General features: G+C 37.6%; 3 protein-coding genes and 1 long non-coding RNA gene across 9 annotated transcripts in view; 2 read left to right on the top strand and 2 right to left on the bottom strand.

Annotated features, from left to right (window-relative positions):
• The window catches only part of LOC130737488 (geraniol 8-hydroxylase-like), a 4314-nt gene extending 1286 nt beyond the window's left edge, over nucleotides 1–3028 (bottom strand). The window contains exon 1 of the mRNA XM_057589270.1: nucleotides 2067–3028. Within this exon, the coding sequence (XP_057445253.1) occupies nucleotides 2067–2963 (897 nt within the window). The 5' untranslated portion in view covers nucleotides 2964–3028. The remainder of the gene's footprint in view (nucleotides 1–2066) is intronic.
• A 27895-nt stretch (nucleotides 3029–30923) lies between these two features.
• On the bottom strand, nucleotides 30924–34384 carry LOC130737487 (uncharacterized). 3 transcript variants are annotated; one of them, XR_009018763.1, is made up of 5 exons: nucleotides 33978–34384; nucleotides 33261–33551; nucleotides 32786–32883; nucleotides 32352–32497; nucleotides 30924–31386 (listed from the first exon to the last, which is right to left on the bottom strand). It is a non-coding gene; the product is annotated as an uncharacterized LOC130737487 (long non-coding RNA). The 3 variants fall into 3 exon arrangements; XR_009018764.1 differs by having other exon boundaries at nucleotides 33261–33436; nucleotides 33978–34379; XR_009018762.1 differs by having other exon boundaries at nucleotides 33261–33445; nucleotides 33978–34377.
• Nucleotides 34385–46264: 11880 nt separating this feature from the next.
• On the top strand, nucleotides 46265–50607 carry LOC130735995 (endoglucanase 13-like). The gene is made up of 6 exons (XM_057587857.1): nucleotides 46265–46462; nucleotides 47384–47797; nucleotides 48420–48506; nucleotides 48723–48872; nucleotides 49382–49663; nucleotides 50256–50607. The coding sequence occupies exons 1-6, from the start codon at nucleotides 46265–46267 to the stop codon at nucleotides 50568–50570; spliced, it is 1446 nt and encodes a 481-aa protein (XP_057443840.1). The 3' UTR covers nucleotides 50571–50607.
• Nucleotides 50608–55601: 4994 nt separating this feature from the next.
• LOC130737485 (DNA-directed RNA polymerase II subunit RPB7) lies at nucleotides 55602–63801 on the top strand. Of its 4 annotated transcripts, XM_057589268.1 has the most exons (8): nucleotides 55622–55761; nucleotides 56584–56931; nucleotides 59699–59855; nucleotides 61732–61897; nucleotides 61996–62046; nucleotides 62582–62647; nucleotides 62765–62833; nucleotides 63522–63801. In XM_057589268.1, exons 3-8 carry the CDS (start codon nucleotides 59740–59742, stop codon nucleotides 63582–63584), a joined length of 531 nt encoding a protein of 176 aa, XP_057445251.1. In that variant the 5' UTR covers nucleotides 55622–55761; nucleotides 56584–56931; nucleotides 59699–59739; the 3' UTR covers nucleotides 63585–63801. The 4 variants fall into 4 exon arrangements, with proteins under 4 accessions (XP_057445252.1, XP_057445249.1, XP_057445250.1 ...); XM_057589269.1 differs by lacking the exon at nucleotides 56584–56931 and having other exon boundaries at nucleotides 55602–55761; nucleotides 61732–61888; XM_057589266.1 differs by lacking the exon at nucleotides 56584–56931 and having other exon boundaries at nucleotides 55602–55761.
• Nucleotides 63802–72089: the final 8288 nt, after the last annotated feature.

Here is a 72089-nt window from a genome sequence, read left to right as displayed (position 1 = left end):
GAGGACGAACAAAGAAACTATAACTCTCTGCAGACACATAGGTCTTCTCTCTACTGATACATTGGCCTTCCACTCTATTACATCTGAATTCTGAAAAATATGTCTCTTATTGATGGGTATATATCTAAATATACTCAAAAAAAAAAATACTTAACTAGTATTGATCCCGCGTCACACACAGATGAAATAAGAGTACATTATCAGCATACATTAGATCTTTTTATATTTTCTCTCTTGATTTTCTTTTTAAAACACGTATATCACATATTAAAGTTTTTTTTTTTCTAATCCTAGCTAGGAACATTCTAATTCCCTTTTTTCCTAATTTGTTATGTTTTGAATCAATATAACAAAACTATTTTAATCTTCCGAATATATATAAGAAAACATAAAAGACAAAACTTTTGAGTTAATTTCCAAATCAATCCTTTAAAAAATTTGATATTAATTATTTTATGGCATATTTGATATCATTTTTAACATAAGATATTACATTTAATTTTTTTAATATAAAAAATAACTATAATCATTATAAAAAAAGATTTTTTTTTTTCTGGAAATGCAAAAAAAAAAAAATTGTTACCATACATCTTAATGGTAGAAAATTCACAATTGACTTTAATTAATTAATCTAATGTGCATTTAAAACCATTAAATGACAAATTAATATAGTAGTTATTTTTTAAAAAAGTCACAATTAAATTTTGTTAATTATTCTAATGTCATTAATAACTATTAAATGAAATATTAATACATTAATTATTTTAAAAACATTAAATTATTTAATATTTAAATTACTAAAAAATCAGAAAATATAAATATGACATCATCTGCCTACTAATTAATTATAGTACGGGAAAGAAGCTTATGAAGAAAGACATAAAATGAGGGGGTGACACTTGTTAGAGTTGTCACTTTTAATTTGGTTTAGAAATAGTATACAACTGGTGTTTTTTCTCGTGCGTGGCACGGGGAATATGTATATTATATTTGATACATCAATTAATCATAAATGTGATTATCCGAGTTCATTTTCAGTTATTTTTCTTAAAATTCTAAGTTATTTATGTTTTAATTTTTTTAAAATTGTTCCCAATATGTGTTTAGGGAACACGTTCAACAGACTGGTGCAGTATCTTAGATAATTAGGGAAAACTTTTTATAATTTTAATGGATTATAATCTCAGCACTACATATATTTATTTTTATATTGTAGATCATGAGAAAAAATAAAAGGAGAAATCAGGAGATTCAGTAAATATGCAGTAAATTAGGCTTGAGACTCTTCCTAATTTAAAGAGATAATGTAAACGGTTTCAAGATTTGTTTTGGAAATAAATTTAGTAAGGAGTAATCAAGGTAAATCTTACATAATTAGGGCAAAACTTTTAAAATTCGATTTTAAGATAAAATAACACAACAGAAGAGAAGTTATCTAATGAAATGACATGTGAAATTTTTTTATGAGAATGACACGTGGAATTTTTTTTATGAGAATGACACGCGCGATACTAATTCAGCTTGATAGAAGTTCTTCTTTTCTAATATATATTGATTGATTGATTATAGGATTTGATACGGAGGATATACTTAATTTGACTATGATGAAAATATATAATATTTTTTTTTGTAAGAAAAATAGATTTAAATCTCATAAATCTAATCGTGGAAACCGGAAAGATGTAATAATCAATTGTTCACACATTTACTTCGTGACTCTCTTTCTCCATTTACATATCACTTATCATATCATATCATATCATTCGTTTCTCTTTCATTCTTATCCATCTCTAAAAAATGTGGGTGTAAAGGTGTGAATTATAAAAACATTTATGATATTTGAAAACAATAAAAAGTGAACAGTCAAAGAGTATAAATAGGTGGAGGAAGAGAGAGATAGGAAGAAATTAGAGAAAATATAAATTGTGATAAATGATTTGATAGAAAAAAGAAAATAAATAAAGGTGTGTATAAATCATAACTCATGTTTGCAGGTAAAATGTCATTAATAGAAAATCCAACCATGCTGTAAAATAAAAGGGTTGTTAAAAGGAAATTAAGCATACCACTGATAAACGCTCAATCTTATCTTTGTACATCTCTGAACCGTTATGTTGAGCATTGTCGAGCATGGCATCCAACATGTCATTTTTGGTGTTGTAACCACTCTCTTTCCTCTGCTTCAACCTTTCCTCCACCAATCCCTTGAAAATTTTCATCAACCTCTCAAAGTAACTCCCTGTGCGCCTCCTTATCCCATGAGGATCAACCACCTTCAACACCGGAAAACAATCAGCCAAGTTGGGCCTCCCAACCTCCTTCATGATACTCACAATCACCTCCTTAAACTCCCCAGCTTTATCCGCAGAGCGAATCAAATCCACTGAGTAAATCGTGTTTGAAAGCAAGTTTATGGTGGTCTTGAAAGCCAGCCTTCCAACATTAACGGCCTCACCTTTCAACATGCTTTTCTTGATGTCATTGAAGAGCTCTAAAATCTTGTCGCATCTTAATTGTTCATTAGCATTGAGATTCTTGTTGGAGAATAATAGATTGTTGCAGATTCTCCGGAGGTCTCTCCAACGGTGCGAGACGGGGATGAAGGGTAAGCTGTAACGGTCTTGGTTATAGCCTTTCATGGCATCGGGGATCTTTCTGTTGGATAAGAAATTGTCGTGGATTTGGAGCGTTGATTTGGCAGTTTCGGAGGAGGACATGACTATGGTAGTGATTTGGCCAAGTTTGAGGGTCATGATGGGGCCATGGGTTTTGGAGAGAGTGGCCAAGGTTTGATGGGGTTTGTGGCCAAGTTGGAAGAGGTTCCCAACTATGGGAAGACCCTTTGGTCCTGGGGGAAGTGGAAGCTTCTTCTTCTTGTGGTTTGGTTTCAAGATTGTATTGGCAAGAAACAGTATAAAGGTGATGGTAAGGAGAAATAGCAAGATGCAGCTGATTGTGTCCATTTCTTGTGGTGAAGGGGGGATATTGCAGCGTTGAATCCACACACCATAATACCATATATATAGGGAAATGGAAGGATAAGAGATGACCTTTCTTTCTCTCTCTCCATTGACAATCTTCTAGGATTAATATTACACTTGATATGGTGAAAAATGAAGAGATGAAGTAAAACAAAATAATTAATGCAGTATGATAATGCAAATTACTTCTTTCTAAAGTCATTTAAACAACCCGAACAAATTTGATAAGAAGATATATAGAGAGGGAAAAATGAGATGTGCATGATATGAAGTGTTTGGGTATTTCAGTCTATAGTTTGGTGGGTATTTAAATATACTAGTATTTATATGTATTTATATGTTCTCTTCTTTATCCTATTTTTTTTAAAAACAAAAGTTATATATATATATATAAAAGGTTGATAGTACAAAAATAGTCATCCAATGCTATAAAGCAGATATTAAAACTGTTACCAAGTGATCATGAGAACAAACTCAGATCAAAAACCTACGAGATGGACATCCGTTGAAGACCCAAATTGTGACAAAAGTCACACAACCCAACAAAAACGGAGCCACATCTCGGCACTAGACATGCATCAACGCACGAACTATCGACTAAAGCACCTCAGAACGAAGCCCAAGATAACAAATCACCACCGATGGCTCAAGTTGCATCATAACCACCAACCTTGTCTGCATCGGGCCTTCAAAAATAACTCCACCGCGCAACACCCCAAAAGTAGAAAAACACACCACTGCCAGAGATGCATCCTCTGTACACTTAACAAGTATACTATTGAATTCAAGACTCTAACCCTCTTCTCCTTCTTTACTTCCATGTATAAACTACTTAGATACCCATTAATTCCCAATATTTGGCAAATGCACGTTAGAATACCGGTTTTTAAAACATATACATAAGAAATAAAAATGTTGAAGCAATACATTTTATCTTACAAATTTTGAATTTGAGTAATTGGTTATTGAATAAATAGAAAAAATTATTTTTTTTCTACATAATAAAATCTTAGCTAATTGGAGGGGATGAATAAATTTTTTTTTAATATTAATTTGTATAAAATAATTTGTAATGGGGACAAGTGGCCTCTTTGAGATTTGGGTACTCTTTTTCCTTTTCTAGGGTTTTTCCCACTGGGTTTTCCCTAGTAAGGTTTTGATGAGGCTCAATCTCAAAGTCACTTTTGCGGCCAGTGTGTGGGTTGTCTTTTGATGTGGGTTTAAGACGTCTCTTTGCTGTGCTGTTTATAAGCACTTTTTATTAATATATCAGATTCAGCTTTCAAAATAAAATAATAATAATTGGATGTGAGAAAAAGGGAAAATTGTGACTTGTGATTTTACAGGACCATGACTCTATAATAATAATAGTAATAATAATAATAAGCTACTATATCTTAATTTCTATCTTAACTCATTACTAAAATATAAATATATTTATATCTCTATACATTAAAGACATAAATCTAACATAAATGGTCAAGATTAAAACATAAAGTCACATGACTTTTTAAAAAAGTCATATGATCATTAAATGACATTAAATCTCAGTCATCCATTTATAATTATATGGTCACGATTTGATATTTTTTATTTCTCACAATAAACATTGTTCTCACTTGATACGTCTCATAAATACATGGTAATGAACGTGAGGCACACTCCAAAACATGAATTTGGTAATGAACGTGACATATAACAAATATGTCCAAAACATGAATTTGGTAATGAACGTGTGACATGTTAGAAATATGTCCAAAACATGATTTTTTTTTGTTTTATTTTTTAAATCCCCAAAACATGAATTTGATTACCACCCGTTGTTGGGCAAGGGATTATTTTCCGAGTTAGAGTAGCTCCATTTCAGCCTTTTCTTTGTGGTTGTGGGGACCAAGATTTATGCGTTAACTATACCCTTTAGGACATTGCCCCTATCTATGTTGGTATTCATTACGTGTATAATAGGATGTGGGGACAAAGTTTTAATTAAAAATAATTTTCTAGGAATTAATTTTGTCATTGGTATAACTGTCATGAAACTAGGATTGTGACCCGTGCATATTATACATGATTTTTTCAGTTTACATTTTTTTTATTCATCGGAAAACTGTTTACAATCTAATTGAACCGTATAGCAATTGACTGCGTATACGTTCATAAATAAAGAATCCATATTCTACTTAGCGTTACCACTGGCGAAATAAAAAAAATTTATATATCTTCCTAAGCATTATGACTTTCGTTAGAACACTTGTGATAATATTTCATATATAATTTACATTTGTGCGCGGTATAAATTATCGACATAATCATTGCTGAAATTGGATAACATCGTTTGAAGAAAAATTGAACAAAAATACACCTAATATAGTCCCTATGTAAGCAATAAAATGCAGATTATGTGGAATTTCTTCAAGGAATACAAAGGGATGAAATTTGTGCAAATTTAATCAACCGTATACATTTCATAATTTGTAATCCAACCTATGTGAGAAGGAGAGGTGAGAGCAATGTTTTTGTAATAAATAAAGTTGCATTAGATAGTCCAATAATGAAAAAATTGAATATTTATATAAATACCTGTTTACACGGATTTTTGGTAAACAAATATCCTCTTAGTTCGACTAAAGGAAGTTTAGATTTCAGGGTCCTTTTGAGAAAACGCTTTGCCAAAGTGTTGTGTGAATGAATGTGTTTTCGACAACAAAGAGCAACTCGGGTGAAACTAGATTTCATTAAACATGAGTCAATTACAAAACAGTCAAATAAACTACAATAACATGAAAACTACGTGAACCGCAGATTTCGACAAAACAAACTACACAAAAGAACTGGAGATCAACAAGCTGAAATGCAAGGAAACTAAAGTGTTGGTTCTGCAACATACTCCTCCATCATCACGTTTTGCTCCTTGAGTCTCATTGACGCGGACATTTAGAGCCTTTTGGTGAATTTTCAGAGTTTGAGTTGGGAACCCCTCTTTCTGCTGCTGCTTCTTCTATTTATAGTGCTGTTTCTTTCTCCACGTCCTTGGCGGTTTTTTCTTCAATACATGATGGCTTCGTGGGTTTGAATTTTGGCGCTTTACCCCACGTTTAGCCGGTGGCTTTGCGCACGTGTCTTTGATCGGTTTGTTTGCGACGTGGGTAGCCTTGAGTCGTGGGTAACCACCGCTGTTTGTGGCATCCTGGGTATGCGCACGTGCTGATAATTGCCCACCACTTGGTAACTGCCTCCTTCGTAGCGTTTGCTGGTTTGTCGAATTTTCCTTTGTTCCCCTGACTTTGGAGGGAAGTGTTGCCTAATGGGCTTCGATGTCGACAATTGTGGCCTTAAAATCTTGGTTCAACAGTTGCCCCCCAAAAATGTTCGTTGTCGACTACTCTAGCTTGAAGACACCAAGCATTTTTTATCGCACCCGTTCAATCTCAACGTTTCAAATACTTTGTGCTTTTGACCGTTCGATTCTCAGGTCCAATTAGCAGCCATAACGTCTGATGACTTCTCCACTAGCTGACAGTTATAGCCTTTTTAGGGCCATGATTTCACCTATACCAAAAAGCTGAGAAGTGACATGATTTGGCTAATAAAATAACCACTTGGACTCCAAATTTTATGAATTAGTGCACAATGTGGCCTGGGTTCCGTTTGCCTTTCAGCTTATAAATACCCTATTGCCGTTTCTTGTTCAAACTTTGCTTTCTTCCCCAAACTTTCAGCTTTCTTCCCCAGACTTTCATCTTTCTTCCCCAGAGCTCTCACTTCATTTTTCTTCGTTTTCTCTGGAATATCTATTGTTTCTCTCAATGGCTTCTGATCCTGAGCAAACCATTCCGTTGGCTACTGAGCTTAAGTTGGATGAATCCAAACGCGTGGCAATCCCGGAACCTCCCAATGAGGCGGAGAAGAGAGCTATCTGGAAATCCCAGGTACTCATTCCTTTCTCTGTTAATGGTACTTTACGCGCCATTTTGGGTCCTTTGAAAGTAGTAAAGCATGATAGGCCCAATAGTCTTCCTGAGGAACATGAGTCATTTCACCCTAGTGTTAGGGGAGAGGAGCTTATTTTGGCATTCCAACCTTCTTACCGTATGCCATTTCTTAACGACCCCAAGCGGGCTTTTCGTTCAGCTCCCCCTAACCCTTCTGCTAACGACAAAGCCTACCTCAAATGGTTAGATAGGGTTGAGGAGGCCAAGAGGCAACACTGGAAGGATGTCGGGATTCTCGACTTGATTCAGCTGTCGAGATCGCAAGTCTCGTATAACCCTGCTATGCTATTGAGTGCGCTTTATTTTTGGGAGAGGTCTACCAATTGCCTTCATGTTCCCTTTGGCATGATCACCCCAACCCTTTTGGATGTTGCTGCTATCACCGGACTATGGCCTATTGGTGATGATTATCATGCCGCACCTGCAACTGCTAAACCCATTTCGATTCCTACTGGCAATATTTCCTTTAGTCGATTTGTTAAGGACCATTATGTCGAGAGCGGTGAGGTGTCTGATGCTGAACATGTCGCGTTCTTGTTGTATAGGCTATCTGCTTATGTTTTTTGCACCAAGTCTTTGCGCATACCTGCCAAGCTTTTGCCTTTGGCCAACTTACTCCATGAGGGTCGACAACTTGCCATGGCCAGGCTTGTTCTTGGTAACCTTTACCAGATGCTGAATGAAGCCGTCGAGGATATCCGGAATGTCAAAACTGTTTCCCTCAATGCAGCTGGACCTCTCTGGTTATTTCAACTTTGGTTGAACGCAGTTTTCGAATCTCTATTGCCGGCACGGGACAATCCTCCAGCTGTTTCTAACACCAGGATTGATGCCCACAGGCTCGAGACCCTGACCCCAGCCTATGATGCGTCGAGCTTTGAGGCCGATTTCAGAAAGTATTTTACCATGTTTCTTGAATTAAAGCACTATCGCTCCAGTTTTTCTCCTTATAGCAAGGCTACTCGTGGCCCTTTCTGGTTGAGGAATTCCTACCCTAACGCTTCTGACTCCGCATTGCCCAAAGAACATCATATTACGCTCTAGAGGACCATCCTTTCACCTAGGGTTTTGACCGTAGGCTTTGCTAGCAGTGATTACACTTTATGTGGCTACAATCCCCAATTGGTTTCTCGACAGTTTGGGCTTAGCCAAGCTCTGCCCAACACCTTGTTTGACAAGAGCCTCGTCTTGTACCCTGGGGCTGTGAAAAGGGCTTCTGCTTTTGACACGACCGTTCATTTTTATAACAAAAGACTTCTCAACCTGAGCCCCTTCACCTACGCTCCTTCGTATTATGCTACTAACGCTTTCAAGGCCTGGTGGTCTGAGTATTGGGCCTAGATTTCGAAGCCCCTCGTAGATTGTCTTCAATGCATGACAGATGCTTTTCTTTTGCAGAAGCAGGATCTCAAGAAGACCAAAGGTATGCACCTGGCAGAAATTCGATCCTTTCAAGAGTTCTTTGGTGTGGTATATTATCCAACTCTTCACCTTCGAGATACGGTTGCGAAAGCAGCCCAAGTATTAAGGCAAAAATGGGAATCTAAAGCCAAAAAATCCAAGTTAGTTATTCCTCCTGGTGAGGAAGGTCTATCTTTTGTTATTCGAAAAACTGGCTTCAGGTTCCCATCTTTGCCTACGAGTAGGTTTGCATTGGTCTTTCCACCGGTCTTGCCCAAATGGGTTGACCATGTAAATATAAATGTGTTGGCCAATCAAGCTCTTCCTCCTCGAAAGCGAGTGACTTGGACCAAGTACCACTTATGGAACTTTCCGTCTCATGTGCCCGTCGAAATCTTCAACCACATATCGCTGAACATGCGTATTGGTCAAGGTAATATTTCGACTTGGCCTAGGTTTTTCTATTTTACCTCTTAATTTCTCTTCCTATTTGCAGCTGAGGTCATTACCCAACCGTCTCCTCAAGTTATTTCTCCAGTGGCTCATTCTTCTAAGGACAAGCCAGTTGTGATTGAGGACGATGATGATGATGATGAGGATGATAATGTCAGTCTCGCTGACAAGCTCAAGGTACTTTTCTCATGGCTTTCCTTTTCCTTTCCGATTTCCTTGGAATATTGACTAATGTATTCTTCGACAGGGTCGAAAAAGGAAACCTAAGCCTGCTGCTTCGGCTAGCCAGAAGAGGGCCAAAGGAGCTGGTGTTTCCACCACCAGTGGGGCTTCTAAGTTGGCATCTGATGCTCAACCAGAAGTCAATGGCAAAGAAGGTGATGGTGACGCCACTATTCAGGTATGTTTCTCGTTCTCGAGAGTGCCTTGTGACATATTAACCTGTGATTTCTTAGTCTGATCGTGTTTGTCCCTATTTTCAGGCTGATGTTCATGAGCATTCCATTTCCAATCCTCCATCTCGTGAGAATTCTCCAGCTCCCAACCCTGCAAAATCCAAAGCTGAAGGTGTCGAGAAACCTCCTAAGGCCGCATCCTTGGCTAAAAAGACCTCAACATCTGAGGGAAGGAGGAAGGTTAGGAGCAAATCTGGTCATAAATCTCCCCATCGTTCCAAGAGCTCCACCAACTCAAGCCCTTCTAAGGAATCTGCTTGCCAGGTATCTTTACCTTTTTCCATGTTCTGTTGGTTCTTCTACTGTGCATTTTACTTTATCAAAAAGGGCATTAAAGAGGTTTTTCTTGTAGGAAACTCAAGGTGCAACCTCTCCCATTCGCGAAGCAGAAGCTCTTCCAGGCAAGGATGATAACCCCATGCCTCCTCCAAAATCTACTGCCACTGTGCAACCTTCGCCTCAAGCCAAGGGTGGTTTTTCGTCTAATGTGTCTAGTGAAAAGCTTGACACTTTATTTGAGGAGGACCCGCTGGCAGCTTTGGATGGCTTTCTCGATGGCACCTTAGACTGGAATTCTCCACCCCATCAAGCTGATGCCACTGCTGAGACTGCTCAATCTAGTGGGGTGGCCAACCTTCAGCAAATCGAGGAGAGCATGGGTCGGCTGAAGGCTATCGTTTTCGACATCGGGTTCCTCGACCGGATTCGAGTTGACCCTCAAGCGAGTCATGCTGCTAAGGAATTGCTTATCTTCCTGCTTTGTCAAAAGCTTGATTCTCATCAGGCTGCTGCTTTGGCCAACCTTCAATCTTTCTTAGTGGATGCTTTAGCCACCTTTCATCAAGTCAAGGACGTTGGCCAAGCTGTTAGCCTTAAGGAAGCAAAAGTCTCTTCTGGTAAAGCTCAGGTTGCGGCGATGAAAGAAGACTTCAAGAAATTCACTGCTAGGAAGGTTTTAATTGCAGATGAAATTTCTGATGTCGACACTAAACTTGAGGAGCTGCATCGAGAAATTGCTAAGTTGGAGAAGAAGCGAGCTGATTTGGTCGAGGAAGGCCCTGCTGTGAAAGCTCAGTTGGATGGGCTTACTAAGGAATCCAAAGCTCTATTATCTCGACAAAAGATGTTATCAAGGAGTTGGAGGTTGACCAGGCCGTGAAGAAGGATCTCGATGCCAAGATTGCCACCTTTGCTGATCGCTTGAATTCTTTTAAATTCCTGCTTTAAAACTTTCTTTTATCAGTATGTAATATTGGCACTATTTTAACCATGGCTTTCGATGCCGATTTGCATGTAATTCTTCGACAATGGTTTTGGCACGTAGTCCATATAATTTGACGTTTAATTTGCCAAGTCTTTTCAGTTTCCACTATGCATTTATTCTGACGGCTACTTACTTATTGTTGCGCCGTTCAAACTCCATTGCACCCTTTACGTGGTCGTTGCTTGGTTTCTGGGAAATAAGCCAATTTATTGCAATCTTATACCACGTTTCTTGATTCAATGAAAGTCTTTGTTCATTAAATGCCAAAGCTATTTACGATGGTAGTGGTAATTTACGCGGCCTGTAACCATAAGATGAAGAGTTGGCAACTGATTGCCACTAATTAATGCACTCCTTTGTTGTTATACTATAAATAGAGCGTTTTTGGTTACTTCTCTTCAGTAACTTCTTCAAACTCTTCCTTGCTTCTTTTCCAGAATTTCTCTCCTGTTTTTGGCAACCCTCTCCTGTTTTTGGCAACCTCCTTTAACCATGGCTAGCCGTCGTGTCCTTAATCAGATCCGGAGCTTGGCCTTTGACCAAGACCTGTTTTGGGAATTGCATTCCTTCCTTTCTTTGGCTGAAGAGCTTACTGGGCTCATCAACCAGCTTCTGCAGAGGAATATTATTGCCTCTGTAAAAACCCCTCTCCTGGAGTTTCTGGGCCTTCTGCATGAAGCAGTGCCCTTGTATGAAGAACACCGGAAACTCACGGCTCGAGTGTTCTTTGCTGAACACCAAATAGGTGAGAAGATGGAGGAATTCGAGGCGTTGAGGGCTGCTTTGGACCAAGTGGACCCTGAGGGGAGTGTGGGAGCTCTGAAAACCTTGGTGGACAAGCTTTCTACCACTGCCCGTGAGGAGCTGGATCTTCGACAGGAGAAATCGCGACTGGAATCCCAACAAGAGGATGTCTTAAGGCGCATGGAGCCTCTTAGGGCCAGATACAATAGCTATAGGGCCAATCTTCCCTTTTAGAGCTTCTTTGCCATAGTTGTAATGTTTCATTCTAATTAATAAAACATTCGAGTTTGGCAATTTATTTTATTTTACTTCCTTCTTTTACTTCCTTATTCGATGTTTATTTCATGCAACGTTGGCTTATACGTTTTTAAGTATTTGCCATTTATCGTCATTTGTCGATTTCGACCTCCTAATTCCTTAATCGAATAAGCGTTGTTTAAAAGTGCTTTCTCGACTGTGAAAGGGCCTTCCCAGTTTGGGGCCCACTTTCCGTAACGTTTATCCCTTTTATCGACTGGTAAGACAACCTTCCATACGTAATCACCGGGCATAAAAGATTTAGCTCTAACCTTTTTATTATAAGCTTTAGCAACGCGATCCTTTTGCCTGGTTAAGGTATCCAATGCCAATAGTCTTTCTTCGTCGAGATCGACTAACTCATCGAGCATCATATTCCAATAGTCTTCACTTGGAATTTCCTCTTGCCTTTGAATTCTGTATGACTGTAAATATACTTCTGCTGGTAATACCGCTTCTTGGCCATATGCTAGTCGAAATGGCGTTGCTCCGGTAGCTTCCTTAGGTGAATTCCTGTAAGCCCAAAGCACTTGGCCTAACGTTTGATGCCAGTTTTTAGGTTTTCGACCAACATGTTTTTTAATCAAATAGATTAATGTTTTGTTGGCCGCTTCTACTTGGCCATTCGCTTGAGCATAATAAGGAGTCGAGGTTAGGAGTTTTATACCCCAAGATTCTGCGAATGATGCCACCTTTTGACCTACAAACACCGTGCCTTGGTCTGTAGTGAGTGATTCAGGTAACCCGAAGCGATACACTATGTGATTCTGAATGAACTCGATCACCGTGTCCTGGGTAACATTTTGTAGAGGAATTGCCTCTACCCACTTGGTAAAGTAATCTATAGCCACTATGATGTACTTATGCTGTCTAGAAGAACATGGGTTAATTTCGCCAATTAGGTCTAAAGCCCACCCCCTGAATGGCCATGGTTTAATGATTGAGTGTAATTCACTTGCTGGCACATGTTGTATCCCTGCGTGTCTCTGGCAATCTTGGCACCCCTTGGCATACTCCATGCAATCTTTCATGATAGTAGGCCAATACATCCCTTGTCAAAATAGGATCCACTTCATCTTGATTCCTGCCTGGTGGGCACCACACAACCCATCGTGAACAGCCGAGATCGCTATGAATGCGTCGTCTTTGCCTAAACACTTCAATAGTGTTCCGTCGACATTCTTCTTGAATAGCTCGTTTCCCATGACGACATAGCTCGTTGCCCTATACTTTGTCTTCCTGTCTGTAGTGCCCACAGGATTTTGCAATTAATCGACAATTGGCTTCCTCCAATCGTTAGGTGCCATATTGTTAATGACCAGGATGTCAAGGTCAGAGGGGTCTAATTTTTCTTTGACCTCGATGAGCTCTTTTAGCCTACATTTATCGACCATATATCCTGACGCGATTTGTGCCAATTCATTGGCCTCTTGATTGTCTACCCTGGAAACATGGCCTAGCCCAGCTTCGTCGAATTTGGCCAACAAATTATTAGCTTTCGTGTAGTACCTAGCTAGATTTTCACTGACGCATTTGTACTCCTTGGTAAGTTGCTTTATTACCAACTCAGAGTCCCCTTTTACGACAACGTTCTTTGCCCCAAAGGCTATCAGGATTTCGAGGCCTGATATCAATGCTTCATACTCGGCCTCATTGTTCGAGCAATTATTCTTAATCCTAAACTTGAATTTCGTGGGGATGCCCCCTGGGGATACTATGAGCATCCCGATTCCGGTGCCATTTTTATGGCTGGAACCGTCGAAAAATAGCTTCCAAGGTTGGATGCCCACATATGTTATAATTTCTTTAGGCAAAGTATGATCTACTAGGAAATCAGCAACTGCCTGCCCCTTAACTGCCTTTAGTGGGGCATAGGTGAGTGAATATTCGGTTAGGGCCAGAGCCCATTTACCAATTCGACTATGTAAGATAGGTTTAGATAACATGTGCTTTATTATATCATAATGAGAAAAAACCATTACATCGATTGGCTTTATATAATATTTCAGCTTTACACAAGAGAAGTACAAGCATAAGCACAATTTCTCGATCATGGTGTATCGAGTTTCTGCATCATTCAGCACCCTACTTAAGTAAAATATGGCTCTTTCCTTGCTATCTTCATCTTCTTGAGCCAACATGCTTCCAATGGTTCCATCCGTGGCAGAGATATACAGCTTCATTGGCTTTCCCCCTATAGGTGGTGCCATTACAGGTGGGCTGGACAAGTACACTTTGAGTTCATCGAATGCTTTTTGGTGCTCTGCTTCCCAGCGGAACGTATCTTCTTTTTTGAGTCGAAGAAGTGGGGAAAATGATTTGGTCTTCTCGCTGAGGTTGGTAATGAATCTCCTTAGGAAGTTAATCTTTCCCAATAATGATTGCAGTTGTTTCTTGCTGGTTGGTGGACTCGTGTCGAGAATGGCTTTAGCTTTGTTCTTGTTGATCTCGATGTCCTTTTTATGCACCACAAAACCCAAAAAATCACCTGCAATAACACCAAAGGCACATTTAAGGGGATTCATCTTCAAGCCATATTTTCTCATCCTCTCAAAGGATTTCCTTAGATGCAACAAATGGCCATCCCTTGATGGGGATTTCACCACAATGTCATCAATGTAAACCTGCATGAAAGTTTCGATAAAATCATGGAAAATGGTATTCATTACCCTTTGGTAGGTCGCGCCAGCGTTTTTCAACCCAAATGGCATGACCACCCACTCGTATGTTCCCAAGGCACCAGGACATCGAAAAGCTGTTTTCGACACATCCTCTTCTGCTATGAAGATTTGGTTGTAGCCTGAGTAACCATCCAACAAGCTTAAGTATTCATGACCAGCAGCTGAATCCACCATCATTTCAGCAATAGGCATGTGATATTCGTCTTTTGGAGTGGTAGCGTTAAGATCTCGAAAATCAATGCAAACTCTCATCTTTCCGTTCTTCTTGATCACTGGAACCACGTTGGCCAACCAGTCCACATATCGAGCCGTTCTGATAAATTTGCACCTAAGGAGTCTTTCGATTTCTTCCTTGATTTTCACCAACACATCTGGATGGAACCTCCTGGGTAATTGCTTGACTGGTTTCCTGTCTTCTTTGATGGGTAACTTCAATTCCACCAATTCTCGACTAAGGCCAGGCATTTCATCGTAATCCCAAGCGAAACAGTCTTTGAATTCCTTGAGTAATTTCACCATCCTGTCCTTTAACTCTGGGTCAATAAGAGCACTGATGTATGTTGGCCTCTTTTCTAAGCCATCACCCAAGTCCACTTCTTCCAAAGGGTCTTGTGCTTCCATTTTCTTGGAAACGTCGACCATTGGCTTCTCGAAACCTAATGGACCGTCATCATAGATGCAATCTAGCCTCAAACCTAAGGTCCTCGAATTCGCATTCGTCGACACTCTGTTCGTTTTCTTCTATGCACGTGTTATCCTTATTTGTCGTTGCCTCCTCCTGAGATGTCATTTCGACAGGCAGAATTGAGGCATTGGCTTCGTCAGTAGCCATTTCTTTGGCTATTCTTGCGGCCTCTAAGGCCGTCCTTATTCTGTTTTTGGCTGCGTAAGCCGAGATTCGAGCTAGGCTCGACTTAATCATCTTTAACATCATTTTGCCACTCAGTAGTGGCATCCTTTTCTTCATCGCTGTGCCATCCACTCATGGCATCAGGTTTGTAAGCTTCATTCAGGTTTAATCCCCTAATAGGATCCAATGTCACTGAATATTCCGAGTAAGGATTGAAATATTGATTAGCCACTGTGTCTAGAGGAGCAATTGTGGCTAAACACTATGCAGATGATGTTAAGGTCTTCCCCATCACTGTCATCGAAATCCTCTAGCATGTCTTCATCCTCATCTTCGACAACCTCTTTGCCCTTTTCTTTGGCCGGGTTTTCTGGCACGATTGCTCCCTGTTTGATGGCGTGGTCTAGCTGGTTGATAATCGACGCCACACTAGGTTCATTTCGAGGGTTGTCTTTTGGCTTTATGTCCCATAGGGAACGGAACTTGCCACCTCTTTCTCTTTCAGCTTTTCTTTTCCTCAGGAAACGTCTGAACTGAGTTCTGGTCATTTGTTCAGGAGCGTAGTAGTTCCCAGAACCATAGGAGTAGCTTCGCGACACGCGGGAATTATTGATGTAAGAGGATCCCTGGCCCAGGTCGATTTTCTGCCATTTCTGGTGTTGTTTTGGCCTTGGAGGTGCTGGCCTGAACCATTGGTTTTTTGGCAACCCAGCATCAGGAACGTAAGTTTTGTCTTTATTCCTCGACTTCTGGCCTCTATGGCGATCGAGCTCCTGGCCTCTCTCAACCCACTCCTCATGGGGGTATTTCAACCTTCTAGACACAGGCATTTTGTCTTGATAATGCCTTTTCATTTCTGGATCTTGGTAGGCTTTGGCTGCAGACTTGTCGAACACGGCGCTGCATCGAGGGCACAGCATGACCTCTTTCTCGCCATCTTTGCTCCGGGATAGAAACTCGACAAGAGTTTCTCCAGCCTTGGGGTAAACCTCTTCTAAGCTCACCTCTTTCTCGACCTCTGGCTCCTCGACAGCCATGTTTTCTTCTCTTGCCTCTCCAAGTGTCAAGCCCAGACCTAGCTTTTCAGAAATACCGACCATGCCAATGTAGAAAGGCTCTACATAGTTGGCCTCAGCTATCTGCAATGGATCAGAGTCGATCTTCATTTGACCTTTGGCTTTTTCGTCATACTTGAGTCTTCCTGAATCCAATGCCCCCTGCACAAGATCCCTGAAACGAACACATTGTGAGGTCCAATGACCAAAAAAGTTATGATATTTACAATATTTCTTCCCCTTCCTTTGTTCAGGAGAAGGAAGTTTTTGGTCTTTAGGGACCACAAGTAAACCATCAGTCACAAGTATATCATAAATTGCATCACATTTGGTCACATCAAAAGTATAAGTCTTCACAGCAGGAACCGTGTTTTTGGGGTTTTCCTACCCAAGTTTGTTTTCACGTGGTTTCAACGCTTTACAAACGTAGGGATCACCTGGCTAGAGTTCAGCCAGATTGACGTCATTCAAGTCGATATCTGCAAGGATTTCTCGATAAACACAAGGACTTTGACACACTGGATCAGCGTCTAGGTACGCCACTTTTTCCTTCTTCGACCACTTAGTAGTCTTGGCCCTTTCCTCAGACTTTTCGGCCTTTAGTAATTCGATGTGTCTTACCCTATCTGCGAGCAGAGACATGTCTCGAATGTACTGAGTATCGATTTTCTTTCTAATAGAATACTCTAAACCACCAGCGGCTAAGACAACTAACTCGTGTTCAGGGACGTGAGTGAAACATCAAGATTTAAGCATCCTAAACCTGTTTAGATAATCATCAATAGATTCTGCTGGCTTTCTTTTGACACTAGCCAAATCCTTCAAACTCACTTTGCACTCTCCCCTAAAGAACTGTTCATGGAAAATTCTTTCCAACTGGGCCCATGTATGGACTGACCTAGGAGCGAGGGTGGTGAACCAGGTAAATGCATTCTTAGTTAAAGAACTCGGGAAGTACTTCATTTTTAAATTTTCATTGATGGCTAAGTCCCCTACTTCGATCTGGTACCTGGCTATGTGTTCTACAGTGGACTCTCCTGAATCCCCCGAGAACTTAGTGAATTTGGGGACCTTCCAGCCTCGAGGAAGTTCAGATTCGAGAACCTCCTCTGTAAAGGCTGACACAAAATGGGGTCTATTCGCGAAACCCACGTTGAAACCATGTTGGTTCAACAATTGTTCCACCACAGCAGCAACATTTTGTTGCCCCCCAGCGTTCTGGTGTCGAATTCTTTCTAACACACCATCAGCATGTTCTTCCCTGTTCACCATATACACATTTTGCAACGGTGGCTGCACTGCCTCGTTTCCCCTAAATAAAGGGTTTGCCCCTATATCTTGGTGTTGTGGCACCTGATAGCGCACAGGGGCAGGGTTAGGCAATGGGACTTGGTTGACCCCTGGTGCTGGCTGAATTTCGACTGGTGCCCCCAGGGCTGTAACCAAACGATCCATCTGTCGTGCCAAATGCTGATTATTGGCATTATTATTTTGGAGTACAGGATTAATTAGTTCACCTATCTGTCGAGATAGCATGTTAACCATTTCATGGTTACTATCATCTACTTGCTGCCTAATGGCTTGAAGTGAACCAGTGTTCATACCTGTAGACAAATAAATTTGTGAACTAGACCCAGGAATAGGGCCAGGAAGACTAACTCGACTACTCCCCACGTTCAACATCGTTCCATTTTCCCCAAAAGGGGGTATGCTGAATGGGGGAACATTCTCGGGGAACGTCGAATACGTACCTTGTATGCCTTGCATCACAGATATAGGCATACCATAAGGCATGTCTCCTCTTGTAACTGTTGGAACAAGTTGTGCCTGTACTGATGTAGATACAGGCATTTCTGCAACTGCAGAAATTGCCACATTCTGGGTTGGCATAGTTGTGCCAGGTCCCATTCCAATGGACACTTCTTCATTATTGTTACCACTACTTCCCCCGCGGCTGCCCTGATTGCCCACGTTAGACCCTTGGGGAGAGGTTCTTCCTCGATTGCTTGCCATACTTACGGTCTTACCACTTCTCAGGTGCATATAACACGTAAATCACAAGTAAAGCAAGTAACAACTACCAGGTAACATACAATAAAATAGGCTAAACACACAAACGCTTCTGTAAAACTTAGTTTTCACAAAAACGGTCCCACTAGGCGTGCCAATTTGTTTACACGGATTTTTGGTAAACAAATATCCTCTTAGTTCGACTAAAGGAAGTTTAGATTTCAGGGTCCTTTTGAGAAAACGCTTTGCCAAAGTGTTGTGTGTGAATGAATGTGTTTTCGACAACAAAGAGCAACTCGGGTGAAACTAGATTTCATTAAACATGAGTCAATTACAAAACAGTCAAATAAACTACAATAACATGAAAACTACGTGAACCGCAGATTTCGACAAAACAAACTACACAAAAGAACTGGAGATCAACAAGCTGAAATGCAAGGAAACTAAAGTGTTGGTTCTGCAACATACTCCTCCATCATCACGTTTTGCTCCTTGAGTCTCATTGACGCGGACATTTAGAGCCTTTTGGTGAATTTTCATAGTTTGAGTTGGGAACCCCTCTTTCTGCTGCTGCTTCTTCTATTTATAGTGCTGTTTCTTTCTCCACGTCCTTGGCGGTTTTTTCTTCAATGCATGATGGCTTCGTGGGTTTGAATTTTGGCGTTTTACCCCACGTTTAGCCGGTGGCTTTGCGCACGTGTCTTTGATCGGTTTGTTTGCGACGTGGGTAGCCTTGAGTCGTGGGTAACCACCGCTGTTTGTGGCATCGTGGGTATGCGCACGTGCTGATAATTGCCCACCACTTGGTAACTGCCTCCTTCGTCGCGTTTGCTGGTTTGTCGAATTTTCCTTTGTTCCCCTGACTTTGGAGGGAAGTGTTGCCTAATGGGCTTCGAGCTCCGTCACGGTTCTTCCTGTCGAAGAATAGTCCTTCTAACATCGGTGTCGACAATTGTGGCCTTAAAATCTTGGTTCAACAATACCCTAGAATAGATGTTGAAGTTGGCTTGCCGCTTTTTATAGTTCCAATATGCAATCCTTTAAGGATCATCTACCTAAATAGGATCAATTGGGGTGTTTAAAGATTCAAATTTAGCTCTTGAACGCAGGAATCAAATACAATTTAACAACATTTCACGAGCCATTTTTTTGCATGACTATAACAACATAAAATTGATATTAAAAACGCAGTGAACAATAAAGAGTTGATCCAACTTAACAACAACAACATGAAATTGATATTAACAACTTTTCCTCAGCTTTCTAGTCACAAGTTCATCCAACTTAACAACAATAACATGAAATTAAAAACGCAGTGAACAACAAATTCAACGGGTAACGTTTACCAATTGTAGATCTATCTCTATCTCTATCTCTATTGAGATCCGTGCTATGCACGGATCTTCATACGTAATTTTATATGGTTTTATGATTCATTGAATTTAATATAAGCAATTGACGATGCACGGGGCCAAAATAACATTGATTCTTACCGTTCTAGTTTTAAAATTTAAAATTTAAATTCATGTAAAAATTTAACATTAATTTTTATAATTATAATTATTTTATGAAGTTTAAGCTTACTATCGTGACGCATGATAGTATTTTGTTTTTTTTACGGGATGATAGTATTTTGTTATTAGTAGATTATATGTAATAATTTATAAATGTTTATTATTAAATTATACATACAATATTAGGGTTATCAAGTGAGAGCAATGTATATAGTGAGAAATGAGAGCATTGAATCTTGACTATTTGATCTATAATGAATGGTCAAGATTAAAACATAAAGTCACATGACTTTTTTAAAAAGTCACATGATCATTAATTAGCTTTTAATCTCAACAATGATGTTAGATCAAATGGTCAAGATTCAATGCTCTCATCTCTCACAGTAAACATTCCTCGAACTTGATACACCCTCTAAAATATTATATTTTATACATACATAAAGTTCTAAAAATAATATCTTAAATTTTCAAATTTTAATATCATCTAATTCAAAATGGTGGTTAACAGCTAGTGTAAAATTCCTTTACACATACATTTAACTGATTTCTACCATATCAAAAATTTATTTTTATTAATTAAAATTAAAAGGAAAGTTATTTGCTTGATTTTATGTGTCATAATGTGATTGTATATCAGGGTAAAACTTCTTTACACTGACAGTCCATTTCCATTAATCTCATAATCAAATGTTAAATGTTCATTCTCATGCACTATGTTTTAATTTTTAAATATTTTAGAATATATGTAGTTACTTTTGTTTTGATGAAAGAATAATCTACAACTCAATTTGAAAATTCCAATGTCAAATATCATTATCATCTCATTTAATTAGGGAACGACGATGGCTTCCATTGATATATCAGAATTGCACACCCAAGATGATGGTTTTATTCAACTCTTACCATTTATAGAATTCAAACTAAATGTCAAATGGTAACGGAAGGCATACAGCCTTTGATCGGCTTCTAGTTCCAATCTGTGTACATTTATTGAAACTAATGTCAGTTAATTAAAATATATGGCAGCCCTACACCATTATTTGTGCAGAGAAACACACTCAGTGCAAAAAAAACTTCATCTATACCTATAAACAAATTCATATCAGTCTACCATTGCCCTGTGATACAAATTCATATCAGTCTAACACAGACCTACCAAATCACAATTGGGAGATCAAACATCAATCTTATCTAAACCACAACCACCATCTGGAAAAGAAGGGAGTATAATAAATGGACCAACAACAGGAGGTATATGAGACAAGAAACTTAAAACTTTGTAGGATACACACCGCATATTCATTGAGCATAAGTCAAACAGCACAAATATTAGCTTGTTCTGTGTCTAGAATGTCTTCTTCACTTCCATAACATACATAGCAGTATAAATAACATACTCATCATACTAATTGGGAAAAATTTCACAGCCCTTTATTATATAAAAAGAGGGCAGAATACGTTGAAGGATTTTAGAATTAAAGTGAAAAATAAAGCAACAACTTTGATTTAAAGGGCTCCATAACACGTTTTTTTGGTACAACTTTAGAACACTTGATAACAACAAAATTGAAATAAGAAAAGCACTAAATAAACTACTCTGCTACGCCGCCGCCTGAAGAAACTTCGATCATAGACACTGGCTGGAACTACACCACACCAATTCATCAACCAACACTTGATAACAACACACTTTAGTTCCGGATGACTGACTCTATGAAGCAGACAGCTGCACTGAAACTAACTCATGCTAAAATTGGATCTACAAATTAAGATCATATTTTTTGTGCTAGATTTTGCATAAAAATCTTCTATATCCCCAAAGTCATAAGATACCATGGATATTACTTCTTCAAAACCATGTAAAGATTTTTCCAAAAGAGCTTTTTCCACATCAGAACTGATAGAGACCTGAATGCTAATTTGGGCTTGGGAAGGCCCAAAGTGTGGAAGGTCTATGTGAGGAAAAAGGGGAGAAAGTAAATTGATAGAGACCTGAATGCTAATTTGGGCTTGGGAAGGCCCAAAGTGTGGAAGGTCTATGTGAGGAAAAAGGGGAGAAAGGAGTGAGCTGGCAAAGTTAGTTAGTATAAGAGAATAACCGAGTGAGGGTGAGACTCATTCATGATTAGCTTTTCTGTTAGAGTAGAGAGAGTGATCTTTCTTGTTGAGGGGAAGCCATTAGTGCTTCTTGGGTTGTTAGCCAGCTCTAACACTACTTTTCTTTTCATTCTCTGTAATTGCTCTTTCGATATATACTATTACAGTCATATTTCTTCTGATATTCCTGCTATACCATACTTGCTCTCTAAAATCCCTATCAATTGGTCCGACCTACCGGATTATCTGCATTCGTTTCACTGAGAAGCTGGTAGATGCCACCAAAAATGACTGATCGCATGGAAGCTCTTGAGACTCAATTGGGAACCGTTACTGCTACGCTGCAGGAACTTGCTCTCCAGATGCAACAGCAGAGCTTGGTTCTCACTGAACTAAGCAAACAGGTGGGCTCGAAAGGAGTGGTTCCGGAGGGGGACACCTCGACCGGAGATTCTAACATGGGCGAATCGCGTCTAGCAGGGAAGAAGGTGAAATTGCCGGTGTTCGAGGGAGAAGACCCCGTGGCTTGGATTACGCGAGCTGAGATTTACTTTGATGTGCAAAACACCCCGGATGAGCTGCGAGTGAAGCTATCCAGGTTGAGCATGGAGGGATCCACCATCCATTGGTTCAATCTGCTCATGGAGACAGAGGATGAACTCTCCTGGGAGAAACTCAAGCGAGCCTTAATCGCGCGCTATGGAGGACGAAGGCTGGAGAACCCATTCGAGGAGCTATCCACGTTGCGACAACGAGGTAGTGTGGAGGAATTTGTGGAGGCGTTTGAGCTGTTATCATCGCAGGTGGGACGGTTGCCTGAGGACCAGTACCTGGGCTACTTCATGAGTGGGCTGAAGCCACCGATTCGTCGGCGAGTCCGCACTCTGAACCCCACCACTCGTATGGAAATGATGAGGATCGCGAAGGATGTAGAAGATGAGCTCAAGGAAGAAGATGACGAAGAGGGTAAACGCGTAATTAGGAAACCCGGGTATGAACGAGCGGGTCAAGGAGATTGGGCCGGGTCTTCTGCTGCTAGAAGTGGGCCTTACGCTACTAAGGACCCAAACCGGTCTTCTAAGTCAAGTGGGTCAATTCCGACCCGGTCGCTGAGTCTGACGGGAACGAATTCCACCACATCGTCAGTGGGCTCGACGGCGAGGAACACCGGTGGCGACTACCGTCCCGGATCATCTGAGCGGTGGAAGGGGGTTCGCCGGTTTCCGGTGGATGAAATCGCCTAGAGAAGAGCAAAGGGGCTCTGTTTCAAATGTGGGGGAAAATATCACCCAACTCTGCACAAATGCCCTGAAAGATCGTTGCGGGTCTTGATCTTAGGAGAGGGAGAAACGATTGATGACGAGGGTGAGATTGTGATGCTCGAAGGGGAGCAACCAGAGGACGAGGAAGAGGAGGAACCAGCTGCGCTTAAGCTTATGGGAGTTCTGGGCTGTATGGCGGAGACCCAGACGATGAAGCTCTCGGGTCAGGTGGGACATGTGGAATTGTTAGTCTTGATTGACAGCGGGGCAAGTCATAATTTCATTTCTCCTACGATTACATCGGCTTTGGGCTTGACGATTACAACTACCCATCCTAGGAGCATCAAGCTTGGCGATGGCCACAAGGTGGTTACCAAGGGAATTTGCAAAGGAATTAAAGCCAAGCTGGGGAGCATAGAGATCACCATTGATGCCCTGGTATTGGAACTGGGTGAGCTAGACTTGGTGCTGGGAGTGTCTTGGCTGCGCACTCTAGGTAAGGTACTCATGGACTGGAAAATGATGACTATGCAGTTCATACATGGGGGCCAGGTAGTGAAACTACAGAGGTTGGGGAACAAGGACAGCCAGCAGAGCAACCTGCATTCCTTCCTCAACGACACTCAGGGAAGAGAGAAGATGGAGTGGTGGTGGCCGCAACTCAATCTTACTGAGGTGACCAGAGCAGTGGAGGAAAGCCCACATCAACTTCAAGCTCTTTTGAAAGAATTCCAGGCAGTCTTCACCACCAAGATTCAATTACCACCTGAGAGGTCCAAGGTCCACCAGATAAACCTTTTTCCAGACCAGGGACCCATCAATGTAAGGCCCTACAGGTATCCCCATCACCAGAAAGAAGAAATTGAGAAGCAAGTGTCGGAGCTGATGGAAGCAGGAATTATTCGACCAAGCATGAGTTCTTATTCTAGTCCTGTGATCCTAGTGAAGAAAAAGGATAAGAGTTGGCGGATGTGTGTGGACTATAGGGCATTGAACAAAGCAACTATCCCAGATAAGTACCCTATTCCTATTGTGGACGAATTGCTAGATGAGTTAAATGGGGCAACAATGTTTTCTAAAATAGACCTTAAGTCTGGATATCATCAAATCAGGGTACATGAAAATGATGTCCCCAAAACTGCTTTTAGGACTCATAATGGCCACTATGAATACTTAGTCATGCCATTTGGGCTGATGAATGCCCCTGCCACCTTCCAAGCCATCATGAATGACATATTCAGGCCTTACCTAAGGAAATTTGTCTTGGTTTTTTTTGATGATATTCTCATCTATAGTAAGGATCTAAATGAGCACATCCATCACTTGGAGATGGAATAGATAGGGCCTAAAAAGTTTTTTATCTGTGTTACTAAGCAACTGTTTTGTGGCTAATCAGTCCAAGTGCAGGTTTGGTTGTCGCCAGGTTGACTATCTGGGCCATCTAATCTCCGGGGATGGTGTGGCAGTAGACCCTGAAAAGGTGCAATGCATTGAAGCTTGGCCTGAACCAAAAAATGTCAAGGGGGTGAGGGGTTTCCTTGGATTGACTGGCTATTACAGGAAATTCATTAAGGACTATGGAAAGGTAGCTAAACCACTCACAGAACTGACCAAGAAAGACAACTTCTGGTGGGGGCCTGAAGCACAACAAGCTTTTACCCTTCTCAAATCTGTCATGACTACTTCTCCAGTCTTAGCCCTTCCTGATTTTAACCTCCCTTTTGAGGTTGAGTGTGATGCTGCAGGGAGGGGTATTGGGGCAGTCTTGATGCAACAACGGAGACCCATAGCCTATTTCAGTAAAGCCTTGTCTGCTGGAAACCTGGCCAAGTCAGTCTATGAGAAAGAACTGATGGCTTTGGTATTGTGTATTCAACATTGGAGGCATTATTTGTTAGGGAGGGTTTTTACTGTTTATACAGATCACAAGAGTTTAAAGCACTTCCTACAACAAAGGGTTTCATCTCCTGACCAACAATGTTGGTTAGCCAAGTTGTTAGGTTATCAATTTGAGGTTAAGTACAAACCAGGGTTGGAAAACAAAGCAGCCGATGCCTTGTCCAGATGTTTTGATGATGTGGAGTTGCACTCTTTGATCTCTTTTCCTCTGTGGCAAGATAGGAAAAAGCTACTGGATGAGTTAGCTCATGACTCCTACATCCAGAACTTGACTGCAGAGGTCCAAAAAGACCCTCACTCTAAACCAGGGTTTGTGCTCCAGCAAGGGGTCTTGTTGTATCAAGGAAGGCTGGTGCTATCACCTCAATCACCATCTATTCCTTGGCTATTAGCAGAATTTCATGGTTCCCCAACTGGTGGCCATTCTGGTTTTTACAGGACTTACAGAAGGCTGGCTGAATCCCTTTATTGGGTGGGAATGCAAAAGAGGGTCAGGGATTTTGTGCGCGAATGTGATGTTTGCCAAAGACAGAAGTACAGTGCTACTACCCCCGGGGGCCTGCTCCAACCTCTCCCAATTCCTAATGCAGTCTGGAAAGACATTTCTCTTGACTTCATAACTGGGCTACCTAAGTCTAAAGGCTATGAGGCTATTCTAGTAGTGGTGGACAGACTCTCTAAATATAGCCACTTCATCCTTTTGAAGCATCCTTACACTGCTAAATCTATTGCAGAAATCTTTGCCAAAGAGATAGTGAGGCTTCATGGTATTCCTAGTTCTGTGGTCAGCGATAGGGATCCCATCTTTGTGAGCCATTTTTGGTCAGAACTGTTCAAGCTTCAAGGTACAACACTAAAAATGAGTTCTGCCTATCACCCTGAGACAGATGGGCAAACAGAGGTTACCAACAGGTGTTTGGAGAGCTATTTAAGGTGCTTTGCCTCTGATCATCCTAAGACTTGGTCGTATTGGGTACCCTGGGCTGAATTTTGGTACAATTCTACCTTCCATACCTCTATTGGCCAAACCCCTTTTGAAGTAGTATATGGGAGGAAAGCTCCTCCTTTGGTGCGATTCCTTTCAAATGAAACTAAAGTAGCTGCTGTGGCCCTGGATCTTAGTGAAAGGGATGAAGCTATTAAACAACTCAGGGAGCATCTCAAGAAAGCACAGGAACAAATGGCCAGTTATGCAAACAAGAAAAGGAGAGACCTGAATTTTGAAGTGGGAGAGTGGGTTTTCTTGAAGCTTAGGCCACATAGACAACATTCAGTGGTCAAGAGGATCAATCAGAAGTTAGCTGCCAGGTTTTATGGGCCCTTCCAGATAGAGACTAAGATTGGTGCAGTTGCATACAAGTTGAAGCTCCCTGATGACTCTAAAATTCATCCTGTTTTCCATGTGTCCCTACTGAAGAAAGCCATTGGTAGCTCTCAGGTTCAAGGCCAGTTGCCTAGGGACTTGGAGATTGAAGAGATGACTGACATCTACCCTGAATCAATCATAGGAACCAGGACAATTCGCCAGGGAGACAGTGAGGTGCACCAGAGTTTGATAAAATGGAATCACAAGTCCTTGGATGATGTTACTTGGGAAGACAATGCTGTATTGGCTGGTCAATTTCCTGATTTCTGCCTTGAGGACAAGGCTGTTTCTGAGGGGGAGGGAATTGATAGAGACCTGAATGCTAATTTGGGCTTGGGAAGGCCCAAAGTGTGGAAGGTCTATGTGAGGAAAAAGGGGAGAAAGGAGTGAGCTGGCAAAGTTAGTTAGTATAAGAGAATAACCGAGTGAGGGTGAGACTCATTCATGATTAGCTTTTCTGTTAGAGGAGAGAGAGTGATCTTTCTTGTTGAGGGGAAGCCATTAGTGCTTCTTGGGTTGTTAGCCAGCTCTAACACTACTTTTCTTTTCATTCTCTGTAATTGCTCTTTCGATATATACTATTACAGTCATATTTCTTCTGATATTCCTGCTATACCATACTTGCTCTCTAAAATCCCTATCAAGAACTTTTTGTTTTTCCTTGGAATAGTCCCTACATAAACAGTTAGTTTTCATTTAGCCAAGTCATAAACGCTGGTGTTAAGAGATTGAAAGTAAAAAACAGATAGTATGAGAAATCTCGATGCTCTGGTTTAGTTGTTTTTCCTTCTGCATTCCTACATCATTCCTTACTTATGAAGACACCCTCTTCAAAATCTCTCTCACTGCTTTCACGTACTTCCCATCTTTTCTTAGTTCTTATGAAATCAGCAAATGATTTGCCAAGGTGAAAATCATGATTCTATTCCTACCCAAATTTTGCGAGTGTGCTATTAGAATACAATTGTTCATTTTAAGATCTCCTACCTCTTTGGTAAACTTCTGTACAATTTTAATCATGTATAACCACTCAATATGCATGGAAAAAGTCACAATAGATAAAATGTACAAAATAATCTGATTTGCTATGGCCTATGGTCTTAAGTTCAGGAGAAGGAATTTTCACATTCGTGCATCTTACAGTTTTGATTGACTTTCACGAATTTTAGGAGTAACGTAGAAAAAATTGCCCCCCCCCCCCCCGGGGGGGAGAGGCACTTAGGGATTCAAAGCTTAGAGAACAAATTATATCACTTTCAAAGTAATAAAAAAGTTTATTACTATCTATAAGTGTTTTTAAAATTCTTATAATATGCAGGAGAAACATATAGTTACACGTGAATTTACATCAAAACCTAGAGCACCTGATTTCAGAAATTGGTATCAGCAGCATAATGGACTACATATAGAATTGTTTGGAACTATAAACTGAATAAACATTGTCTAACCTTGTCAAAGATTATAATTTCTTCTTCATAGAGCAAGCTCAGGTATAGATAAAGATATTCCTTACCTTAACTAAAATGAAGAAAACAATGGCTTATATAGTCAAATATACACACTAAACTATTGCAGTTAGCAAATAATGAAGAGAATTTTGAATTCATCTAGTACCAGAAAATTAGGTGGGCGCAAGTGCATCAAATCCAATATTGCAGCATCTATATTTGAAGGGTTACCACCTGGACCGCATGAGAAAAGTATTAGATTTGCATTCCAACCAAATGGAAGATTGAGCCTAAAATGAGACTTACTATCATAAATAAATTGAAGAATGAAATTTAGAATAACTTTCCGCGAGCTACATGTTTTCTTTCGAGTTGATAATCATTTCCTGATTATTATGGGTCCTGTTAAAGAAGCTCAAAGCAGAATAGATTACAAACCGCATCCAACAAAGCTAGAGCATTAAGTGCCCAAACCAAAAGGAACAAAACCAGAATAGGAAGTATCAAAACAAAGGGAAAGCATAGGAGGTCAAGAACACATGAGCATGTGATTTAAATAAATATATGGTGATCCTAGGAAAGGGAAACATTGGAGTTCATGAACACATGAGCCTTAGATTTTAATTGCTAAACTTAAGTCCCCAAAAAGCACGTGTATAAAAATCAATGTTAAACTAAGAAAAATAACAAAATGATATCAGTATTAAAGTAACTCATTTTGGGTGATGAATCACAATTACATATGAAAATCTTTTCAATAATCAAAACCATATGAACAACATGCATATCGAATTATTGAGAAGATTCTATATGATTAAAGACTAAATCCAAACACACATCTAGGGATCGATTCAATCTAGCACAAGCATGCATCTGAGTTCTGCCCTTGCAAAAAAAATGGATAAATGTGAGAAAAAGCAGAGAAGTCAGTGAAAAGGAATGTGTTACTTGAGTAAATACCGCTTATCTGAAAAACAATAATTAATGTTTTAGTGAAGAACCTCTTCTCTCTTGTAAGCTTCCTCTAAATCAACCATAAACTTGCATAACCAACAAACAATTTTTCAGAGATTAATTAATAAAGACATGGAATGAGTGAAAAATAAAGTTTGTACAAACACACGCACACAGAAAAATCAATCGATAGATATCTTGATTCTTGACACCCAATGGTTCAATTTATAAGCAATACAACCTGTAAAGCAATACAACTGGCTTTGGGAGGTAGAAGGGGTGCCCACAAATCTTATACGATGGTAGTCGCACCACCCTATCCCTTGTACGATTTCCGGTGGTAGTCGCACCACCCTATCCGGTCGAGTTGGATTAGATACTTTGTTGCTTACAGTAAAACAAATTGAACTCTGACAGCATGAGGTGAGATGATGACCACCCGGTAGAGTTGCAGACTTGCAGTCATTAGGTATGGAATTGCAATTGAAGAAAGCTATGAGAGTAGGAGGAGGAAAAGGAATAGCAGAAGCATGAGGCAATAGGGCGGGCGCAGAAGGAGAACGTCACACCTGTGAGCCTGATGATGTGTGAGGAACATGGCTTCATGCAATTGATGATTGCAGAACCTGAACGAAGCACGCCTACGACATGGTGCCAGAAAGGGTGGCCGACGTAACCTGTGAAAGGGGATGATGATAGTGTGTGCGGAAATGGGCCAGCAAGCCCATTGAAAGCCAAAGTTAGTTATCCCAAAAAAATAAAAGTCCCGTGAACAGTAACCGGGATTTAGAAATGTAGGATAGAAGATATTATTCAGTTCATGATGCATCGCCCGACAAAGCTTTTACTGACTCTCGATACACCGGTAAAATTGCGGTTGCTGGTAAAAGTCATTAAGGCTATTTTTATTGACTCTAAAGACAATATTTACTGCCGCTAAAAAAAGGCTTTTGTTGTAGTGTCATGGAGGGAGATGTGAATTCAACAGAAAAGATTAATCGGTAATCATAAAATATGTTAAATTTTGCTAAGTGTTGGAAACATTGGCAAACTCACTTTTTTGACCCTATGATGTTAAGTCAGAGAATAGAGGTTAACTACTTAACTTGACCAAAATCAGTTTGTTGAGCACCATTTGATGAAGTTTGAAGGCACCACACGTGGGAGACCAGAAATACTTAGCAAAGACACGACAAAGGTTACATGTTTTATTTTCACTAGTTTTATACCCGTGCATTCACGGGACGGGTGACATTTTGTATATATTAGTATTTATTTGATATGGTTTAAAATTATAAATTAATTTTATAAACTGTAGACAATAATGCAAGTTTGATTGAAATAGTAAAAACGTTATTATACACTTATCAACATCTAAGCTTTTAGTACTAATTATACATTTTGTCTTTAAAATTAAAAGTTACTAATGTTAATGGACTATTCCTTGTACATTAAAACATGAATATCCTCTTCGAAAGACTTATTTTGTAAACATACTATAAAATGTGTCACTTGGATTATCCAAAGATCTTGAAATATTTCACATTATTTGATATGATCACTGGACGGTGGCCGATTCATCCTTGCTTCACAGCTCTTTAATAGATTGGAAATTGGCCGGTTCATTTAAACAATTATTTAATCAAGAAATATTTGTTTTCCTAACCATTTTGTTCTTTATGATTTTCTACTTTTAGTTAATGAAGATTTCAAAAAAAAAAAGTTAATGAAAGTAAATGTTTATTTTTCTAGTTTCACTTTTAGAATTAAACTCATGTTTATGAAAAAAAAAAAATTTCCTTATAATTTATAAAGTTCTTCTCCCTTCCTCTCAAATTCATTAATTGATTTTTGCGGTTTTATTTAGCCCGACACTCTATATAGTTAAGAGTTTTCAATGCAATTACAATTTCCTATAAAGAATTTTTTTTAAAAATCAAAATTAAATTTGAATTTTAGATTAATGTTATCATTATTATATTTAATTGTTTTTCTCTATTTTTCTATCTTGCTAGTTCTTTGGTTGAGACTGTGCGGTCTTATATAAATTCTTTTTTGTCATTGGGTGCATTAGAAGGAATAATAAGTGTCCTGAAGTCGCAAAATCCATATATGAGTCCAATTGACCTCTTATCAGTGTCTACAGCCTCAACTGACTTCTTATGGAGATTCTCAAGTTAAAGTTGATGCAACAATGACCTGTCCAATTTATCCACACATTTTGATAACCTTAACATCGTTCTCAGTATAAATCCAATCCCTCCCATAGTTGATCTACTTAAAACATCAAAAAATGAAATCCTAAAAAAGCTAATAAATGATGTTCTGTAAACAAACAATGTACACCATATAAATTACCCTCTAGTGGAAAATCAGAAGGGCTCAAACTAACAATTGACTTCTCTTAGATGGATATTATTTCAATCTCTATTTCGATGCTTCTTGATTTGGTATATACCTAAAAAGTATAAAAATAAAAAATGCTTTAGGACCAAACTTTATAACTTTAATAGATAACTTGAACTTGCAATGATGGGGAGAAAATCATCCACAACAGCCAGATCCTCTCGAAAGGGGAGAAAAGAAAAAAAATAAGCAATGACAGAGGATCTTCCTACAAACTTGTTAATAGCAATCCCATAATCTCAGTGCAACCTGTACACCTGGCATACACAAAATTAAAGTTTCAGTGTCGAAGCATAGAAAATAAAGGACCATACAAATGAAAGGACTACCTCTGATCACTAATAACAATAAACTTTAGCTGATTATTTTCAAATAAACGAAATTTATCCATGCATCTTAGAAAGAAAATCATACATATTATCTAAAATAGGCATTTTTAAGTAAATTCCTATTAAGTGTAACAAATAATAATACCAAATAGAATACCACAATTTGATATGCAATAAAGAAAGAAACGAAGAAGGTTGCAACCCTGCAGGGAAATGGAAAGTGCATACACACATATAGGGAATAGTAATCCTCTCAACTATGTGTAGAGGTTAGCTTCCTCAACATTGCCAAGTGATTAAAATGACCATTTATATTTTAAATGTATATGAATTATCAGCGTGTGGGTCATTTTGTGAATAGGTGTATGAAACACTTCTACTGACAAAGATATGAACCCAACCATGTAGACTATTTTGACAAATCCACAACAAAACAATTAAAGGTTTCTATCTAATCATTTAACAGATAGGACAGCAGCGCTTAACCAAAGAAAAATTGATACCCAGCTTCAAATCTTCCATTCAAAGACCCCTCAAATAAACTTGATTTGAAGCTTAAGAATGTGCTAAAAATTACATGTGAAAGAAATAAGAGATCCACCCATCCCAAAAAGCTTTAAAAACAACCTTTTATAGTAGAGGAACGCATTAAGTGAGCAAAGATAGATGGCTTTAAGAAAAGCCAACAAACTATTTATTAGAATTTAAGTATTTTCATAATATGTTACTGTTGTAGAAAAGGTTAATGGTTGTTTTGTCCACTGTTGGAGTATACTACTAATATACTCCACATGTATAGGACATGAGTAAGTTATCAGAAGTTTATCTCATGAATCTCTCTCTACTCTACTATGAGAATGTGTCATAAGAAATGTGACTGCAAAAGTACTCACAGGAGGGAAGCGTGCAGTGACCACAACAAACAAAGCCAGATCAGTACGCCACTACCTTGCTAGATTCCTCTTCCACAATATCCCTTTCTTTTCGATCATATGAACAATAATCTAATCATGTCCCCAACATTATTGGATCCAATTCCCTGAAACATAACATCACTAACAATAAAAGCAATGCCATTTTCCAACAAACTATCAACACCAAAACACAATCCCATCAGATTACAAACATGGCTATATATCTATTATTAGCTCTTGAGGTTGACATTCAATAACTACTATTGGCAACATATACCACAAACACATTTGATTTGCAGCTTCATAATCCTTTGCCTCCTTTCATGATAGAATCGGTTAGTAGGAAGGATTGGAACAAAAGTATAATGCTTAAAGGCAATCAAGAATCAATTTTGAATAAAATGCATACGGACCTTTATAAAGTTTTCCTTTGGAGGGCTTAATGTCCATTTCTCACTTCGGGTTCTTTTCTTCCAAACCTCCTGCTTTTCTTGTCGTCATGTAAAGTAAACTACAAATAATCAATAACAACAACAAAAATAAGTATATGAATGCATTGATAGACATAGATAGTCAAAGCAGTTTGAGAAAGTAGCTAACATACTTCACCAGTAAAGTTAATCCAATATTAGTGATGAATAATTTAGTTGATCTTATTTTGAAGCTTTAACGGATTTGATTGATTTTATGCTTAGTAATTATTCAAATTTGAACTTGAATTGAGGTCACGAAAATCTTGGCTCTACAGTTAGCGCAACAGATATTAAGTCTTGAAAATAAATTACCTAATTTGAAGAGAAATTTAAGGAATAACTTAGAGAGAAATTTAAGGGATAAATTACCTAATTTGAAGATAAATTTAAGGGATTATGGAGAAATTTGAGTTACCTTGAGGAGTGATTGTGGAGAATTTTACGGTACGCAGGTAACAGAATGCGTGGCGACGACAGGTCAAAATTAGGGCTTGAAGAATTAGGGGAGAGAGATGCGGCGGTGACTGAGACGGTATACGACTAAGAAAGTACGCTTCGGCCGTTCATGGTGACACCATTCAGTCTCAAGCCCTGCAACTCCTAAACCAAAGAAGAATCTTTCATTAGTCCTTCAATAATCACATTCCTCTTCTACATTCTTAGCCGTCGGTGCCAAGTATCAAACCATGATACTATATATAAGGACCTGCTTATTAAAAAAACTATATATAAGAACAAATTTGATATGCTGGATGAGAAAAGTCCATATAATAAGGAAAACCAATTTGATATGCATAATGAGAAAAGGATGGATAAAACTAAAATTCCAGTATGAAAGGAAATGTTCAGTCCATATGAGGTCAAAATCGTGTAATGGAAAACAACCATTTGTTCAGCAAATCCAAAGTAAAACTGATCATATACTCTCTTAATCACATGTTAAACAACCAACAAAATTGATCATATTAAAGAGCCAAACAAAAGGAGGTAGCCTCTAAAAATAATTTTGAATTTTTAACAATAAAACTGTAGAAGATGGGTAGCCATTGATTGAGCATAACGACAAAAGAACCCAAAAATCTTGGCCAAGCTTCTCAGGAAGGAAAAAGAGTAAATCAGAAAAACAGTTTACCTGAGACATAATCGCGTGCTTGATTGGAGACACGGGTAGGAGATGGGTAGCCCAAAATCGCGTGAACTATCAGGTTGCCATTGAGAGAATCGCGTGCTTGATTGATATGGGGCTCGACCTTGACCTTTTTCTGAATCTGAGTTTTCTCTAGTAGAGATTGGGTTTGAAAAGCGATGTGTTTTCTTTCCCTTCATCTGGATCTACGTTTTCTCTAAGATTGTTAATTGTAGTAGCAGAGAATGGGTTTCAAGGATAAATGTCCATGAAGAGATCAGATTTGAAGGATGAATGTTGAGAAGAGATGCATTTTCTCTAGTTTTTCTCTCAGATTGTTGATCTGTTGAAATTAGGGTTGAAGGAGAAAATAAAACGTCCAATTTGGGAGAAAGAGAGAGATTTTTTTTTGAAGGAGAGGCGGGTTTGTTTGAGCAAAAGAAAAAAAGAAAAAAAAATGAAAATGCTCTTAAAAGATGCCACGTGGATTATGGTGAAGAATAGGTAGTGAAATGTCACCTGGATTAATGGGACCCTGAACTATTCTTATTTCTATATATTATGGATTAGATAGTCGTTGTAAGAGCATCTCCAATGTTAGTTCTTAGAATTGAGTTATTAAGTTAAGAGTTGTTCCTGCTATGAACATTGAGGGAGAGGGTAACCCCTAGAGTGTAGAGAGAGATTGCACTAGAGAGAGAGAGTAACTGAATTTCATGTGTGTATTGAGCAAATGAGCAAAAGTCTCTTACAATTGATAACCGCTCCCTTTTTATAGAGGTTGGGTTGGGCCCCTTATGATAATGCCCTTAATGGGTCGATTGGGCCTCGTTCGAGGCCCAGCCTACAGGCTTAGGGAAGCGTCGCGGTGCGAGCAATCCTCTAAGCATTGCCCCTCTAGGGGCTCGCCCAGTCCACGAGTCCACAAGACACCAAGCTCGAAGCATGATAGTTAAGTGTCTCTTTAATCAAACTATAACTGCCTAATACTATTTGTCGTGCATGCAGAAATCTAGGTCGCCAACATGGTGTGAAAAGATAGAGGGCGAGCGCCTCCAACTCGCAAGTTCACAAGTCCACAAATCCACAAGTCAACGTGCCCTTGGTTTCCACCATGGACCGGCGATTGCGGTGAGTTTTGTCGCTGTAATGAATTGGCAATCGAGATAAATCGAATAGTCAGCGTATCCCTGAAATATCAAGAACCCCTTTCAAAATGTCACATAAAGTCACATTAAAGGCTAAATCATAGGACTCGGGCCAATCAAATCCCACAACCTGCCTTTAATGTGCCGTTTCCTTTCCCCAACACGTCGCGTCCACTCGAGGCCATCATTGCACCCGTCATCATCTGGCCTACCCTTTCATCATCCCCATGTGATCCGCACGCGCCCTATGCCAATAGTCACCCTATGCCTATAAAAAAACATCTTCCTCCATCATTTACCACTTTCGAAAACTCCACTTTTATCTTCTCTAATCTCCTCCAGCAAACCTCTAGCAAGCCACCGTTCCAGCGCCGTTACAATCCATCCCTTTCTCTATCCCTTGTTCACTTCATTCCCTAGTGAGTCGTTCTTCCCGACCTCTGCATTTAGTATTCAAATTTTCAATTCCCTTATACCCTTCACTATGTCACCCAAATGTCGTACCAGAAGCACCCCCCGAAACCCTACTTCGACTTCCTCCACGCGACAAGAAGCAGCGTCGGGGATGTCGACGAAACCCTCTGATGCTGGCGGAGCGCCCCTTGATCCATTGGAGGTTAGAGCCTTTCGGCTCAAAACCTTCGCAACTCTTCCAACCGCTGTCAAAACTCGTCTTCCTCAATCATCCATCGACCAACCTTCAGACTACGATACCCAGGACGTCGTGATAGATCTTTTTGAGGAGGTTGGCAGGCTCTTCCATGTAGAAGCCCTTAATGAAAAGCTTCACGCCGCCGGCTGCAAAGATGATGATCGCCCCTAGCTCCACCGCATAGACAACGACGTCACAAACCACCACTTCTTCTTCGTTTATGAGTATATGTTTACTGAGGTGGGAATAAAATTCCCACTCTCGCCCTTTTACTGCTCGGTGTTGACTTCCATCAACGCCACCCCTTGCCAACTTCACCCTAACACTTGGGCGTTCATGAGGTACTTTGAAATCCTCTGTGACGCCATCCAACTCCCACTGTCGCTAGTCCACTTCTTTTATCTGTACGATGTGGTGCCAAGTCCCTGCAATCCCGAGGGGGGGTTTCTTTGGAAGCCCGCCCCGGACGCAAACGCCTCAACCCTTACAAGAGCAACCCCAAAACCAGCTTCGCCCACAAATACTTCAGAGTCGGGATTCACCATGCGTACCCCGAGCTCTTCACCTTGAGAGACGGGACCGTCCGTTTCCCCATTTACTGGGCCGAGAAGCCTAACAACATCTTGGATCCCCCAGAGGATTCTCTAACTGATGTCATCAGTTTCTTTGCGAGAATTCCCGTCCTTTACAGCGCCAAGGTCATCGACGCCAACAAGCATTCCATCACCCCAAAATATCTAGGTCATCATACGCTCGTCCACCCATTCCCCCTTTCTTTCGCCCCCCTTTTTTTATTGTACTTTATTATTTGCTAATGCCCTTAATGGGCCAGTTGGGCCTCGTTCTAAATGGGTCGGTTGGGACTCGTTGAACGAGGCCCAGCCTACTGGCTTAGGGACCCACCGCGGGGCGGGCAACCCTCTGGGCGTTGCTCCTCTAAGGGCTCGCCCAATCCACGAACTAAGAACAAGGTTCTTAAGCATTGAGATGAATGACGTGGAGGTCTTAGTTCTTAAAAATAAGAATTAGTTCTTAGAGCATCTTCAATGCAAGGTTCTTAGTTATTATATTTGAGCTAAGAACTAAGTTTTTAACCATTGGAGGAGGCTGACGTGGAATTCTTAGTTCTTAAAAATAAGAACTAGTTCTTATATAAGGAGTTTTACTTTTTGAATTCTTAGCATAAAAAATTAAATTTTTCTCTCTCCTCCATCAACTAATTCAATTTAAGTATTGAATTAGCTTTTAAATTTAAATCAAAATTATATGAAAATAAAAAAAAAATTACCAATATAATGGTATTGTGGAACCAGATGAGTAGTGCTAAGAACTAAGAATCAAGAATTCATGGTTTTTTTTAAAGGAGAATTCATGATTGGAGCAAAATTTGCAAAGAGTTGCTTAAGTACATATGGTAGTACGGGCCCATATGAATAATGCTAAGAACTAAGACTATGTACAATTATTTTTTTTTCAACACTCTCCTTTTTCACTTTTACACTCCACATCATCCTCTCTCTCTCTTCCATCTAATAATTCAACACACATTCAACTTTTACTCACTACAATGGTTTTGTTTGATAAAATTCAACACCTTACCTCACCACTTTTATTTCATATTCATATTTTGTTTTATATTTTTTTTTTGTGATTATATATTAATAACAATTATCGATTGAAATTAAATTAAAATAATTAAGAGTTAAAAGGGTGTTAAACGAGTTATTGTTGGGATTCATTTTACTAAAAAGATGTTTAGAGCTACAAACAAGAGTTTATTGGAGGCTAAATAGAAAAAAGTAGAGGGGAAAATGTCATTTTTTGTGTGTCCAAATCAAATGAACCAAGTCTCTATTTATAGACAAAAAAAATGATGAATTTTGGTGTAAACAAAAATAGAAATAAAATTAATTTACTACTAAATAATTGATCCTAAATAATTAGGATGAGATAAAAATCTGAAAATCACAGCAACCAATGAGATTTTTTCAAGTGTATTAAGTGGTCCCACTTCCTATTCACTCAACTAGCTGTAAAAATTCAACTAGCTGAATATTCAACAAGGGATTCAACGCCCCATCGTAGGCTCCAACTGTTGAATAATTTATTCAACAGCCCCATTGTAAATGGTCTAAGAACCTAGCGTTGGAGATGCTCTCATATAAGCAACTTTGTTTTATAAGTTCTTAGCATAAAAAACTTTTTTTTTCTCTCATCCAAATTGCTTTATTACTTTATGAGTTTTATTTTATTAATTTATGAAAATAAAAATATAAATAATGTGATGTGGTGGGACCAAATGAATAGTGCTAAGAACTAAGAGCATCTCCAATGCAAGGTTCTTAGTTCTTATTTCTGAGTTAAGAACTAAAAACTGAGTTTTTAACTATTGGAGGAGGCTGACGTGGAGTTTTAGTTCTTAAAAATAAGAATCAGTTCTTATATAAGGAGTTTTACATTTTGAGTTTTTAACATAAAAAATTAATTTTTTTTCTCTCTCAAATCAACTAATATTTAATTTAATTATTGAATTGACATTTAAATTTAAATTTAAATTATATTAAAATAAAAAATATTAATATAATGGTATTGTGAGACCAAATGAATAGTGCTAAGAAACAAGAACTCATGGTTGGAGCAAAATCTGGAGAGAGTTGTTTAAGCACATGTGCCAGTACGAGTTCACATGAATATTGCTAAGAACTAAGAACTAAAAACCTAGCATTGGAGATGGAGCATATCCAAGGGGTTGCTTAGCCCAGTTGGATCATCTAAGCAACGTTGTTTATTTTGAAGCACCACTGGAGCAACATGACGTGACAATCTGGTTGCTTATTTAAGTAACGGTTGCTTATTCTCTTTCTTCTTACTTTTTGATTAAAAAAATTATATTTTCTCTTTCATTCATAAACTTGAATAGTATCATGACCTTGAAATAATATAAATATATGAGGTCTAGCGGAACCCAAACAAAAGTAAAATAAGCAACTGTGGTTGGAGCGAATTATGCTTAGTTGCTTAAATCCTATGTGGCAGTTTGGATCCACCATAATAAGCAACTCAACTAGCAACCTTGCACTGGAGATGTTAAGCAACCAAGCTAGTAACCTTGCATTGGTGATGCTCTTATATGTATTCGGTTGAAGTCATCTTTATATTTTATAACTAAAAGCATCTCCAATGTAAGGTTATTATTTCGTGTTTGTTTACCAAAATTTCCAAGCACCGGTTTATGACCTCATCTAGCTTCGGAGCTCTATTGTAAAATGAATGGTTCATGTACGTGTATGAGCTTATTGCTCCAGTTTGTATCTTGTTTGATCCTACTCTTTTTTCTGACTTGACTAAGATATTCTCAAGTTTTTGTTAATTAATGATATCTTTTTGTTTTTTTTTTTAAAATAAACTATGGCCCATATATAGCTCATTTTCTCTGTTTAGCAACCAAAGACATTCATTTCTCTGATAACATTAACAAGCCCAATGCACATTGTTTCAATCAATCTTATTCAAGCGTTCAAAATTAAAGTAATTGACCAAAAAAAAGCGTTCAAAAGTTTAAAAATAAATTTGATGGGATTCAAAGGTGTAAATTTTAATAGGGAAAGAGTTTAAAAAAAATCTAATAGAGGAAAGGAATTTTTTTATGGGAGAGGAAAGGAAATTAATTTGATTCTAATATATAAATGTCTCATTTATTTGAAAGTTGATTGATTAAAAAATTAAATATTGACTGAATAAATAAATGAAATATATCAATTTCATTTTGATTTAATTTATGAAGATCATAATGTACCTTAAAAAAATGTGAAGATCATCATGTCTCATAAAATATTAAGAGAAATGATTTTGTTAAAAGACAATACAGACTTGAAATCATGAAATTAAGGAGTGTGGATTCAAATTTAAAAATGACGTGTAGCTCTAATTTGTATGATTTTTTTGACTTTCCATGAGTATTGATTATATATTGTATTATTATTTTTTTAAAGAAAGAAAGACTTTTTTTTAAAGCAAAAACAGAGTTTATTGATAAAGAAACTCATGGGAACATAACCTTACCTTTGTGCCTTACCCCCAAAAACATTGCCTGCAAACTGAAAAGCAAACTCATTTCAAAGAAACCCTTATAAACTCGTTCCATAATTGAAAGGCCCCCCGTCCTATAAAAATTGCAGCAAACTCATTGTCTATATGTACGTGAATTTCTCAATTATATACCGTACCTATTTTTTGAACATTATTTTTTGGAGCATTGATTATATATTGTTTTTTTAAGAAAGAGTTATATATTATATATTGTATTCTAAGTTTAGAATAAATTTAGTTTCAAAAAAAATTATATATGTACGTGATTTCTCAATTATATACCTATTTTTTGAACATTACTTTCTCTTGACTATGATACATGAAAAACTCTTGGCTCGTATTTGGTTTACAGAGAAAGTTTTGAAAGGAAATCGTAGATGTCACCGGAATTGAATATTCCAATATATATTTTTTTGGTTACAAAATATTTTAGGTGGGTTCAGCTATGGTCATCATCATGATCAAGACATGATTATGGGATCAAAAATCACTTATAAAAATACTTATAAATCGTTCACCAACATAGCTCTCATATCAACCGTGAAAATCAAGCATACATAGGCATTAAAACAGTCCTTTTTTAACATAAAATGCATTCCCTTAAATTGATACGTAAATTGAAATAAACATATCAATTGACTTATTTAATTTGTGATCGGAAATATCATAATACGATAATTAATTAGTTTACTTATTTAACCAATCAGGAATTGTTCACACTTATTTCAAAAGGTCTATATAAGCTAGTTTTCTCATCGAAAAAATTAACAAATTGGTAGCAAGTTTTGGTTTGTTTGGTTGCCATGCCGTCAAGCAGTGGGTGACCAGGACAGGATAGGATAGGACAGGATAATAATCATATCATGTTGTTATCTGTTGTTTGTTGCGCCAGCAGGATAGGATAACACTATCCTGTCTCATATCCTATCCTGTCAATCATGTGTAAAAGTTATCCTAAGGAGGGAGCCAGGATAGAACAGGATAGGATACCAATTATATATTTTCTTTCAGTATCCTAACTCTAAATTAATTTATTTTAATATTATATAATTTATAAGTTATAATAATATTAATTAATAAATATAAAAATATTAATTTAACTAAAATAAAAAATAAATAAAACTATTATTCATAAATAGTAAAATAGATTACTCACTTACAAATATTGATTTATTAATAATAATAGATTAATTTAATATTTTCATCTCCTATTATTTAAAAATTATTTATCTACTTATATAATAATTTAAATATAAAGTATTTTTGAAATAATAATATTTTTAATTTGGTTAATTTTTATTGTTTATCATGTGTCACGACTAAGTGAAAACTATTGATTACAAATATTAATTTTTTAATAGTAATAGATTAATTTTTTATTTTCATCTCCTATTATTTAAAACCACTTATGTAACTTGTACTTTGCCTGTTTTCCTTCTTTGGCTCAAGCTATTTTATTATTAATATATCTTTCATTTTCAAAAAAAAATTTAAAACCACTTATAAATTATTCTTAATTTCAAAATTACTTTATATTTAAATTTATAAATTTATAATTTAAATATAAATTACTTTTTAAAATAATAATATCCTTAATTTAGTTAACTTTTATTATTAATTATCACGTGTCACGACTAAATGAAAACCAATTGGTTAACTGAATAATTTTATTTAAAATATATGTTATCTTCAAAACAATTAAATAGGCTAATTAATAAAATTTAAATTAATTTTATTTATTTTAAAGGGTTAAGAGTCATATTAGTCCCTATGTTTGTAAAAGTGTTTGATTTTGGTCCCTTAGTAAAAAAATGACGATTAGTGGCGGTTTTTTTACAGTTAATGACGGTTTATGTAACACCCCGATTTCGGTGGCGTCACTTTAGTAACCAAAAGAAATACTTAAGCGGAAAAAAAAGGTGAATTATTTTTTTTCGACAATATAACTAAAGACAGAAAGCAATAAACTTCCCAACAAAAGATAAAAGAAACTACTATACAACTATATATACATGCCTCGCTAAATACAACCACGTCACGAGTAACTTCCAGTGACGGGTGACAGAAAGAGAGTAACGCCCGAAGGCAATATGTACAGTCCAAGGTAAAAAAATACTGTGTCCGCAACACTAAACCTCAAAATCTGAGAACAAGTTGGCCCAGCGGCCTAAGCAAAGACCCCCTAAATCCAACCAGCTCTCTGTGATCTCCATAGGAAACCACACAAAAAGCTACCGGTAGGAAACTACCCTGTCCCCAAAACTGAAGCATGACGGTCAGAGCATCGACACTACTCCTACACTATTCCCTACCCGAGGAGCCCACACTAGCACTCGATCCTACATGCTAGCGCGGTCGTCATCCGAATCTGCATCCAGGACGACTAAGTCGACATACTCAACACTGCCCTCTCTGTCCACCCTAATGCGCTCCTGCACTGGCCTCTCGGGCTCGGGGCCCGGAACGTGATCCGCGACGACAGCAGCAGTAGACGGACTAGACTCCGTCGAAGCCCCACCTACTGACACCTCCTCAGAGGGGTCCTCATCATCCGAAGGGGATGGTGGCGGTGGAGGTCCTCCCAAGCCGGGTCCACAGTGTACTCCTGGAGGCAGGTTGAAGCTCACTATGTGCCTCCTCATCACCCCTTCCGTCAAGCGTCCGAATCGGTCGACACGGTCCTCCATGACCCGACCGGTGTAGGTCGCACGGTGGCCCTCGGGATCGACCACCCATGCACCTGGGTCGTCTTGATCAAGCATCTCGTACCTGGTCCCCCCCGAGGGGCTGACCATGGTAAACCAATCCCCCATACTCATCTGACAAATGGCGTAGTCCGCCCAAACACACACAGCAGACGCGAGGGTCAACTCCAAAGAATTATATAATTAATAAAACCAGATATAATTATAGGATAATAAATACTTGCCTCTCAGGCTTATAAGTTTTGGGATAGCTTCCTAGGGTTGCATGTATCACAATGAATATAAAGAACCATAAAAACAAGTAGCATGCCTCAAAAATAGGATAAACAGTTACCAATCACACTCAGCAACTAAGTCAGCATGTATGTTGCATGAAATGCAATGCTGGGTAACAAAATGCATTCCGGAAGAAGGATGGACATCAACGAGGCGGCCCTAACACCAGCCACGGTGGGTACCTTCCTGCTCGCGTGTCTCTTACACCACACAAAAGTAGTCAGATCAGCAGTGAACCCGTAGGTCTGCCATTCCGTCTGCTACTGAGGACCACCGTAGTGTCCTAAATATGGAAATCCGGGTCTTATGACCATTTTGGAATCCACCGAGGTCCGGTATCACGCCGTGTATTAACCTCAAAATGAGTGCATGAATGCAAGTGATTAGCCAAACAACGTCTCCGACCTCACCCGACACGTCGCCACGTGTTCTATATAACTTAAAGTCTCTAAAAAAAATACCCTAAGGCAAATGTCGATTCTGCGACAAAATGAATTAATCAAAAGAAGAAGAAGATTCTTTGGAACTCGTGGTTCCTGGCTAAACTTTAGATAGCCAATCAATAAACTGCTCATCGAGCGAAAAGGGTACCGAAGTACTTGGAAACTTATAGTCTCCGGCTAAACTTTAGATAGCCAAACATTAAACTGCTCATCGAGCAAAAGAGTTTCAACATACTCGAAGACTTGTATATTTCCTCATAACGTGGACTCGACGACACTTCTCATATTTCCCAACTAATATTCAGGCTCTAAGCTCTTATCTAAGGGTATTATTATTGTTCAAAGGATTTTAGAAATTGATTAATGTCTTATGAGTTTTCCGTGATAAAATAGTTTTCATTTTAATCTTATAACACTTCCTAAGAGTTTTCAGAGATCCCATAACCTCAAATAATTCCCTGAGAAGGTCTCGATCCATTAAAACATAACAAGGTCCGAACTCCGTTCGTCCTTTTAAAACTCTCTCAAAATCTCATAAAAATTTGGCATGACCTGCCCGTAAACCTCACTCTTCAGAATCTCAGGTACAAATGGAATAGCATAAATAAAACAGCTCAGTCAAAAGCATAAACAGCATATTCCAACACATCCTAAGTTAACCATGTAGCACATAGCATGTGAATCATTTAGCACACAATATCATGGCATCAATTACTCAACAAGGTCGGCCGAAGCCTCAGAGAACAATTCAGACATTTAGCAATTAAGTGCATAACACATAAATCAAGTCGAACTTGTCGACACCTAAAGCATTATCTAGTAATTCAGAGAGTAACCCTCACCGGTGGGTCTTCCAGCTTCTTCCTCAAAATGTTCTTCAAGCTCTTCTCCTTGATCTCTGGGAATCTCCTCAAACGAACCTTAAGCAAAAATCACAGAAATCAACACCAAGAGTCAGAAACTCAGCAATCAAAGAGTCCTAGGGTTACACGGTACACTACTACCTCCGTGGTACGACAATCTAACGCGTTAAGACAAGTTTTCGAAAAATCGGATTCTCCCCCCCCCCCTTGATATAGCTCTCGGCCACTTCCTTTAATTGGGAGGGTCGATTTTTCTTCGATCAAACTTGGTTCCTAGGTTAACATAAGCCGTAACTAAGACGGTTCTAGGCTCGGAAAAATTTTCGGATCGAAAACTGATATAGGGGTAGTTTGGTCATTATTTTTAGCTCAAAATTTCAAAATTGGATTTTTGAAAAGCAAATTGGATGGGGACGTCCACAACGACGTTTATGACGACAGATCCTACTAGCACTAAGCCAAGTCGATAGATTAGAGCGTAAAGGTTGCGACTTTGCCGAAAAATGGGTATTTAAGGTAGAAATTGATCCCGGCGGCATTTCGTCGACATTCGACAAAATCAAATCCGCAGAACACGCTCAGGAGCATGCAGGGAAGAAGTTTAGACACTGAAATCAGCGTATTTGAACAGTTTTTCAAAAACCTCAAAATTTTGAACTCAGAAAGTCGTAGGAGAAGTGGACAGAAACGACGATTCGAAGGAGAGTATAGTTTACCTACCTCGAGGTCTTCGATTAGTGACGATCGGTGAAGCAAACGGGCAAGAAACGACGAAGATCCGGATCTCTCTCTCTCTCTAGGTGCTCACGGGTTTGGGGAGGGGAAATGGGTATTTTTTGCCAAAAAATCTAATTTTCGAGCTATTTATAGGTTTTGGAAAAAGCGGAAAAAAGATTTTTTTGCGATTCCGATTTTTCCTGCGCGTTCCTCTGCGCATTCTAAGATAGGTTCTGGCGACAGAATTCCAGAACTCAAAACAGGATTCTTGGAATTAAACCAAAAGATCCAAAATCGGCATAAGTCGGTGTAAGTCGGATTATCCCGAAAAACTACTTTTTGCAGTGATCGTCGGATGAGAAAACTTCCTTCTGAAGAAAGATTAGGAATGATGAGAGAAATAGGAGAACGCGGGTGGAATCTTCTTTTGCAGCTCCGAATAGAAAAAGTCTTCATCGTCTGTCGATCTTAGGTTTTCTCGAACTATCAGGGATTCCGTTTCGGCAAACCTCCGAGAATTGGAATTTGACGTTCGTACTTTCCAGGATTTCGCATCGAAATGATTGTTTAAGGACGGAAAAGAGAAGTTCTAACATTTCTCTGAGGATTTTTGGAATTAGTTTCCATCGTGTCCTAAGGCGTAAATTAACTATTCACTAATACCTTTGACCTAGGATTAAGCGTATGTTAGTCGTGCTATAACTCTTATCGGTTTTTCGATAAATTCTTGGACTTTTCCTGAACCTTTTTCCTTCCCAAATTTATCTTAATCAAATAACTCTTTTATTTAATTCCCTTATCCAAAGCGTTAAAACTTGGGCCTTACAGTTTATAATACAGTTACTGGCGGTTTTTTGACTAAGGGACCAAAATCAAACGTTTTTACAAACACAGGGACTAATATGACCCTTAACCCTATTTTAAAATATAGAATCATTCATGAAAATGTAAAGAAATTAAATTTAATAGAATGATCAATTTTTAAATGTATTTTTTATTCAAATATAAATCTGATACATTTTTCCTTATCATATCATGTCTTTATCATGTGCACCTCAAACACAGGATATGATAAGAGTCTATCCTGCTCTTATCATATCCTGTTGTTATACTGTCCACATATCATATCCTATCATTTCCTACCTGACCACCAAACAGACAGTAAAACATTCCTTTTTTAACATAAAATGCATTCCCTTAAATTGATACGTAAATTGAAATAAACGTATCAATTGACTTATTTAATTTGTGATCGGAAATATCATAATACGATAATTAATTAGTTTACATATTTAACCAATCAGGAATTGTTCACACTTATTTCAAAAGGTCTATATAAGCTAGTTTTCTCATCGAAAATATTAACAAATTGGTAGCAAGTTTTGGTTTGTTTGGTTGCCATGCCGTCAAGCAGTGTCTTCGTCTTCATTGTCCTTTGTGTTTCTTTTCTGGTCAATAATGCTGCTTCTGTTGATTATGGAGCAGCACTCACTAAAAGTTTGTTGTTTTTTGAGGGCCAACGTTCAGGGATTCTGCCACCCGACCAGAGAGTGAAATGGCGAGGAAATTCGGGACTTCAAGATGGTCAAGATGCAAGAGTGAGTACTTTGTCTTTTTGTTATTAGCATTTGTAAAAATAATTTGATTTTAGGAATTTTAATTTAATTTGTCTATACAAGTTTTGAGTGAAATGATTTATATATTTTTTTCTCTTAATAATAAGTTTTAGTTCTAGTCATCTGAGATCTGAGATGCTTGTACAAGACTAATTGCTCCAAAAACCTTTTGATCCTGTATTCCTTTAAAAATGATTTTTTACAACAATATAAACATGCATTTTATGGTAATTTCTCCGTTACTTGTACCTTTTTGCCTTGATATTGTGATATTTTTTTTTTTGTAATTTCAGATCTAGTACTAAATATTTTAAAAAATAGACTCAAAATATATACCCTGGTTTTTTTACATGGGAACCCGAGCAATGTCCCTATTTTATTCCTCTATGCTATAAAGAATTACATATCTTAATCTTTCATTCAATTTTGCTCTGTTTTGATGTATAAAATTTTGTTCCTGTATTCCTTTAAAAATGATTTTTTATAACAATATAAACATTTTATGGAAATTTCTCCGTTACTCGTGCCTTTTTGCCTCGATATTCTGATATAATTTTTTGTAATTTCAGATCTAGTTCTAAATATTTTAAAAAATAGACTCAAATATATACCCTAACCGGAGCAATGTCCATATTTTATTCCTCTCACATTTTATGTTATGCTATAAGAAATTAGATATCTTAATCTTTCATGCAATTTTCCTCTGTTTTGATATATAAAATTTAAGTTTTTCATATCTTTCAATTTTAATATTCTATTTTAATTAAAATAATATCTGCACCTTATTAACTATTCTTTCAAATTCTTATTTTAGAAATAACTTTTGTAGAGAATTGATTCTCACAAGATTAGATTCAAACATGTGTTCTGTGAATTCATTTTGACACATATGTTAACATGCAGATTGACCTTGTGGGTGGATACTATGATGCTGGAGACAACCTGAAACTTGGGTTCCCTATGGCATTCACCATAACAATGCTTTCATGGAGCACACTAGAATTCAGAGACAAACTTCAAAACAACAATGAGCTTTCAAATGCTTTGAGTGCCATCAAATGGGGAACAGACTACTTCCTGAAAGCACACCCACGACCAGACACGTTGTACGGAGAAGTTGGTGATGCTGATTCAGACCATGAATGTTGGGAAAGGCCCGAGGACATGACAACACCTCGCGGTGCCTACCAGATCAATGACGAAAACCCGGGGTCTGATCTTGCTGCTGAAACTGCTGCTGCTCTTGCTGCTGCTTCGTTAGTGTTTCGGCCTGTGGATCCAAAATATGCAGCCAGAATGCTAGTTCATGCAATGCAAGTATGGTTTTTAATTTTTATTTTATTTTATTTTGAAACTGTAAGGTGTTTTATTGATTTTGAGCTATCCTTATTAATTAAACAAATTATTTCAAGTATCACTATAATTATTATAGGATCAATTAAATTTGTAAATGTGATCTCCAGAAATGAATGAATTTTTTAGGGTAGAACACTTTCATAATTAAGTTTTAGCAATTTAATGGCAATTCTAAAGCTAATCGGTTCAAGATGTGGTTCGATAATCTTCCTTAAATAAGGTATTGATTTGGGTATGGTGAATGGAAAAAAGATATCCTTTGAAAAATCTAAGAATAAATTGTCTAGCTAATTTTTTGCTAGTCTTTTAAGTTAGGTTTGACTTTCATTTTTCACCATTGACTAATATGCTGTATATAGGGTATGCTACTAATTAATTAGTTGCGGATTATCATGAAGTATACTGTGGTTGGACCATAGTAATCACAACCCCAAAAAATGTTCCCTTTATAGAAAAAAAATTTTCTTTCTTCAATTTTTTTATTTAAAGCTCTTAATTTAACACCAAAAATAATACATACTAAGTTAGAAATATCTGTTTAATTTTCTTTTGGCTAAAATTTCTTGTTCTTTTTTGCTTGCAGTTGTTTGACTTTGCTATCAATAATGAAGGATTGTATCACAATAGTATCCCACCAGCTCAGAAAGTATACTCCAGCAGTGGATATAAGGTAATAATAATCTATCACAATTCACAATGTATAGTAGCAAGTTATCATATTACATAAGTATAGTATTGGAAATGCATAATAAGTAAAAATTACAAATTTATGAAAATAACATAAAACTTAATTTTTTTGTTGAATTAACATAAAAACTTACTTAAAATACATTTATAGTTGAGTTATATTATGAAATAAAATCTGAAGATTTATTTTGTAAAACAGGACGAATTTCTGTGGGCAGCAGCATGGCTATTTCGTGCGACCAAATTGACAAAATACCTTGATTACATGGCAGGATCAGACACAGGAGGAGTAAGAACAGTGTTCAGTTGGGACGACAAGTACATTGGTGTACAGATTCTAGCTGCAAAGGTGCATGCCCCTCACTACTCATAATCATCCATCTTTGTTTAATAATACATCTTTTTTTTCAACAAAAAAAAATAACACTATTATAACAATCACTGTAATTAAAATGTATGTAGAAGAAAATGAATTTTCTATGTACTCTACAGTCTCTACATTCTTTTGTTTCCAGTAAAGTTTATTAATTACAATTTATTTAGAAGAAAATAAAAATGAATAAACACAAAAGTAAAAAAGTTTACATTTCTTGGAATTTAATAACATTATGTTTGGATCAGCTTATTTTTTCTCATAATCAATTTCAACACCAGAAGCTAGCCACATAAACTAATTTTCTTCAGAAATTACACAGGCTTTAATTAAATATTCTTTTAGCTAGTCCTTCATTTTGATATTTCCATTTCTTTTTTTGGACAAATATTTCCATTTCGAATCCATTTTATTGTAATTGTCATTGTGTTATTGGGCCTCAACTCAATCCATTAATTGTATATGGGCTATATGCATGGATGCAGCTTGTTTTAGAAGGTGACGCAGAACCATCAGGGATTTGGGTTGAATACAAGGGAAATGCAGAGCAATTCATATGCTCTTGTGCGCAGAAATCAAGCCAAAACGTGAAAAAAACACCAGGGGGTCTCTTATGGTTTCTGCCATGGAATAATAATCAATACGTTTCCACTGCTGCTTTTGCAATGTCTGCTTATTCTAAATATTTATCTGAAAATCAAGCAAACTTCATGTGCACTGGTGCCAATGTAGGTCCTTCTGATCTCACATCTATTGTCCGCTCTCAGGTAATTAATTCATCAAACTCTGTTTTCTTAGTTTTCTCAAATTTATCTTTGAAAGTTAGGCTTTATCTATCATATAGACCAAACAAACTCCGGTTCGCAAGTTCAAAGTGTGTAAAATAATTATAAAATATAAGGAGTATATTGTAAATAATATGTATAAAATATTAGTAGCAAAAAAATTTCTAAAGTTTAATATGAGAAGTTTCTCCGTTGAAGTGTAAATTTCAAGAGTATTAGGGTCAAATTCAAATAGGACTAAAGTTAAGAAATCAAAAGTTTGTGGGTCAAATAGTGATTTGGTAAAATTTAAAGACTTATTTGCACAATTTAATAAATTTGAAAAAATTCAGAAGCATTTAGTGAAAGGAACTCATATAGAAAAATTAAGCTTGTCTCAATTCTGCACTTGCATTGTACATTGAAACTTTCTGGCATTGATCTTTTGGAACTTGGACAATGACTTATTGTTTGCTCGATTTTAAGAGCATAGTACTCCTTTTCTCGTTTTTCTTTATTTGCCTCCTTTTGTCACATTATATTTTGTTGTTTGTCTTTTTTTTCTCTTCTTAACTAAAATAATTATAACTTTCAGGTGGACTACATCTTGGGTTCTAACCCCAAAAATATGAGCTACATGGTGGGATATGGAACAAATTATCCGCAACAAATTCATCACAGAGGAGCATCAATTGTATCAATAAATGAGGATAATGCACCAGTAACATGTAAGGGAGGCTATGACTCGTGGTTCAATAAGAACGCGCCAAATCCAAATGTATTGGATGGAGCAGTTGTGAGCCCAGATATCAATGATGATTATCAAGATAGTAGGAGTAACTTCCAGCAAGCAGAGCCAACAACTGTTACTAGTGCACCCTTAGTTGGTGTTCTTGCTTTTCTAGCTTAATTAGATTAATTTGTAGTATTTCTTAATTATCTTTAAGTTAATTCTAATTTAGTTTAAACACTTCTAGCAAGATGTGTTAGTCTACTTCAACTTCAACTCAAGGTAATTGACTAGTTTTTCACTTAGCTCATGTTTCTAGGCAAGATCTTTGTGACTAAACAATATTATATGTGGTTCTGCTTGGCAATATTTTTCAGCTAATTTACGGCTTGTTGGACTAGTTTAAAACATAAACTTAGTGCATTTTCAGTCTCCTAATCTAGCGTATCAATGATTTTGATCCTCCCCTAATTTTTTTGCTTGAGTTTTTTTTTAATAAGTCATTTATTGCATTTAAACTAGCATAAAGGTGCTAACCCAAATCCAACATAGAGTTCAGAATAGAGTAAAAAAAAGGGTATTGCAGCATGAGAGCTACAACCAGATATTAGCAAAGAAACAAAGCAAAAGGATGTTGACAATCCCAAAAATAGGAATCCACTTCAGCACCCACCATTCAATAGAACCAGCCTATTGGCCACAAGATAGCAACCTGAAGTAACCCTCCATAGGACAGCAACGTGAAGTAAATCACACAAAACCCTTAATTATATTGACACCTAGCACCTTCACAAACAAATGACCAAATGCCACTATCCAAGATAGTCAGTTAAATAGATTTAAGGCATTGAGTAGGATTAGATACCCACTCAAAGAATGAAGATTGGAAGCCCTGCCCTCTCGCTGTAATCCAATTCCATGACCTGATTTGCACCAATTCAAACACTCTTTCCACCTCCAATTCAGATCCCCTAAATATCAAACTATTCCTGTCATTCCACAACGACCACAGAACAGCACACCAGACCCCCTTCCATAAACCTTTCTTTTTCAAATTGAGGCATTGAATTTCATGTTGAAGCAGATGCAAACGACTACTGCTTGGAAGAGCAGTGGATAAATCCACCCATTTAAAGCACCGAGACCAAATCAACATTGCTTGAGGACAAGAGAAAAATAAGTTGTCAGTAGTTTCCTCAAGATAATTTTTTCGCTTGAGTTAAGTCATCAAACACATTTGTTTCTTCCATTGAGTTTTCATTCAATAATTAAAAGTAATTAATCACCAGTGAAGTGGTCGAATTAATTTTCTTTTTAAAGATCAAAACCGAATTTAAATTACCATTACACCTTGTTTACTCACCTAGTGTGCTTTTGTGCTTTAGTTTAATTATAATCCATGTCCTTTCATCCTAACTCCAATTTGAAACTGTAAAAGCCATGCACAAAGCACCCTTCCTTGGCTCCTCCAAAACTCAAATGTTCATCACTTCTAATGGATTTTTTTTTTCTGTTGGGTTCATCACTACTCATAGTAGTCAATCCTGGATAGCGGCACGTAGCGGCCGACCCTAAAAGTAGGATAGCGGGATAGCGCATAGCGGGATGACCGCTATTGTTATTTTTCATATATAATTTGTAGTTTAATAGTATATACATATAATTACTAAAAAAAATATAAATGTAACTTAAAATTCATAACATAATGAAATGACAGAGAAGAGAGGAGGAGGATGCCCTGCTGGAAGAGGAGAGAACTGAAAGGTAACAAAATGAAATGATTGAGAATAGAAAAATAAAGAGGAAAAGAAAGGAAAGAAAAATAGAGGAATAAAACGATTTAAAAAAATCAGAGCAGATGAGAGGCCAAAGGGAAACAGGGGGAGTGGTCGCCAGAGATAGGCTAAAAGCCATCGCATAGTGTTCGCCGGAAGTTGGACGGTGCTGTTGGAGATCGGGTTGTGGCCATGGGTGCTGATCGACAGTGGCTGAGAGAGGTCGCATAGTGACCATGGGTTCTGGTCGCAGAAGAAAGAAGAAGATGAATAGTGAGATGAAACGCGTGTTTCATTTATTCAGAAGCGAAATCACAAAAGTACCCTCAAAGTTTAACCTAATTGTAAAATTTCAAGGGCAATTTAGGTTTTCCGTGAGTTCCCCTTCACTTCTCACTGTCGCGCCACGATCTGGTGTGATTGACTGCAATTTTGGCCGCGGATCAAATCAATTAAATTCGTCGCGACACGATTGTTTCAGAATCGCGGGGAGGGGCCGCGACGGCGCGATTTGCCGCGATTGAAATGAGAGGTGAGATTTTCTTACCTTTTCAAATTTTCTTAGAAAATAAATTTTTTTCCGCCTTACACGTTTTTCCCAATTCTGTTTTTTTTTCTCCTTCCCTGTTATTTTATCCTTTTTTTATATGAATTTTTGTCTACCAGTGTTGCTTTTGTCTAAAGCTCATTTTATTTTGAACTTTTATAATGATTCAGATCCAGAGAAGGACTCATAATTTGTTGAATGTGCATATTTGCAGGAATGGGGAGATGAATTTTTTCGGTATTTAAATTTTTGCACTTATTTTACTGCTTTATTTGGTTGTAATCAATTGAAATGTTTTGACATCAGATTTTTGTTAGCTTGGGGGATTTTTTTTTAATTCAGTTGGAATGTTTTGACATCATATTTTTTTATTTTGCATCTATGAGATTATATGGAAGGTTCTCAAGGTGTGGAAATGAGAGGTGAGATTTTCTTGCCTTTCCAATTTTTTTGAGAAAATGAATTTTTTTCCTTACTTTGAAGAATTGATAACGGTAATGTAATTGATGATTTATAATTTTAAGGTTAAAATTTCCTACGGGGTGGAGCATTTTACATGAATATATTTATACATAAAAATAAAAATAAATGTTAGTAAGATTTTATTGGAATAATGTTAATTTTGTACTACATGACAATATAGTCTACTTTAATTTTTTGCACAAAGTATTATAGGAGTTAAATTCTCCAATGAGAAAGAACATTTTAAGAAATACTTTCATTGTTAAACCTAATAGAAAATAAATGGCTTAAATGCATTTGTTGCCCCTGATGTATCGCCAATGTGCAAAAGACAACCCAAGTCTATTTTTGTCGACGTTTGTACCCTCAATATTTTGAGAAAGTATAACGAATGCCCCTCCGTCAGATTTGACGTTAAAAAACTAACGGAGGGGCTGACGTGGCTTTTCTATTTTATTTTTCTTTTATTTCTTAAATGACACATCATTAAATAAAAATCAGAAACTTCAAAAGGGGTGGGGGGAGATTCGAACCCAGGACTTGAATGTGGCAAAACACACACTTTACCAGTTAAGCTACTCAAACAATTAATAATGTTACGAACAAAAAATTATTTATATCATGTTTATTCATCAAAATACATAAACCCTAACAGTTCTCACTATTTCTATTCATCTTCATCCAAACACCACAATCTAGCACAGAACAAATAGAGCGAGTCAGGTCCTTCAATCTCCGCCCGAGTCCAAGTCCGCTCAGCCCCAACTCGTTCGCACACCCTCCTTGCTACTAGAGAGACACCTCGTTTAAATTTTCCCTCTTCCAATCTCAACCTGCACTTGCAGTTTCAGAAACAAAGCACATCCAACCCGATCCGGTTGTGTCGACACGTGTTCGGGCTCCTTCGGTGTTAGAGCGGGTTCGATCCATGAGCTTCTCGCGTCAGTACAGATCAGGATCGATGCATCGAGAGGGAGAGGATTCGGGTCCGGACCCGGGTCATGTGGAGATGATGAAATCGGCGAGTGAGAGGGTGAATTCAGGCGAGAGGGAAGAGGAGGAAGGGGCAGTGGAGCGGCGGAGGCCGGCGACGGCGATTGGGAAGGGTAAGACGACGTCGTGGGGAGAAGATGAGGAGGTGGATGCGAGAGCTGATGATTTCATCAACAGGTTTAAGAAGCAGCTGAAGTTGCAGAGGATGGACTCTTTCTCCGTTACAGGGATATGCTCAGAGGAATCCCTTTCGAAGAAATTAGCTTTCATGGTGAAGAATGGTTGTTGTACCATAAAGTAAAAATTGCCATGGTTAATTTGCTGTTGTTATTTATGTTCATGCTTTAAATAATATTAGTATTAGATTACATTATATATGCATGGAATTAATCTCTTCTTTTTCATCCAAAAACCTTGCATATATGGAACCAGTAATTCAGAAGTTTTTGGGTTGTATTAAAAAAGTTACTTAGATTTCATGAGACCAGTTATCCAGAGTTTCAGTACTATGTCTATGGTGTTTGCAGAATCAAGCCATGTGGTGTTTGGATGAAGATGAATACGAAATAGTGAGAACTGTATGGGTTTATGTATTTTGATGAATAAACATGATATAAATAAATTTTTGTTCGTAACATTATTAATTGTTTGAGTAGCTTAACTGGTAAAGTGTGTGTTTTGCCACATTCAAGTCCTGGGTTCGAATCTCCCCCACCCCTTTTGAAGTTTCTGATTTTTATTTAATGATGTGTCATTTAAGAAATAAAAGAAAAATAAAATAGAAAAGCCACGTCAGCCCCTCCGTTAGTTTTTTAACGTCAAATCTGACGGAGGGGCATTCGTTATACTTTCTCAAAATATTGAGGGTACAAACGTCGACAAAAATAGAGTTGGGTTGTCTTTTGCACATTGGCGATACATCAGGGGCAACAAATGCATTTAAGCCAAAATAAATTTTACATAATATATGTACTTTTTCATAATTTTAAAAATAATTATAGGTGTAAAGTTTGTAAAAGTTTTGTGATATTCGTTGTGGTTTTATTTTGTTGTGCGCTCATATTTTTTTAGCCTCTTGATTGTAGTAGGTAAAAAAGTTGACAATATTAATTTCAAAATTTCAATTTATCAATTATGATATGAACATACATGCCTAACAAAATTCAACGCACCGCTAAGAAACACTAGTTATATTACCAACTTTGAACTATATAAACATCTAGTTAATGGTTAATTCCGTCAAGAATTTATGGGTAGATGCCTACTCAATTACTACTCACTTAGTTTTTTTTATAAACAAATGTTAGTTGTCTGTAAATTAGTACAATTTCTTTAAAGTAGACCGTTTATAAAGAACTGAGGGAGTAACTGTAATTATCCTTAACTCGACCATGTGAGCTACCCACCCCATAGATGAGTATTGATGTCTCTTTCGAGAGAAGATTAACTTCATTACCTCATATATGCGTTTGACCTCAGCCCTTTCTGTTCAACGTTGGTTCAATGAGAGCAGAGGAATAGGAAGAGAAAGAGAACCGCGCCGCCACTGCCAGACCTCGCCGTCCCACCGTTTCAAGTCTCAGCCTCGCCGCTGGTGAGTCCACGTTCTGTATACTATACTCTTTGTGTTCTATCATCTGTATACAAAGATGTCTACTGCCAAATTTCTTGAGGACGAATTTAATTTTGTTTTGTTTTGGATCCCTGATCTTTCTTGTTAATTGATTTTAGGCTTTAGTTATGCTATATATCTGATCTTAGCTTTAGAATTTCTTTTCATTGTTTTAGTGAGTTCAGGTATTCAGCACCCATCAAAGATCTTAGTTCAAGTTAGATTTGTAGTCACGGTTCCTTTAATTTGCTATCTTATAAAACAAAGATAATGGTGTTTTTGAATTATTGTAGTGGTATAAAATAACAATAGTTTGATCATTAGCCATGACCTTCATTGCTGAACCAGTTCTTCTCTTTTTTAAGTGATAATTTTGCTTCAGAAATAACTTGAGAACAGGAAAATAAATGCTAGGAAACATAGACACATCTACTTTCATAGGCTCTGTGGCTGGTGCAGTTCCTCACATGTGTAGATGACAGAGTGAAAACCAGTTCAATCTCAATTTGGATGAGGTGGAGGGTGTTGAATATTATTAGTGTTATCTCATAGAGATAAGGTTTGGTATATAGTTTCTCTATCTTAGATTAGTATCTATTAAGATAGAGTAAGATTTAGATAGATTCAATTTTTTTTTATCTCTTTGTTATATCTGTAAATTGTACAAGTCTATTGATGAAATACACAAAAATATTTCACCATATTCTAGTTGGTATCCAGAGCTAGTAGCCTTTTTTTTTTCCGATTTGGTTTAGGATTCTAGATGCCACTGTTAATGGGGACACATTTTTTTCCTGCGGCCAGGTGACTTCACGACCACCACCATTGGAAGTAGATGCCGCCGATCTTCCACTTGTCCGAATTTCACCATCGCCCATCTGCCCACACGCTGCTGCAGCAACTGCTGCTCGCCGGCGTGGGAAGTTCACACTCTACCTTCCCAAAGGTTTTCGGCCGTTCTGCCACCACGGTTTTGATCGCCCAGTCTTCCACTTCTTTTTCTGATCCATTTTGATCGTTGGGTCTGCTGTTTTTGACATCTCCCTTTGATGTCTCTCTCTACTGCTTTGTTCTCGCCGGTCCTCTTTGTGTTTCAACAAGGTTTGGTTTTTGGGTCCTCTGTGTTGGCCTTGTTTTGACGTCTCAAGTCAGGTTTGGTTCTTAGGTCTCCCTTTTGACGTCTCTCACATTTGTGCACTTGAATCCGGTGTAATATTTTGTCTATTTCATCAATAGACTTGTACAATTTATAGATGTAACCAAGAGATAAAAAACTAAATCTATCTAAATCTAACTCTATCGTATTAGATACTAATCTAAAATAGTGAAACTATATATTATATAACAAATCTTATCTCTATTTTTATGAAATAAGACTAATAACAAACTTAATCTAAATAACATATTCAACACCCCCACAAGTTGGAGGATAAATATCAAATGCATCCGGCTTGTTACATATATATGTTATCCTAGAACCCCGCAAAGACTTGGTTAACATACTGCAAGCTGATCCTTAGAGTGAACATAGGAAGTCTTAATTATGCTTGAGAGGATCTTCTCCCTGATGAAATGACAATTTACCTCTATGTTTGGCCCCTCATGAAAACTCTACAGGCCCTATCTCACAAAACTTCAACTCCTGGAGCAAGTGCTTTAACCACAAAAATTCACACGTAGCATTCACACGTCACAATTTGCTTCTTGCTTTTCCAGGAAATTAGATTTCCTCCAATAAGAACACAATAACATGCAGTGCACCTCCTATCGTTAACTTCACTTGCCCATTAGCATATCCAATGTCATTTGCATGACCCTCGTCCGTGTAAACAAGCCCCTTTCCAGGTGATCCTTTAATATATCTTAGGATCTGAATGACTGCATTCTAATGACTATCACACGGTGAATTAAGAAACTGACTCACAGCACTGATTGTAAAGGCTATGCAGGTCTAGTCATTGTAAGATAATTCAACTTCTCAACTAACTTCTAGTCCCTCCCTGGATCATGATATGGCTTCCCTTGATTAGGAAGAAACTTCACATGGGATCCGTAGGTGTGTTGGTAGGTTTAAAATCAAGCATTCTAATTTCTTCTTGAATATCAAGAACTTATTTTCTTTGAGAGATAACGATACTTACTTTTGATTGAGCCACATCAATCCCACGAGAGTATTGTAGCTGACCAAGATCTTTAGTTTGGAAATGCTTGAACAAGTGTTGTTTCAACTCCCTAGTGCCCTTTTGATCATCATCTGTAATGACAATATCGTCCACGCACACCACAATAAAGGTTTCTTCAATTGACAAGCCTTACCTAAGTCCCCCTGAGCGATAAACACAGGTGGTTGCTCCATATAAATCTCCTCCTCCTGGTCACCAAGCAAGAAAGAGTTTCTCAATATCAAGTTGATACAGCGGCCAATGTCGAATGATAGCTAATTAGCTATAGCTAAAAACAAACGAGCAGATGTCATCTTAGCAATGGGAGAGAAGTTGTTAGGATTAATTATATTAGGATTTAATTTAGGAATCTATCTCTATAGTATCTTTTATATTAGGATGTTATCTCTTATTCTAGTAGTATATCTTCTGTATTTCTTAGGGATTAAGTTATTGATATTAGGATTAGTTATTATAAATAGGAGTGCCCTCCTTAGGTTAGAGTTATGGATTAGATTATTGAGTTTGTAAGGGAACCAGCCCTTTGGAGGAACCAGCCTCCCGGTTCTGTAGAGGACCCAACCTCCCAGTTCCTATTTATCCTTTTTATTTCAATAATATCAGTTCTCATTCAGAAAATACAAAAATATTAGCCTTTATTATATTTTTCCCTTACGTTTCACCACGTTAGGATTTTCGGGTCCTAACAGAAGTTGTCACAATAATCGAGACTATAGATTTGAGTGTACCCTTTGGCAACCAGTCGGGCTTTTTAAGCGGTCCACCTGTCCATCAGGGCCAACCTTATTTGTAAAGACTCATAGACATCCAACTGTAGATTTACCTTGGGGAAGTGGAAGAAGTGTCCACGTATGATTGGCCTCCAAGGTAGTCATCTCATCAAGCATAGCCTATCTCCATTCAGGATGGGAAAGCACTTCCTGAACAGTTTGAGGTATAGTAACAGAAGACAAGGCAGACACAAAGGCACAATTGGAAGTAGATAATCGGTGATAACTTAGAAAGTTATGAATGGGATGGGGATTAAGAGTGGAATGGTTTACCGTTATGAAGAGCAATAGGAGGGTCATCAAGAGGATATTAAATTATACTTCTCCTTCTACTTTATACTTTATAGTGATGATAACCATTGTGGCAACACAAAAGTCTTTCTTGTATCTGTGGCAAAGGTGGAGGGGGGGTTGGGATCCTGATTTCAATTAATGGTTGAAATTGACATATCTTTCTTGTGTATCTTCAAAATTTCAAATATATTAGTTGTAAAAGAAAGATGTTTCTTTCAAAAAAAGTCCATAGGAGTCCACAAAGAGTCTTGGACAATTCTTCCAAATTCGGAATTGGTATTTCAATTATTTCTTACTTTGCACTAGGATTTTATATGGGGAAGTGAAAACATAGTCATATCCTAGGTTGTTGATCGCACGTGATCCCGACACAATCTCGGCGTCCCATCGTGTCGCGGCTACCTCTTGCGACGACATGTCGCATCGCTTCCTACTTTGTCATCGTGGCCGATATGGTTTAGGCCATGTACTTTATTTCTATTTCTTTAAAGCAGAATGGATTTGTTTATTTCTATATTTTTTATCCGTCTTTTTTAGGTTTTTCATGTTTAACTATCTGGGGAAATTTAATATTTCAGGAAGAATTAAAGTCACTTTATTGCTGTTTTCTAATGTATGTGTTTGAGTTTTTTGTTTTAATTAAACTATTCTTATTTTTTATTTTTTGACCAGAAGTAATTGTCCTTGTTGGGGCATAAAGGTGACTCAAGAAAATGTTTTTCCACATAGTGCTGGAACGGAACATGCAGCTGCACCCACGTTACTTTGGCCGTAATCTTCGTGATAATCTTGTTGCCAAGCTAATGAAAGATGTGGAAGGAACTTGCAGGTGATTACTTTAGTATTTTTCTTATTCCTAGAAAATGTGATGAAAATGGAAAAGAATAGGACATGCAATTTTTATTTTTATTTTCTATAATTGGGGAACACGAGTTTAACATCTAATGATTTCGTTGATTATGAAATTATAGTTTAAGTAAATTAGTTGTTCCTTCTTGTTGCTCTCTGCCATAATCAAGCTTCACCTCCTGCTTTGGATGGTCTTCTTTTTCCACCGGAATACTAGCCACGATTATCCATTTTCGCGTTCCCAAAGTCAATGTGTTTGTCCATGTATCCTCGGGTTCTGCCATATACTCGGATGTTTCATCAGTGGTGAGCCCATTGCTCATATCATTGATGGTACTATGGGCTTTTACCATGTTGTCCAAGCGACCTCCTCCAATGTCGTCGGACATGGAAACTTGTGCACTTGCTGAGTTAGGCATTTACTCTTTGCCGCCTACAATGGGTTCTTGGAGGAGATGATTTCGTCTGCTATTAGAATTTGGGAGGCCTAACTCAACCCAAAAGCTAGCTCTAGAGTTACAGGTTTCTCTACCCTTTATAGTAAAGGCTATTTATGTCATATCTCTAGCCAAAGTGAGACTTCTAAAACACCCCCTCACGCCCTGAACATCTGGAGCGTGGAATTTGCAGGATTTGACATCTGCGGGTGGCCCAAATATGGGAGGTCTCCACGGATCTAGGATAAGCTCTAATACCATATTAAAATATGGGAGACCTAACTCAACGCAAAAGCTAGATCTAGAGTTGAGGGTTTCTCTACCCTTAATAAAGGTTGTCTATGTCATATCTCTAGCCAATGTGAGACTTCCTACAATGAAGCTTGTCGAATTTTATTAGCTTCCAACCTTGAGGACATGGTTGATTTTTTGAGGGGAGTATTGTTAGGATTCTAAATATCTAGGTTTAGTTTATTTTAGGAGTTCATATTTTATTTTAGGAGTTGATCTATTATATTGGTTGGGTTATCTTTTAGATTAAGAGTATGTTTTAATTTAGGAGTTATCGCTTATTTTTTTAGTCAATCTTCTCTCTTAGCGGTTAAGTTTATCGTTATTAGGATTAGTTATTATAAATTGGATTACCTTCCTTAGGTTAGAGCGTGATTGGAGTAGTGAGTATTGTAAAAGGGTTTCACCCTTGGAAGAGATTTTCCCTTGTAAGAAGGATTTCCTTCGTGTGTCTTATTTTTCTAATTTAAATGTATCAGTCTTTAATTCTGAAAATACCAAAGAAAAATATACTCTTTTGTCCGTATTCCTCTATTATTTGGCTGTTAGGATTTACTGGTTCTTGCAGAATGATTAGTTTTCAGGATTCTTAAATATGAGAAAGTTAATAGATTGCAACTTGAAGAATGAGTGCTCAATTGTCTTTGATTTCGCTCTCAGTTCTGTTTTTGGTTATCTATTAAATAAGAACAATAAAATAGAAGTGCAGCTTGAAGGTTACCTGGATAGAAACATTTGTTATTCAAATAAGAGGCCACCAAAATAGTAATGAAACCCCAAAGCCCCAGGGCTAACAAGGACTCTAATCCCTCTTAGTTGAGAGTGCAGAGCTCCTTTCCTGACCCACTGACAGGACTTCTTGTTATCCAGTATTGCTTTTGCTTTGTGTTTCTTCAACTATTTATAATATATATCTCTAATTTCAACATACATAAAGGGGTTTGTTTTTTTTTGGGAGGGGGGGGGGGGTTGGGGGATGATCAACATGCCCTCCCTAGTTATATATGTTTATCATGATAACTTCATCTGTGCATTTGATATGAACAGTATGTAATTCAAACGGGAGGAAAGTATTTAGCGTTTGGACATGGGTAGGATGTAACATATGGATTTTCAAATATTATGTAGTGGTCGGCATGGATTTGTGGTGGCGGTTACAGGGATAGAAAATGTTGGAAAAGGGTTAATTCGTGATGGTACAGGGTTCGTGACATTTCCGGTTAAGTACCAATGTGTCGTCTTCAGACCATTTAAGGGAGAGATCTTAGAAGCTGTTGTTACCATGGTGAATAAGGTTTATATGTTTCCTTTGTCTTTAGAGTAATTTAGCTGTCTAACTGCCATGTGTAGATAACTGGATATAGTTATAATTGTTGAGTTCTGTCTGTACAGATGGGATTTTTTGCTGAAGCTGGACCTGTTCAAATCTTCGTCTCAAACCATGTAAGGTTTTTTATCTTTCATAACCTTTGAGAAATGGTCTTTATAATCTTAATGGTATACAGTAATATCTAAAAGGTTATTATTGTTCTTCGTTTTGTACACTTCCTGGATACGCTTCAACTCGTACCTTTTAAAAGGGACCTTTTCTAAAAGGTTATTAAATATAAGTAGTGATAGGAACTCAAGGTTTGGGGTTAGTTAGTTAGTTAGTTATACTTAGTGAGTTAGTTAGAATGTTGTTGAGGCATTTAGCCTATAAATAACAGACATTAGAGAGTTAGGGGTATCTTTGTATTCAGTTAGGAATTGGGTTTAGAAAGAGAAGAGAAGTGGTTCTCTTTCTAGGGTTAGAGAGGGTGTTTGGTATCTCTCTCATGTATCTTCCCCCTAATCCCCAATTGGGAATTAGGGTTCTATCAATAAACTACTGCTAATTTTCTGGTTTCTATCAAGTAGCCTATTTTGTAATAGGATACGCTTCAACTCGTACCTTTTAATATATTTTCATTTGTTAAGACCATTTTTTCCCTATCAGTTGATTCCAGATGATATGGAGTTCCAGTCTGGTGACATGCCAAATTACACTACTTCAGATGGATCAGTACGTATCATTTATATCCTTTTATTGGAAAGAAGAGAGCAAGCTGTGTTTTTCTTTTGTTGATTCATTACATGTTTTTCTCTTTAATGTTTTTGGTAATCAATTGGGTTTTTGCAGGTTAAGATTCAGAAAGATAGTGAAGTGAGACTAAAGATAATTGGGACTCGAGTGGATGCTACCGAAATTGTATGTCATATGTCATATATATTACATCATTTACTTTGTTTTTATGAGTATATATTACATCTTTTACTTTGTTTATATGAATGCTGTTAAGCCCCACCAGCTTTATGCCAAATATTGCTTTGAAAAAATCAAATAATAGGATATAAAAGCTGTTAATAGCAATATATCAGATTCAGCTTTTGTTTATAGCTCTCTTTGCTATTATTAGTTCCTCAGAGAAGAGCCTTTTAAGTTCATGCTATTTTAACGTTTATCTCATGTGATAGTCACTGGCTTATCAGTAGCGGTTTGTGTATATCATAAAAGCAAGATGCAGTTTTACTTTATTAGTAAGATGCAGAACACACACTTGTATGACGAGAGAAAATAATTATCATCATAAATCCTCCAAAATTCTTGAGTTACTGTATGCACTGAGAAAATTATGATATTGTAGCACCTTTTTTGGTGTTGCATGTCTTACTATTGTTCCTATCATGATTATCTTGTATGCTGTATGAAGATATATCTTCAAGAATTTGATAGTTTGTGCATGCACTTGCTTGACGGTACTCCTGCACAAGTAGTCAAGTACAGAAATTAATTCGCCTTTTTTCTTTGGATATATGTACATTTGAACTTTTAGGTTCCAATGTCTTCTGGTGCTCATTTATTAATACCGTGCATTACCTTTTTTTTTCTTTTACAGTTCTGCATAGGAACCATAAAAGATGATTTCTTGGGTGTGATCAACGACCCTGTAGCAATCTAAATGCGCCTTTCAGTGCCCTTCTATGCATGTAATTATCAAACTCTATCATTATAGCTGAATTTACTAAGTTGTCAGTGAATTTACCTGGTCGATGGATCAAACTTTCTTATTATATCACTGTGTTCATGGTTGCATCAGTGAACAACCTTGAATTCCACTAAAAATTTGGTCGTGTTTGTATCTGCCATTTTGTTAAATAATCACTTATTTATAATCACTTGTGTTTATTATTACTCCAAGCAGAATCTGATTATTTTAAGAAACGAAAAATACAAACGGTTAAAGACACTTCTGTTTACAAATATACTAATATTAAATTAAAAAATAAGATTAAATTCTCAAGATGTTTGACGGAAACAAAGAAAATGACTATTCTTACATTTCGTGACAAAAAAGCATATTGCTTGTAGAAATCAATGATGATTGAGAGAGAAAATTTGGATCCTATTTTCATGGTAATTACTTAAGTTCAAATTTACAATTTTATCCTTAAACATTTCTTTAAATTGCCGTGATTTTGTTATTTTTGTTATACATATTAATTTTCCTATTCGATGAACTAATTGTTTGTAAAACTTGAATTACATTACTCTAATTAAATCAACTTGTACTACATTTAAAAAAAAATCAACTTGTACTAGTAATATTTTTTAAGCATATATGAAAATTGTTTCTATTACACAAACATGATATGATAAAGGCACTTTATTTGTTAAAAAATGGCATATATGTCAAAACTTGACTTTGAAAATCCGAAACTTCCAACTAGTGTTAAACTTGGCCTCGTCGTCATCAACTCTCTTAGAGCATCTCCAATGCTAGTTCTTATTTCTTAGTTCTTAGCACTATTCATGTGGGCACGTACTGCCACATAGGGGTGTTCATAACCGAACCAATCCAAATAAAACCGACAAACCGATCTAAAAAAACTGAAATCCAATCAAACCGAAAACCGAACGGACTGAAAATTGAAAAAACCGAAATTATTTATTGGATCGGATCGGATTTTGGATTTGATTTCCAAAACCGAACCAATCCAATCCAAACCGAACATTCACAAATATGTATAATTTTAGTTATACATATATCATTCCATTTACACTTACATAGTACATATTTATATTTATTGTATATATTGATTATATCACACATGCTTATTTATAAAATTACGTTTTAATAAAAACAGTTCAAGTAATTATTTGAACTATATACATGCATCAAAGTAAACAATTATAATCATAATTTAAAAATATGTTGACTATGTTATAATTTATGAATGTTATATTAATGTTATAAATTATGTATCGTTGTATTTATCATATATTATATATTTTTTAAATTTATACAACACAATTTTTAAGTACAAAAAAGTGAAACAAAAACCGAACAATCCAATCCAATCCAAACCGCTATAGATTGGATCGGATTGGTTCGGATTTGAATTTAGTAAAAAATCCATTGGATGACAAAATCATAAAACCGATGAGATCGGATCGGATGATTTTTCTCCTCAAAACCGATCCAATCCAATCCGCGAACACCCCTACTGCCACATGTGCTTAAGCAACTCTTTGCAAATTTTGCTCCAACCATGAGTTCTTAGTTCTTAGCATTATTCATTTGTGTAATTCAGGTTCCCTCTGATATGATTGTCCTGCACGATGCTGGGACAAGAGGTTCGACAACCGCTTAACAGTAAAACAAATCTTAACAACAGAAACAATAACACACAGTAATTGTTAACCCAGTTCAGTGAAAACTTTCACCTACGTCTGCAGGGTTTGCACCCAAAGAAAGGAAATCCACTATCTCAAGATTCAGGAATTACAGACACTCATGAACGACTCAGTTCATAGTTCACTTCCTAATCTACCCAGTGTATTTCTACTTAGAATCTCACCCTAAGTATGAGAGCCCCTCTCACTTTCTCTCAATCACTGCCACAATGATTGGTAACACAATGAACAAGTAGAGTTTGAACGCAATCAAACACACAGAATCTCTCTTTGCTTTATAGAATCAATGAGCAAAGACAGATTCACAACTAACAAAGGACAAAACACAACTAACAAATCCTAAAACACTCGATCTCTCTCTATCAGCTTCGACAGTCTTCACGTTTTAGGTCTTCATCCTTTTATAGACTTCAGCAGCGGTAGCATGAGCTTTAGGGTTGGCACGGGCTGAAGAAACAGATTGCAGTAACAGCAATTCAAAACGCAATCTTGATAGATTCGGTTTCTTATTGCACAAGTAAAGATAGAAACCAATCTTTTAACAAAGATTGTTTCAACAAATAACAACCCAACAAATAAACCCTTCTGGAATAGATACTTGCTCCTCAAGTAACTCAAAAACATATCTTCAGTAAATCTTCAGAGGGCCCACAACATAAACACAAGCTGAGGACTGATGCCCTAGCTTCACGAGGTCAGATGCCACGGCATCTGCTTCAACAATCAGTTGTTTTGAAAAAATGCATGACAACATGTTCCAACAATTTGGTCCCACAATATCATTATATTAGTAATATTTTTTACTTTCATATAATTTTGATTTAAATTTAAATGCTAATTCAATACCTAAATTAAATCAATTGATGAATGAGAGAGAAAAAATTAACTTTTCATGCTAAGAACTCAAAAAGTAAAACATCTTATATAAGAACCTAGTTCTTATTTTAAAGAACTAAGAACTCCACATCATCTCCTCCAGTGGTTAAGAACTCAGTTTTTAGTTCTTAACTCAAAAATAAGAACTAAGAACCTTGCATTGGAGATGCTCTTAGGGTAGTGGGTCAATAAGTTAGTGCCTCCTCCATTTCCCAATTAGAATGGATTTCAAGTGTTTCAAAATTAATAAGGTCATAAATTTGATACCTTAATAGGTTTCTACTCCTTCCGTTTCTAATTAATTATCCACTTAAAAGAGAAATTTTTTATTTCATAATAACTGTCCACTTATAATTCCAATGAAACATTAATTGGTGTTTTTCTATATAATGCTCATATAAGTAAAATAAATGATGAGAGATAATAATGAATTTTAAAGGGTAAAATAGGAAAATACATATAATGTTTTAAAAAGTTAATAAAATTTATTGCATTCTTAATATGTGCGTATCTTCCACTAAGTGAACAGTTATATTGAAACGGAGGGAGTAATAAAATTTAGGCTTAATTTCAGTTTGAGTCCCTGATGTTTTAGGAATGTGCGATCTGCACCCCCCGTGTTTATAATGTGCGGTCAAGCTCCCTTATGTATCTAAACCGTGACATTGATGCCCTTCTGTCAATAACTGTTTGGTTCCGTCAGTTGACCAAACGGTTCTCCCTTCATTAACTGACATGGCGTCCACGTGTAATAATAATTCATTTAAAAAAATATTACGAGGACACTCACAATATTTTCAAGAAAAAACAATGGGTTCCAATACTTTTGCATTTTCACCACTACCCCATGTTATCACAATTCTAATTATCTTCAGCCTTCTATCTATACCTAACAACGCTTAGGCTTGCAACAATACTACCAATCCTTCATACAATCATCACATCAAAACCGTTCATGAAAACACCACCACCAAAAGAACTGCACCCCCCCAATTTTAACCCAAGTTTTCCCCAAATTTTAACCTACCAGATTCCCCCCCCCCTAATTTTCCCCCAATTTGAACCCTAATTAGAACGAAGAACAGGAAGAACATGGAGAGGGAAAGATATTGTGCAGCTTCAATCCCTCAAGTTTCTGGGTTTGTAGCTTTCGCCACCATCCCAACCCCATCTTCACCTTCTGGTTCTTCACACCACACCAACCCCACCACCATCCTCAACCACATCTTCATTGTTTGGAAACCAACCAAAAAGTTACACAACAATCCTCAAAACCCCAGCTTTCAACAACCTATTCCCACAAATCCCAACTTTTAGCCCTAATCGCACAACCACAAACCGACCAACAGATCCAGCGCCACCCAAACCCTAGCAGCCTTCATCGCTTAATTCTGAACCTCGTCTACCTTGGCCATGCCCAACTGAAGGTGTTAAATTTGATTGACGTTTGATTGAAATGTTAGCATGCTTTGCAATGTTGTATACTTGCTTATGTTGAATGTTTCCTGAGGCTTGTGCCAAATGTTTTCTGAGGCTTCGACCATTGTTAAACCTTGAGGATTATGCCTTCGTTTTATGGGGCTTAGACCATTGTTCATTGCTTAATATTGATCTGATAAGTTGGTATGTATATCTTGATTTGACTTATACTTGCTGAAATTATGATTGACATGTGGTTACCCTGACTTGATTATTAGATTTGGGAAATTGTTGATTGAGTGACTACTCAGGTGGATGATATGTTGTTGACTAACTTGGCATATAGGCATTGGACCTAAAGTGGCAATGAGGTGGGTATGGTCCCGCGTGATTGTCCTGTCTTTCGAGGCGTTATAAAGTGGCAATGAGGTAGGTATGGTCACACTGGATTGTCCCATCTGTCGAGATGTCCTAAAGTGGCGATGTGGTGAGTATGGTTCCGCGCGATTGTCCCGTCCATTGTGACGTTAAGTGGCGATGAGGTGAGTATGGTCCCGCGCGATTGTCTCGTCTTGAGAGACGTTACTGATCGATCCATATTGGTAGCAACATATAGTCACATTTTAGGGCACTAACATTTGATTGTATTGTTATCTGGTTTGATTTTGTGTTTTTGGATGAGTTGTCATCTAACTTGAGCTAAGTTGATAAGTTTATTTACCATGCTATCATTGCTATGTAATTGAATTCGATTAACATGTTTTCTCTTTTATGTGTGGTAATTGCATGGAGTTAACTCTTTATGTTTGCTACTTGTTGTTTGAGAGCTTAACACTATTAGACGATGGAGAATCTTCGATGAATCTAAACCCTTGTACGAGTCGGAAATGAGAACTTGAAGAATAAAGGAAGACTCGAAGAGTAGAGTCGGGTTTAAGGCTAGAGCCTTGGCTTAGAAAGCTTACCGTTATTGGTTTGGAATTTTATGGGTTTATGGGTTTATACTTGAGATTTCAAAGTCAGAACCAAAGCAATCATGCCGCGCCTCGTCTTCCGATAAGCCACCACCATTCATCCTAAGGCACACGTGTAACACCTGTATTCGATTAATTAATAATCGGGTAAATTATAAATTTTAGTCAGGAGAAATTAATATTAGAATAGTATTAATTTTAATAGTATGTAATTAATTAAGAGGGTTTAGTTTTGTGATGGTAATAGTATTAATGGAATTATAATATATTGAAAATAGGGTTAAGGTGGAAAAAGGGTAGGATGGAGATTTAAAAAGGAAAAAAAAAGGGTTTGGGAAAAAAGGAAAGAAAGAAGGCCGTGCGTGTGAGAGGTAGCAGGAGGAGAAGGAGAGAAAGAGTAGTGTGTGCGTGAAACCTCAGAAAGGGAGGGAGAACGGTTCCGTTTCAAAGATTTTGATCAGGGAACTCGGAGCTGCACTCAATCCAAAGGTAAGGGTGGGGTTTTGAGTTTCTAATGGGATTTTGGTGAATGATATGTGGATTTGGGGATGTATAATTGTTGTTGTTAATGATGCTCTGGAAATCTGAAATTGAATCCAATGATTTTGGGGATTCTGGGTGATTGAATGGGGGAGGAAAAATCTGGAATTGGGGTTCACAGATTCTGGATTGAAATCCTGGACTAAATTTCTGGTTTTAATTTCTGGTTTGCCATGGTTTTCTGTTTTGAATTTCTGTTTTGAGTTTCTGTCTTGAATTTACGATTGTTGTACCTGTGGTCTGGTTGATGGGATTCATGATACATGGATTCTGTGATGCTATCAATGTATGCAATGATTCATAGGAAACTTTGCTAAATGACTAGGTACTATATGATTTATGCACAGATTTGATGATGCTGTGCTGCTGTCCAAAATTTTCTGGGCTGCACAGTACACTTCGAGACCTGTTTTCGCCCAGTTAGAGTGCTCAAATGAAGATGTGATCAACTAAGAAATTGTAGGACTTTAAGTTAGCTTTCTAGGCATATAAAATACATGATTTTTTGTTCAGTAACGAATTCAGGAGACCGCTTTTAGTGGCTGGTGTTCCTGCTGTTTTTCCAGATTACGGAAATTCTGATTGTTTTGAGGGCTGGACAGTACACTTCGAGACCTGTTTTCGCCCAGTTAGAGTGCTCAAATGAAGATGTGATCAACTAAGAAATTGTAGGACTTTAAGTTAGCTTTCTAGGCATATAAAATACATGATTTTTGGTTCAGTAATGAATTCATGAGACCGCTTTTAGTGGCTGGTGTTCCTGCTGTTTTTCCAGATTACGGAAATTCGGATTGTTTTGAGGGCTGGACAGTACACTTCGAGACCTGTTTTCTCCCAGTTAGAGTGCTCAAATGAAGATGTGATCAACTAAGAAATTGTAGGACTTTAAGTTAGCTTTCTAGGCATATAAAATACATGATTTTTGGTTCAGTAACGAATTCATGAGACCGCTTTTAGTGGCTGGTGTTCCTGCTGTTTTTCCAGATTACGGAAATTCTGATTGTTTTTGAAAATATAATTAGATTTAGCTTACATGTTGTATGAAAGTTAATGTCTTTATGTGCCATGTATTAGCTATGAGGATTATGCATGTGGCTGAACACCTTTAGCATGAAATCCATAATTTATTTACCATATGTGATAGCTTCTTCCATGATTGCATGCTTAAGTGAGTTGTTTCATTGATGTAAGACCTGGATTTTCAGAACAAGCTAATTTCCGACTCACGCGTAGAATCAGTGTAAGCGTGACAGGAGTTTGATATTTGAGAAAGATTAATGAAGAAGAAAGTTCAGGAATTGCTTGAGGAATGTTGCGTAGTCATTTTAGGAATTAGAGCGAGTCGTCTGCACACCCGCCTTATGGCAAGCGTGTCCAGAATAAGCTAATTTCGCTTTAGAGCAACGTTTTAAGTGAGATTTCGAATCCTTGGAAAATTTAAAGATTTTCTTTATTTTTCCTTCGATCAGCGTTTCATTTCGGAACTCTGGACTGTACGCACGATAGGTTTCACTTTTCGGATGTCCGCCGACGCTAATTTCTTTGCTTCGAAACCCTATTTTCGAGCAATGGATGAAGACTTTTTCTATTCGGGACTTCTAACGAAGATTCCGTCCATGTTGCCAGACTTGTTCGACGTTTCCAATCTTTCTTCAGTTGGAAGTTTTGTCGTTTGAGCATCACAGCAAAAAGTAGTTTTTCGGGGCAGATTAACCGACACCGCTTTTGAGTTTTTCGATATCGTTTTTCCCAAATCCTAGATATTTGTTTTGAGTTCTGGAATTCTGACGCCAGAATCTCTCTTAGAATTTCTCGGTGATCGTGCTGCAAAAATCGGAATCGCGAAATTTTCATTTTCCGCGATTTCACCCGCCTATAAATAGCGCGAAAAAGCAAAATCCTCTCATTTTCTTTCCATTTGTGGCTGATTTCGTGGGGAGCAAGGGGGGAGGAGATTTCCGCGAAAACTTGACCAATCTTCGTGCAGTTCGTCCCTACTTCTAGGTATCGAGGTAACTATCATGAATCCTGCCTCTGATTTCTGTTTCTGCTGAGTTTCTGAAGTCGTTTCTGTGCTCTAAGTTTTGAGCTTTTTCTAAAATTGTCCGATTTCTCTGATTTCTCGCTTGGGTTATGTTCCTTATGTTCCCCTGAGTCTAAAACCTCTGTCAGTAAACTCTGATTGCGATTCAGTTGTCCAGGATCTGAAAAATTGACTCAAAACTCTTTTTTGTCTCACATTTCGAAACTTTATTGTCGAAAAGACTTAATCTGACTTCGTGCCTTTAGGATTTGTTGTCACGGATATCATGAGGATCGTTGCTGTCAAATTTGTTTTCCGAACTGATAACTTTGAAGTTTTGAGCCTTTATTTTGGACCAAAAATGCCCCTGGATAGTCGTATTTCGACCCCGATTGTCCGAAAATTGTTCCGACAATTTCTTTGCCTTAGTTTTACCCTAAAACTACCTTGTGAATTGATTTAGATCGAAGAAAAAGTTCGAAAAACTCTATTTTCCATAGTGGCCGAAACCTAATTGCTTGGGTACCGTGTCCAAAAATAATTTTTGGGGTCTCTATGACCTGAGCCATTGCGTAAGCTCTTTCAATTGTCGAAATTTTGGCGCCGGTTTCGTGTCATTCTGAGTTCTGTAGCTCGAGTTATGCTCGTTTTAGCGAACGAAGTCTCCGTTGTCAATTTGTGCCTAAATAGGAACTCTGAAGCTTTAGAGGCTTTTCTTTACGATTTCGATTAGTATTAGTAGATCGTGTTGCTCCTAGTGAAGCTTGTGTTGATGATTGTGTTTTCTTTGTTCTAGGTTCGCAATTTCCATGCCCAACTTCTACTCACGAAGGTAAGGGTAACTCGGTTTTAGAGCGTCTTTGAGTCTTGCATGCTTTTATCGCACTGCCTGTGTTTGAGATGAAGATGTTTATATTGATTGGCAGATGATTATGAT

Source organism: Lotus japonicus, chromosome 2 (genome assembly GCF_012489685.1).
Source record: "Lotus japonicus ecotype B-129 chromosome 2, LjGifu_v1.2".
NCBI lineage: Eukaryota > Viridiplantae > Streptophyta > Magnoliopsida > Fabales > Fabaceae > Lotus > Lotus japonicus.
This window is presented reverse-complemented; position numbering and strand designations above follow the sequence as displayed.

Bases quoted from the DNA above. Each gene is read 5' to 3' on its own strand.
- LOC130737485 (XM_057589266.1), top strand. From the start codon at position 59,740: ATGTTTTTCCACATAGTGCTGGAACGGAACATGCAGCTGCACCCACGT. The intron at 62,047-62,581 runs GTAAGGTTTTTT...TTTCCCTATCAG, and splicing joins AAATCTTCGTCTCAAACCAT to TTGATTCCAGATGATATGGA. The intron at 62,648-62,764 runs GTACGTATCATT...GGGTTTTTGCAG, and splicing joins ACACTACTTCAGATGGATCA to GTTAAGATTCAGAAAGATAG.
- LOC130735995 (XM_057587857.1), top strand. From the start codon at position 46,265: ATGCCGTCAAGCAGTGTCTTCGTCTTCATTGTCCTTTGTGTTTCTTTT. The intron at 48,507-48,722 runs GTAATAATAATC...TTTGTAAAACAG, and splicing joins ACTCCAGCAGTGGATATAAG to GACGAATTTCTGTGGGCAGC. The intron at 49,664-50,255 runs GTAATTAATTCA...TATAACTTTCAG, and splicing joins CATCTATTGTCCGCTCTCAG to GTGGACTACATCTTGGGTTC.